The sequence below is a fragment of the Ixodes scapularis genome, unplaced genomic scaffold (genome assembly GCF_016920785.2).
Source record: "Ixodes scapularis isolate PalLabHiFi unplaced genomic scaffold, ASM1692078v2 ptg002900l_1__unscaffolded, whole genome shotgun sequence".
Classification (NCBI taxonomy): domain Eukaryota; kingdom Metazoa; phylum Arthropoda; class Arachnida; order Ixodida; family Ixodidae; genus Ixodes; species Ixodes scapularis.
Genome location: NW_024610277.1, coordinates 179,803 through 251,891, shown reverse-complemented (window position 1 = coordinate 251,891; position 72,089 = coordinate 179,803). Strand labels below are relative to the sequence as shown.

The window sequence follows — 72,089 nt, the reverse complement described above, 5'->3', positions numbered from 1 at the left end:
GAGTCATTTCATACTTCTTTCATTCGGTCTGTCGAAGCTCCTCGGGTTTTGCGCTAGCTGCGTTCGATAGAGCATTAACCGAAGGGCAACTTAGAGCAATCGCTTCGCTTTCCAAGAGCTACTGAGAGAAGCGTCAGATATAAGTTCCGAATGTGTTTTGTTTTCTGGGGGAGAACGTTTTCGGTGCACATTATAAAATCAAATAACCAACTGTAGTTTTTTTTTAATTTTTCCGAAATCTATTTTCGTGATGCCGTAATACCACTTCCTAAAGTCACGTGCCGGCCTATAGGGGGTATTCACTGGCTTCCATATTTGAGGTCTCTGTTTAGAGCGCATGCTCAGAACGAGCTCACATCAATAGGCTGCCAAAAAGACCGGCAATCTTGATGGTGCGGGGTGCACGTTGCAAAATAACTGTGGAAGCTCGCCATCAGCACGTGCTCAGCATTAGCGGACACAGATATGGCCGCCAGTGAACACACCCTATAGAAAATGTGGCGCATGGAGTCAAAAAGGGACGTTGCTGAAGGTCCAAGGAGCGCGAGCGGGTGGTCCAGCTACACGGGGGCTCGTGCAGCGGAGGCGAACACAAGGAGCTCGCGCTTGGGTGCGCCATTGTGCGGGTGTTCCTCGGCTTCCGAGGGAAGTTTTAAAGGGATCGCAAAATGTGTTTCAAGGCCCCGTAAGAAAGTGGGATGGAGCGCCACGGAAACCGTTACGCAATCTGCAACACGCACTTCACAAGACGATATGTAGAACAGATTGGCAAAATGAGAAAGCAAAAAGACATTCGGTGTTCCATAACGCGTTCGGCAAGTGCAGTTGCAACGAAGGCAGCTTTCGGTCTCCCCACTGGTCTTTCCAAATCGGCGTTCTGACGTCTCCGTGCACTCTCTTTTTCCCCTCTCTCTCAGCTTCTCAGCAGGCAAGTCTTACGCCGTGCATCGAACATAAGACGCATATGGAATTCAAATTCAAAGCTTTAGTTTTCCGGACGTACACTGGAGGGGTCTCCCCGATAAAAAGCTGCTAAAAGCAGATCGACGGAGTCCGGGAGCCCCGTTACACGGGCCTCAACTAAAGACAAATACAAAGTCATATATTGTTCGCCCACAATGAGCGAAGAAACGAAAGCGATAACTGTTGCACGGTCGCGCAGTGCGGGTGGAATGGTGCCGTAACGTACCTGAGGACGGAGGTGAGACGTGGCCGGGGCTCTTCCCTCTCGGTGCTGCGCGGTCGACGGGAAAACCTCACTTCCTTGGCCTCGCGCACATGTTCCGTCAATGTCGATGGGCAGGTGATGGCAGCAATCTGGTGGCAAAGGCCGTTCAGTCACAGGCTGCTCGGGGAAAAAAAGAGAAAAGGTAGTGGTGCGCGGGTGCGTGGGCGAGAGGCTTGCAAGTAGTGACCGGTGCGCTGGGGTATGCGTGCAGGAGGTACAATGTAGGGTGCATGGGTGGCGAACAAAGAATGATAAAACTTTTCAAATAAACAGACAGTGTTTACGCGGCGACGACAATAAAGATTAGTTAGATTTGATTCAACTTTCACTAATGAAATGCTAACATCGTACGAAGAAAAAAGAAATAGAGCGATTTAATCTAGTGGCGCGATCTTGAACTGCTCCGAGGGCGTTAATAATATAAACTTGATGCGGACTCCAGATGGCGGAGGCATATTCTAACTTTGATCTAATGAGTGATTTGTAGGCTAGCAATTTGACATGTTGATGACGTGACGTGCAGGTGACGCGTCATGAGTCCTAGGGTTATGTTTGCAAATACGATAATGTTAGTGATACGCGAACGCCATGATAGATCGTTGCAGAGGGTGACACCGAAGAATTTATGTGAGTCCACTAATTCAACGGGAATTCGAGCAATAACATACTGGAATTGACATGGCGATTTCGTGGGCGGCGAAAAAACACGAGTTTACATTTATCAGGATTAAATGTAATTATCCAACGGTTGTACCGTGGCCGAAAGTAGTTAATATCGTTCTGAAGGGCAGTTTGGTCAGCAGCGTCAGAGACTAAGAGATAAATAACACGATCATCGGCGAGCATACGAATATGAGAAGACATGTGCTGCGTGCGGTAAATCCTTACTATACATCATGAACAGAAGCGGACTAAGAACAGATCCTTGCGTTACACCTGCTGTTACTAGGAGAGAATTTGAGATATGATTGTTAATAAGAACATATTGAAGAGCGGTTGTTAAATAATTCTTTAATGCAACCAATCATCTGCTCCTCGACTGCTGCTACCGCCGCCTGCGAGAACCACGTTGCCTACGTTCGCGTTGAGTCCCTGTCTAGGGCAGACGACAATATTTGCAGCGCCCTGTCTTGCGCTGCGTTGCCCACATGATGATCATCATCATCGTCGTCGTCATCGTCATCATCATCATCATCATTTATTTTCCTTGAGGGCCCGTGGTATGGTGCCTGGAGCGCGTCTTCGACTGGTGTGTTTAGCGTCCTTTCCCGCCCATACATCAAAAGTGGTCCCGATGTGGCAACAAATGACGCGAGTGTCATGCTGTTGCCTGTCGCGATCCTGGCGGTTGGCCGTAGAAATGCTGGCAAAAAGCACGAGCGAACGCGAGTGTCGCTGTCGTCACGGCGTCCCGTTAGGCGTCCCAACTTCCGGCTGCACTAGCTTCCGTGAACTGTCACCGTGGAAAGCGACCAGCAGCAGAACAGGCATCTGCTACATACACCATAACTGTTGCGACGCCACCAGGGTCGCGATCGGCGACAGCATGACACTTCTATGACGTCATCAGGCGGAAATCGAGGGACCACTTTTTTGGCCGCGGTAAACACACCAGTCAAAGACGCGATCCAGGCACCATACCCGTGGTGCATCATACAAGAATTGCACCAAAATGTTTGTACCAAAGTTTTTAATGTTTGTAATGTTTGTAAAATGTTTGGTACAGTGTAATGCTTGTAAAATGTTTGGTACAAACATTAAAATGTTTTTATCAAGCATGTTTATGTTCCCTCCTTACTTTATTATATTACCGCACTTGACATCGTTTCTTTTACTACCTCTTCACTAAAACCTTAGTTGTGAGTCAGCGCTCTTTCCTTCCTGTTGTCTCTTCTTTCCCTACCTTAATTGCGCTGCTTGAGCCAACATTTATTTATATATTTATTTCAAATACCCTCGGGGTCCGAGGGCATCACAGAGGGGAGTGGGCTGCAAGGAGACATCAAAAGCAAACAAACAACAATCCTAAGAATGAAAAAAAAATACAAAATAATGAAATGCTAAAAGTTAACCCTGTTAAGGCATTGTTTAAAAGCGATTGAATCGGATATGGATGCCACAGACACTGGAAGGTGGTTCCATAAGACCGTGGTCTCAGGTATAAATGAATTATAAAAAAGTTGTAGTGTTACTTTGGCGAATGCCCATCTTCTGTGGATGATCGAGACGTGATGATATGTAAAAGGGGGGTGTTAGTAACTTGTCATGTAGCAGAGGATTATGGTAATACATTTTGTGGAACAGACACAAACTGTTAAGATTTCGACGTAATGCAAGGTTAGGTAGGTTCAAACTTAGTTTCATTTATGTTACACTTTCAGTGCGGTGATAATTAGTAAGGATGAAACGAACAGATCTCTTCTGAATTGCTTCAAGAGCCGATATCAATACGTCAGTACCAGGGTTCCAAACTGAAGAGAATTCTTTCTGCAAGAATTGATGGCAATAAAACAAAAGAGTAGGACAGTAAGCTCAAATATAACACAGTAAACTAGTTAGCTAAGTTAAGTATAAAGAAGGTAATGGATTCACCAAATGTGGTAGTATCATTTATAGAAACGATGTTGTGAGGTAGTGAGTTTCAATCCTAGATAGCCAATGCTAGTGTGGAGGTCTGCTGAGAAACACTTGATGATAGAACCGGACATAGCTTACATGGGTGATCTAAACGAGGGAAAAGACGGTGGGGAGGTGATAGCAGTGATTCTCTGAGGTGGTTATTGTGATAATTCGATGAAGGAGAAAGAGGCGTGATACTCGGCGGCGAAGGAAATACGAATGAAGGTGAGCTGATTGGCGTAATCCTGATATGCTTCTATTGGTTGAGTAGTTGTTATAAATAAAACGAAGGACTCTGTTTTTAATGGATTCTTGATGATTTGTGAGGTAGGACTGCCATGGAGACCATGTAGATGAGGCATATTCTAACTTGGAGCTTATCAGAAGTAGTATACGCTAATCGTTTTACGGAGTGGGTAGCAAGTTTGAGGTTACGGCGCAAATATCCGAGAGTAGGGTTAGTGTCAGCAATAACAGAGGTTATGCGAGACACAACTGTTTTCAATTCAGGCCAAGGCGATCCGATTCATTTCCACTAGATATGATCGACGCTTTTTACCTTCATCCGCTATGCCAACATTAGGGCTATAGAGTCTCTGTGTTTTAGACGAACTGTCGAGAGGTTGAAAATGCTACATAGAAGTGTTAATGAAGATAGTGGCATTGAGTGCATGAAACACATTTCTTCTTCAGACACCACGCGCACTACGCGATCCCATCCTTTAAACACTGTATGCTTTCAGTCTCATATTAATTGTTTTAAAAATTCATTCTTTCCGCGCACGGTTGAGCTGTAAAACGGTACGAATGGTTCTACGCGTATGCATCATTACGACGACTTCGTTTAAAAAATTGACACTGGTGAATCTTTAGTTTGTATCTGTCCTTCTTTATTGTTAGCACTACTCATCTGTTTTTCACCTGTGTATTCCACTACTGCAATGACATCTATCGAGGTCGCAGCATGTTCAAATAAATAAATAAATAAATAATACATTTTTCATTTGAGGTTGAGGTAGTTGGCATGAGTCGGGAGCGTTTAATAAGTCTTCGTTAGTAATGATTGATGCGAAAAAATTGCTAAGATAAAGAGCGCTATCTTCATCTGAAAGTGGAACGGCCTCGTCATTTATAAACTGCCAAGAAAGTGACCAGAGTCTGGGTTGACCAATTCCCACAACTTTTTTGGGTTTGTCTGGTGCAATGCTGCAGGGTCATAGGTATAAAAATTGGTTTGAGCATCAGCAATTATGGTTTTACAGCGAAGCTGTATATGGCTAGGGCTCCACTGCATTTTTGGTGTCCGTGTGCAAAAACAAGTAAGAAATTGCATGTAAAAGCGCTCCATTGTATTTAAATGCATATGCGCCTCCTCGCCTCGATAGGCATTTTGATAAGGAAAGACATCGAGACGTGTGATAATGGAGGTGCATCCGACAACAATGGCCTTCTCCCGCTGGAGTCGGGTGACGTCACTGCTTTGCATAGATAAAAGCAGCAGCTGCCGAGCAGGGCATTCCATGTGTTCTGCTGTTGCTATGGGAAGGCCACGTACAGTTAGGACTCCCGTAGAGCAACCTGCCTGTGACGAGCGCCATCGGTCATGTGCAGACTTAACTTTAGCAAAGAATATCACCAAAGTTGTAATGGAACCCCTTAGTTTATATCATAGTGATCACAAAGCAGTCATCACTACCGTTTCAAAAGGATTTATGTATGCTCTAAACGAACATTAGGTGAAGTGATTTTGTGTGTCTCTTGGCGAATCGTTTGTGGTGGTGCTCTACAGCTTCGCTGACCAACCAACCTCCACAGAGTGCAATGGCTTTAAATTCTGTATGTCCTGGCACACACATGATATGCATCACAAGAGACTGAATGAACCTTTTCCACATACCGACTGCACCAGACGGCGGCTGCATCTACTAAAAACCGAAGAAGTGACCTGCCTGCGCTACCAATTGATAATAGGAGTTACGCTACCAGTTTCTTCGCTATCTGAGCTGCGGCGCGTGCCCAACGCGACTTTAAAGAGGGACATCCGTGGCGTCCACCCAAACGTCGTGCTTTTTTTTTCGTCCATTTTATTTTTTTGTGTAACACAACTATATATATATATATGCTGCAATTACGTGTTCTACTCGCTCATCCACAGCCTCCTTCCGAATTTCCTCGATTTCTCGTGCCGACTTCCGCCACTTGGCATTGGCCGCTCGCGGACGCTTAATACCAAGCTTCTCGGAAAAGGTCCATTGTTGACTGGCTTCGCTCTTTTATAAAGCCGTTCTTTCCTGTTAGCACGACGATGGTCTGTTTTATTATACCATGGGTGACAGTTATCAGATATGATGCGGGTCAGTGGAATTAAACGCTCAACTAAGTGGGTTAGCTTATTTTTATAGGGCGTCCAATTTCCATAGAATGTTCTTTCCTCGAAATTAACAGAGAATGATTGGCAAAAGTCTTCGAGGCATGAGTTGATAGACACGTAGTCAGCTCTAGCGTAATTGAGAATTTATTTGCGATAGTGTGATTTCCGAGGAAACGAGAAGGATAGTTTTATTTCGATGACAAGATGGTCGTTAATTCCTGGTAAATAGGTGTCGCTGCTGAACAGTGAATGCTCCCGGCATAAGCACAAGTCGAGTATATTTCAGCTGCAGTCGGTAATTCTCGCAGGCTGGGTGTTAATATTTTTAGGTTATAATCTAAGCAAAAATTTATAAAGTCTTGATAGGAAGAGCAAGTGGACGAGAAGGTAGACCAATTAATATTCGGATAATTATAATTACCAAGAGGTAGAACAGGCGCACTGTGATATTGAATAGCAAATTTAGAAAGACGCTTGTGCAGCTTAATGGTGAAGTCCTTATGGCTATCTGGTGCCCTATAACGAACGCTCAGGGCAACAGAGGGTGCCGTAGGGAGCTCAACCCACACGACTTCTAGCCCGGTAGAAAGAGGGAAGAGCGTAGACGTGATTTGATTATTAATAGCCAAAAGTACGCTTCCTCCCTTTCTAGCGATTCTGAGAAGCCTGTACACAGAAACGTTTGAATAAGAAGAGCTCAATTGAGTATCCGACTTGTCGGGATTCAGCCACGTTTCAGTAAGGCAAAATCGGCGTTTCATGTTTCAATCAAGGAATCCAGATCATCTCTTTTTGGTATTGCAAGGGTTCTGAAGATGTTTGACCCCAGTCTTCCCATAATCGTATCCACCGATGCGTCTGGATACGGGCTCGGTGCCGTGCTCCAGCAGCGCAATGGAAATGAAGTTCAGACCATCGCTTTCGCCTCTCGCACACTAACAGCAGCGGAGAGAAAGTATTCGGTGGGTGAAAGAGAAGCATTAGCATGTCTGTGGGCATGTGAGCGGTGGCACAACTACCTGTGGGGCCGCCGTTCACATGCCCACAGACATGCTAATGCTTCTCTTTCACCCACCGAATACTTTCTCGTTTCTGACCTTTGACTAAACTTCCCTGTTGGTACCGGGTTTCTGAGGTCCAAACCAGAGGAAGCCGGTCCTGGAACTGCCGCTAGCTTAGAGGCATTCCATATTCTGCCATCTTCCAGCCGAAATGTCCAGCGGCCCACACGCTCGACAATCCGGGAGGGACTGCTAAAGGCAGAGGATCCTTTCGGAACAGATCCGGGCTTCTTCACTCGAACCAGCTGTCCGACCTTGAACTTCGGTGTTCTAGCTCCTCGCCTTCTGTCGGTGTAGGCTTTGGTTTTCTCTTGTTGTTGTCGAACACGTCGACGAAGTCGCTGCACTTCCTCGAAAGGGTTACGAAGAAACTCTGACGATGAGAGTCCTAGAATGTTCAGTCGCGTTCGGGGTTTGCGACCATGAAGTAGCAGAGCAGGAGATAGCCCTGTTGTCGTATGAGGTGTGCATCTGTATATGCCCAGGTAATCAACTACAGCAGATTTTATCTGCCGTTTCTCCCTCGATGCACACTGGATGAAACCCTTGAGTGTTCTATTAAAACGCTCAACTTGCCCGTTGGCTTGCGGGTAGTAGACCGAAATCAGATGATGTTTGACTCCACGAGAACCTAAGAAGTCTTTGAATTGTTGAGAAATGAATTGGGGACCGTTGTCGGACACTAGGCTCTCTGGTAAACCTTCTCTGGAGAATACCAGATGCAAAAATTCTGTTACCCTTGAGGTGGTGACATCTGCACAAAACTGTACTTCTGGCCACTTCGAAAAATAATCAACCAGGGTTATGGCGTAGCGGCATGATGGTTCGGCACGCTCAAAAGGGCCCACGATGTCAATTCCTACCTTCGACCACGGTCGCTCAGGGAAAGGTACTGGTTGAAGCGGAGTGGAAAAGGTCTTTGCACTTTTGTCGGCCGCTTGGCAGATGTCACAAGCATGAATGACGTTCTCCACTTGAGCGTTCATTTTCGGCCACCAGTAGAGCTCTCGGAGCCTCGTACGGGTTTTGACGATCCCGGTGTGCCCCTCGTGCGCCTTGGCGATGAGAATGCCCTGCAGCTCTTGAGGGATCACGAACCGCTCATCCCTTAAAAGAATGCCATCATCCACGGCGAGGTCATCTTTAAGGTCATAGAAAGGGATGAGTTCGGAAGACAAGTTCCGTCTTGAAGGCCACGCAGATGTGACGTATGTCATGGCAGCAGACAAGACCGAGTCATTGGCCGTAGCTTCTTGTAGTTGCAGCTTGGTGATGCATTCGTTCTGCAATGCAATGAAGGAAATGATTTCCTCGTCAAATTCGGTACCGCCTTCATCCTCAGGCTGAGGGAGGCGAGAAAGCGCGTCGGCGACCTGATTTTCCGCTCCGCGTTGAAACTCGACTTGAAAGTTGTAGCAGAGGAGACGGGTCGACCATCTCGTAATTCGGAGGGGTCGATGGCCTGTACCCCGTGTTGCTAGCAGCGTCATTAAGGCTTGATGGTCCGTCCGAAGGGTGAAACGGCGGCCCCACAGGTAGTTGTGCCACCGCTCACATGCCCACAGACATGCTAATGCTTCTCTTTAACCCACCGAATACTTTCTCTCCGCTGCTGTTAGTGTGCGAGAGGCGAAAGCGATGGTCTGAACTTCATTTCCATTGCGCTGCTGGAGCACGGCACCGAGCCCGTATCCAGACGCATCGGTGGATACGATTATGGGAAGACTGGGGTCAAACATCTTCAGAACCCTTGCCGAAGATAGCATTGTTTTGATTTTCTTGAAGCTGGTGTCAGCTTCGGTATCCCAAATGAATGGAATGTCTTTTCTCAAGAACTTGCGCAGGGGCTCTACTTCTGCGGCTAGACGAGGAACAAAACGGCTGTAGTATTCTACCATCCCAAGGAATGATCGAAGTTGCGAAATGTCTGTTGGGATGGGAGCTGCGTTGATGACGTCTACCTTTTGTTTAAGTGGAGCGATTCCTTCGCCGCTGACATGATGGCCTAAAAATGAAAGTTCGGCAACGTCAAAAACGCACTTGTTGTTAAGTTTGAGTCCACTATCAGCGATTCGCTGGAGGACATGGCGCAATCGCTCCAGGTGTTCTTCTCCAGTCCTACCAAAGACTATGACGTCGTCCAGGTAAAACAAGACCCCTTCGCATCCTTCTAGAATCGTTGCCATCATCTGCTGGAAGGTAGCTGGAGCAGAAGCGAGACCAAAACAAACTCTCTTGAAACGGAATAAGCCTTCGTGCGTTATAAACGCGGTTAAGTCTCGGCTGTCAGGGTGTAGTGTGACTTGATGGTAAGCTGACGCCAAGTCCAATTTAGAGAAACGTCTCGCGCCGTGCAGCGCATTAAGAAGCTCCTCAACATGAGGAAGAGGGTAACTGTCAATAACGACAGCCTTATTAGCTTCACGAAGGTCCACACACATCCGAATTGATCCATCTTTCTTCTGGACCACAACAATGGGTGACACCCATTCTGAGGCACTTATGCGCTCAATAACTCCCGCTGCCTCAAGGCGTTTGATTTCTTCAGTCACAGGCTTCCGCGCCATCAATGGAATGCGACGCATTTTCTGCTGCACGGGCTGCACTGATTTTCGGATCTTCACCTTGTGAGTGTAGTCCTTCACGTGACCCAGCTCGGGAGAGAAGAGGTGGCTGTATTCCTTCAAGGACGTTGGGAGGCCCGGTAATGCTAGTGGGAGTCTCGCCATGTTCTCACGACCTGGAGGATCAACTTGCGTCAGAAGTCCATGGGACGTAGCTGCAGATTCCTGGGGTTGAAGACAGGACATCCACGCAGCTTTGATGGAGTCCGACGACACATCTCGCTCTGAGGCCCGTGAAGGTACAGTTGTAGGCAGTGTCGTCCGCTCGTTTTGATGTTCAGGAGCTCCTGTCGAGCTGTGACCCGAAGATGATGGGTCAAAAGGCACGGCACTCTCAGAGCTCTGTTCGGAGGCTTCTGTTGAGTCTTCAGTTTCCGTGTAGAGACAGCTCATTGTTGATCCTTGAATCTGAAGATTCAGGGCTTTTACGGCATCCATTCCCAACAACGACGTGCCAGTATTCGCTATATAAAACATAATCCTGGCTGAACGCTCCTTGAACGTGACTGTTGCGTTGAACGCTCCCAGGACTTCAATACGTTGCCGGGAGTAGTTGAGGAGAGTTACCGGCGGTGGAATAATCTTTGCGTCATTTCTGAAATACTTTTGAAAGACTTCCTTTTCGACGATGGACACTGACGAGCCGGTATCCAAGAGGAACGTAAGGGGTTTACCGTAGACACTTACGTTAATGTAAATTCCCATCCGGGAAGTCGTAGCTACATGGCAAACCTGTGTCTCGTCATCCTCTTCGTCGGAAAAGATTTCGTGGATTCGCACGTGACTTTGACGGTGGACAGGTCGGTGCCTGCTGCGGCACACGCGCTGGAAGTGTCCGATACGGCCGCAACCGTTGCAAGTCTTTTCTCGTGCTGGACACGTGTCGTAGCTCTGACAGCGGTCCACCCCGAACCCACAATTTGCACATGATCGACCGTCGCGATAGGTTTCGCGCCGCTTAGGTGTTTGGGCTTGAAATGCTCGCCGCGGCTGTCCGAACGCAGTGGATCGAGTCGATTGTTGGTCGTTGTACCTTGTAGCGCGATAGCCAGGTCTATTTTTGGCAAAAGGGACGCACTCACGTGACTCTCGCTGAAATTGCGAGCTGTACCGGTCGCCGTGACGCGGTGGAAGGTTCTGCCCCACTAATTGACGGGAGGACGAAGCTCCACGTGAAGGTCGGTAGTCGACGGTCTCGGCGGCGTGCGTGACGTTGCATGCGAGTTGCTTTTCTGTAGTCACGGTTATCTCTTTGGCTTCGGCCTTGACTCTTTCGATGTTCAGGACGATTTTCACCACTTGCTCGAAGGGAAGGGTGCTATCCAGGAGCAGCCGTTCTCGAATTGTAGTCGACAGCACTCCAGCCGTGAACTGTTCCCGAATGTTTTCGTCCTGTTCAGACCCGAAGTTGGCCGGAACTGCCATGTCTCGAAGCGCGGTCAGGTAATCAGACAAGGACTCTCCAGGCTGTTGATGGCGCCGACGGAAGCGGTGACGCTCCAGGCTGACGTCGCACGACCTCTTGAAGTGCGCGCTGAGGGCGTCGACAGCTTCTTGGTAGACATTCGTTGTCAGCGGTTCAGAAGTGGCAGCCGCTGACGTCGTTGCAGAAATGGCTGCCGCTGACGTCGTTGCTGGCGACGGCACAGCGACAGCGCGGGAAGAAGGCAGGTTGTCAAAGACCCGCTGACCCTCTATTCCCAGACAGTGGCGGAGCATGTATCGGCGGCGTTCCACGGGCAGTGCATGGGCACCAGATGCACCCATGTAACATTCAAACAGCGAAAGCCATCGCTCCCAGGGAATTTCCGGAGTCCCTGGTTTCTCCAAGAAGTCTGGAGGTGGCTTGAGTCCGAATCCCTCCATCCTCGACGCCAGAAAGGATGTGGTGTCTGGAGACCCGGAATGGAACGACCACACTTGAGCGCAGCTGCCACGAGACTCTATGTTTAATCTTTTTGGTAAAGAAGAGGAAGTAGAAAGGAAAAGGACAGAAGAAGACGAAGTGACCGGAAAGTAATTAGCTAGAAGATACAACAGGTATGAGGCTTCTAATGTTAGTAAACGGAACAAAATGAACAGAAGATATTAACAAGATGGGGTTTAGCGGACTGAACATGAGAAGGCAAACGGTGGCGTTGCTACGTGCATCTTTCAGCAACCGATCCGAGAGTGTCATCGAACACAAAACGCTTGCCATCTCAGGCAGTTTATCGTGACGCAGCCGGAGAGGCGTTCCTTTTGGTTTAATCAAGTCAAGAAAATGACAGCGTGCAAGCCTGACAAAAAGGGGGAAATCTCCGCTGATTGCAATGTGTGTTGATTGCAATGTGCGCTGAACCAATAATGCCCTCTTTTTGTTTGAACGATGAAAACTTTACAATGATAGGACGTCATTTCTGCAGTCTGAATGCTTTTAAACGGCGAGTTTTTTCAATTTCGGTAGATGCAACTTTGATAACGAGTTTCTTGGAACGCATGCAGGAAACACCCAATCACATTTCCGTTGGACGTATTCTCGTACCGGGAAGTGCTTTTTATCCCGAACAGTGCAGGGCGAGGCGTATGGTGAGCACAGGTTACCATAAGTCTCGCCCCGTCAAAATAGGTACCCCAGTCACCGGAGGACTGAGCTTGCTATACTCGTAACGTTGGTCAAAAGAACAAAGGAAATAGAAATGATAAGGCGAGTTCTTCCCTACTCTGTATTTTTTTTCTACTTTGGCTTTCTTCGAGTTCTTCTCTACTTGTTTTTTTTGTTTGTAGCAAAAAAAAAGAAAAAAAATGTGCCGGCACGTGCGGGTGGAGTTCAACTTTGGTTTACGCGAAAGGAAAACAAAGGAAATACTGTGATATCTTGCGCTGTACACATGAGGGCGCCACCGCGGTGGTAAAGGAACAGACGACGAAGACGGTGCCTGACTGGGCCAGTCAGTGCGGTCTACGTCCTCGATTTGGAATGTTGTCCCTGACCTTGACTCGGGCAACGTGCCTGACGTGGATTATCACAAATACATATGAGATGAGGATTGGTGAGACAATTAAATTGTCACTATGTCTTCTCTGTACTCATCCTTTCTGTCTTTCCTTTCTTTGTGGTCCTTTCAAAAGCGAAGCTGGTGATGTAGAAGGTGTCAATCACATGATCACCTTCAGTCATTCCTTGACATCGAAGTCAAATTGGCCACCCCTCTTCTTGGAGCTTCTTAAAGGACAGTAGACGAAGCAACTCAAGGACCTCCCAAGGGGTTTCTTGGACGACCACATAAAAAGACGCAAGGACAGCCGCGGCGCCTCGAAACATACCATGGAAGGTTACCGTATGTTCAAGAGTGACAAAGTGCATGGTGTCCTAGTATGTGCAGTCGATGGTTCCTTTTGGTTCAAGGAAACAGTGGAGGCGTCATTTTCTAAACTCGTCAAACACGAATATTCTTCGTGTTATGACGTTGTGGGGGGAGGAGCCCAAAGATTGCCGCCAAATGTTCTCTTCTGACAAACCCGCAGATCGGTTTATCGTCGTGACGGTTTTCATTAAATGGGCGAAATATCCCTACCATTCCCGAGGCGCCGAACAAGAACCGCATGACAGAGCGCGCGGAGACGGCGGTGGTTCATACGTGTGACCTAGGCTGCCTTCATGTGCGCTTTGCTCAGGGTAGAGACATCTCGCCATTTTGTCCCACACTTTCATTTTTATTTTTTCTTCAGAAGCGCGTGAAAGAGCGTGTCCCTGCACGCGTTTGTGGCGCTGACTCTGCTATGGCGACATTTTGTTTTCGTCGTTTTTTTTTTTTTTTTTGTATTTCACTCGTGAGCGCGTGCTGTCGGCATCGCGTACTACAAAGGGTGGCATCACCCTAAACAGAAGGGCATGACAAAGATTGTCAGTTCCGACCCACATGTTTGATGGTCTCTAAAAAGCACGATGGAGGCTTGGGTAATTGCATTCTAAAATCAACACCGTCGAAGTTGACAGTCTGATATCGTTCTTATTTCCGCCGATAAAGCACTGAAAATTGCTTCCCTGTTGTTCCTTTCATATCTTTTGGAAATGATCAAAGTGTAGCTCAACGTGGCTTGGGCAGGACCAGCCGAGAAGCGTTCTCCGCTTTTAGGCGGATTTTGGCTCCGGGCAGTCATCCCTCCATCGGCAAAATAAAATCAGGTTAATTTTTTTTAAAAGTAGTGACTATAAGGCCACGTAGGCTACACAAAGCGATGGTGTGGTTGGCTTTTCAAGATTAGCTGAACTGGCATTAATTATGCTTTTTTTTTATCGGAAATAAGAGTACTGTCGGGTTGCCGATATTGATCGTAGTGTTTTAAGAACACGATGACTCCAAGCTTCTATCGTACACAATCAAACTTGTCACTGTCGATTCGAACACGCACCATCGAATTGGTCGTTTACAACTGATAATCCTCACCCTGGCGTCAAGGCTAGGAAGTAAAAAAGGACGTCGCTGAACGCGCCTGCATACAACGAGCCCTAGCGTGAGCTTTTCTTTTGAAAGTCTGTCATGGCCACCCTTGAGCTCATGGAACGCGAGTCGTTTTAATTCAAGAACCATTATTTCCAAAATTGCAGCCTGTGCTGTTCCTGGTTGTCGCTCAGTATGAACTCCTCTAAGCAGGGGCGTCGAAACAGGAGGACGGTGTATACAGGGGTAATGGGAGGGGGAGGCGATCGCCCCCGGCCCCAGAGCATTGCCTCATATATACTGCCCAGACATTTCAGAAAGGTAAAAAAAAAAAAAACAATTTCACTAACCATTTAAAAAAAAAACAACTTCTTCACTATTATCAGCCCCCCCCCCCCCCCCCCCCCCCCCCCCCACACACCTCCCGTCTCTCCCGAAAATTTTCTACGGCACTTTCTGACCCCCATTTTGTGTGTATGTTGGTCGTACCCCTTTTTATTTCCCTTCGCGGTTTGTTCTCGGAAACTCCCGTCGTCTCCTGATCTCTCACACACTACTGACGTACCTGCATAAACCGTCTCTGGGTGACCCCGATACCGTTGTTGACAGCGGCGGAAGATGAGCTCTAAAACCGCGTACACCGCCGCACCGGCTCCGCCATATCACAAAGTTCAATCTTTGCGTCGATTCCGAAGCGCAGATTTTGGCTTGTGTCACTCCTGCGTGGTGCACGTTAAAGACCCCGGGCTAGCGGTTGTACCGCAGTGGCTAAATTTTCCACCTACAGCTGAGACACAAGTCGCTCCTTGAGGCGGACGAAGTTCTAGGCTGTATAAACATACTCACAAACCCAATTTCTTTTAAAAAGTATATACAACAACAAAGTACACAAAATACAACAAAAGCATCCAAAAATCAAAATCTAGATAAAACATAAACTTAAGCTAGCTTTAGAAATCAGAAATATATATCTCTATCTCATTAAACTACCATATTTTTACGGAATAAACCGACGGGACGATGAATAAGGAACTGAAAAGGAAGACAGGCAGGTTTGGTTTCTTTACAAACACGAAGAGGTCAACCTGCATTTATATCTGATTTTCTGCTTCGCGAAGAAAAGAATGAAAGGCGTAGGGTTACTGACTATATAAAACAAAAGGGAGAGAGTGAAAAGAAAGCAGATAATATAAAACAAAACAAAAGCAAAATAAACACTGTTTACACGAAAGTTTAAAGTATTTTAAATGAACGAGTATAAGGGAGAAATATATTTTGTGGGCCCTGAACTATATATATATATATATATATATATATATATATATATATATATATAAAACTGAGAAGAAAAAAAACCCTTAGTGAAAACAGCAACAACGGACGATTTAATCTTCGACGTTTCGGCCGGAGTCCGGCCGAAACGTCGAAGATTAAATCGTCCGTTGTTGCTGTTTTCACTAAGGGTTTTTTTCTTCTCAGTTTTATACCCACGCCTTCGGCCTCCCGCCACTATGCCCGTTATATATATATATATATATATATATATATATATATACAGGGTGCGGCCGTAAAAACTTTCACATTTGGCACGACTAGCAAAAAACGAATTTCAAACGTACATACCTCAAATTAGGCACTCGAACGTCGTTTATTCCAAAGTTTTTTGCCTATTTTCTTTAAACGTCAACTCTAGTGTAGTGAATTATTAGAAAAATAACAAAAATGGCAGACGTGCATTTCCTATGGCCAATACCCGGCCGTTCGCCGCCTGCTATCTAATTCGCGACGCCGCTCCCAGATGGCGCACTGAACGAAAAAGGGCGGGAAACGCCGCACGAAAGGCAGGTGTCGGTCGCGATAAAAAGTGATTTTACCGAAATATGTGAACGATTATGCTCTTTTACTTGAAATTTAGAAACTGGCGGAAGCCCTCGTTTAATAAAAATATGTTCTAAAGCAGACGAACGTGTGTCCTCCTTTGTCGTCTGCTTATCTGTTGACGGGTCCGTTCCCGGTTGCACTATCTTCTGCAGTTATTATCAAATATTTCGATAATAACTGCAGCAATGCCGCAATACTTGGCAAGTGAGTGTGCCCGGGCAGTCAAGTGGTACGTGGAGCGGAACTCGGTGGCCACAGTACCACGAAAACTTCGCACTGCATTTCATAAACGCCCGCCTTCACGCCCGACTGTTTTGAGTTGGGCGGATCGTTTTGTGAGTGGAGAAGACTTTAAAAAGAAGAATCCAGTCAGTGAACGTGAGAGCCTGCTGAAAAATGAGGAGCTCATTTAAGCGGTGCTTGCTGTCTTCGAGAGCGACCCGCAACTGTCAACACGACGAGCAGCTGTAAATTAAATTATCTCGTCGCATTATGGTGTCTTCTTGCTTGCATGACGATCTGTCAGAACTTTACTTGAAACAGGCAATTTCAACAATCGTTCATATATTTCGTTCAAATCACTTTTTATCGCGATTATCTCGCCCGACACCAGCCTTTCGTGCGGAGTTTCCCGCGTTTTTGCGTTCAGTGCGCCACCTGTTAGCGGCGTCGCGAACCAGAATGGAGACGGCGAACGGGCGGGTATAGGCCATAGGAAATGCACGTCTGCCATTCTTGTTATCTTTCTTATAATTCGCTACTCCAGAGTTTACGTCTGAAAAAAATAGGCAAAAAACTTTGGAATAAATGACGTTCGTGTGCCCAATTCCAAGTATGTATGTTTGAAATTCGATTTTTGCTAGGCGTGCCAAATGTGAAAGTTTTTACGGCCGCACCCTGTATATATATATATGTATATATATATGTAGCGGCTCCCAGCGAAGCGCGAAAGAAGAGAAAGAAGTGCCCGCGCGATTACGGCCTCTCTCGGCGCTCGAGGCAGCACAGACATCGAGGAACAACGGCACCCGCAAGATCGGCTCGTCACGTCTCAGATTTAACCTAATGTAAATAGTGTAAATAAATTAGTTGAAGCTCAGTACGCTTCAAATTGGTGACCCGAAACCTCAGCAACAGCGACCTCAGCCCTGACCCGGTCCTCAGCAAGAACGGTAATGTCTCCGCCAGCTACCGAATCCACATCCACCGGCGACCAGATTTCCCCTCCAAGCATTGCCACGGTCAAGCTACCTGAGTTTTGGACCACGGACTCGGAACTCTGGTTCATCATTATCAAGTCCATCTTCCGAAAAAACCGTATCACAACGCAACTGTCAAAATACGACTACGTTGTTGCTGCCCTCCCGCAGTCCATCGCTAGCATCGTCCGGGACGTACTCCGAGCGCCTCCAGCAGACAATCCATACGAAAAATTGAAAATGGAGTTAACTCGGAGGACTACGGAATCTGAGCAACGCCGCATCCAGCAGCTCCTCACCACAGAAAAGCTAGGCGACAGGAAACCTTCCGATCTCCTCCGCAGAATGCATCAACTTCTGGGAGACCGCGCCGAATCACTCGACGCATCCATCTTCAAGGAACTATTCCTTCAGCGACTTCCTCAACAAGTTCGCATGATCCTGTCCACATTATCGGAGCCCTTGGAAACACTCGCCCAGATGGCAGATAAAATCATGGATGTTTCCGCTCTCGGGATCTCCGCAGTTAGCCAAAAACCACCAGCAGCTGGCCAGTCATCAGGAGCTCACTCCTTGGAGAAGTTTTCTCAACTCCTCCAGTCAAACAAGAGACTCTCAGAGCAAGTTGACCAGCTAGCGAAGAATTTGCGAGACCTACGTGCCCGTCCTTCACGACCATCCTCTCCACACACATCTCGGGGACATCGACCCAGCGCAACCCGCGATGATACCAACAGGTGGTGCTGGTACCACCGATTATTTGGAGACGACGCCCGAAAATGCACCCAACCATGCGCATTTCCGGAAAACACCTCGCCCACTCACTGAAGACGGCCAGTGCAGCGGGAAGCACAATCAGCCGTTTGTTCCACGTGACTGATCGCCAGACAAAGATCCAATACCTGGTGGACACCGGCGCTGAAGTCGGTATCATTCCTCCTACGCAGGAGGATCGTCGGCACCGACAACAAACCCAACCACTCCAGGCGGTAAGTGGATAGGCGATAAAAACATATGGACAGAGATCCCTAACCCTCGATCTGGGACTCCGGCGCGTGTTCCGCTGGATATTTCTGGTGGCAGACGTGCGTTTCGCAATCATTGGGGCAGACTTCCTCCGAAATTTTGCCCTCATCGTGGATGTCAAGCGCCGTCTTCTCCTTGACTCTACAACACACCTCAGTATCCGAGGCGTACTATCAAAGGCACTATCGTTAAATTCTACTTTACAACCCCTCAAAATGGCTGCTCCATGGAAAAACCTTTTAGAGGAATTCCCAACGCTAACGCAGCCATGCAACACTGAGGCATCAGTCAAACACAACATCACACATTGCATCGACACCAAAGGCTCTCCAGTCTTCGCCAAGCCACGCCGCCTCGCCCCGGACCGCCTAAAAATCGCTAAAAATGAATTCGAACACATGCTGGAACTCGGATTCATTCGTCCATCGTCCAGCGTGTGGTCTAGCGCCCTGCACATGGCACCCAAAAAATCTGGTGACTGGCGACCATGCGGGGATTATAGAGCCCTCAACAAAATAACGGTGCCGGATCGATACCCAATTCCCCACATCCAAGATTTTGCTGGGGCACTACACGGATCGACTATCTTCACAAAAATAGACCTTGTAAAGGCATATCATCAAATACCGGTCGAACCATCTGACATCCACAAAACAGCAATCACGACACCATTTGGCATGTTTGAGTACATTCGGATGCCATTTGGTCTCAGGAATGCAGCACAAACCTTCCAACGGTTCATGGATCAAGTTCTTCGTGGATTAAACTTCTGTTTCGCCTACATCGATGACGTCCTCGTCTTCAGCAAAACACGTGAAGAACATGAGGACCACCTCCGACAGCTCTTCTCTCGCCTCCACAACTACGGTGTCGTCCTCAATGCGGCCAAATGCAACTTTGGCGTCGCCGAATTGGATTTCTTGGGACATCATGTGGACAAGCACGGCATCCGTCCCCTGCTGGAGAAGGTGAACATCATTCAACAGTTTCCCCAACCACAAACAACAAAGAAACTACGTGAGTTTTTAGGGCTCATACACTTTTATCGACGATTCCTTCCAAACTGCTTTAGAACTCTCCAGCCACTCAACCGTTTTCTCACTGGAGATCCCAAGCAATCCATCCCACTCGAGTGGAACGAACCTGCACTCAACGCCTTCGAGACAATCAAGAAACAACTTGCCGAAGTCACAACATTGGCCCATCAGAAACCTAACGCACCACTCTCCCTTGTGACCGACGCCTCCGATGGAGCAGTTGGTGCCGTACTCCAACAGTTTACCGACTCCGGGTGGCAACCACTTTCCTTTTTCTCAAAGCAAATGACACCCACCGAAACCCGGTACAATACATTCGGGCGTGAACTTCTAGCAATCTACCTGGGCGTTAAACACTTCCGCCATTTTCTGGAAGGACGTCAATTTGTTATCCTGACAGATCACAAACCCCTAACATATGCCCTAACATAAAACAGCTCCTCTTACACAGCAAGGGAAGTCCGACAGATGGCTTACATCTCGGAATACACTAGCGACATCCGTTTCATCCACGGCAAAGAAAACACCGTCGCAGACGCGCTATCCCGGATCGGTGTCAACACCCTTACAACTGAACAGACAGCTATCAATTTCCAGGAATTGGCCGCCGCGCAACAGCTCGACGAAGAACTTCAGCACCTTCGCTCTTCGTCAACAGCGCTGGTCCTCGAAGACATTGCAATTCCTGAATGCAACAAAACACTTCTCTGCGACACTTCTACTGGCCATCCTCGACCTTACGTGCCGACACCGTTTCGACGAGTCGTCTTTGACACCCTTCACTCACTCTCCCACCCAGGGATACGGGCGTCACAAAGCCTCATTTCAGCTCGATTCGTTTGGCCAAGGATGAAGTCAGACATTAGAAACTTCGCACGGGCATGCCAACAGTGCCAGCGAGCCAAAATCCATCGCCACACAGTGACACCGGTAGGCACATTCCAACTTCCCGGTGCCCGATTCAACAACGCACACCTAGATATCGTGGGACCGCTGCCACCGTCTCGCGACTATCGTTACCTGTTGACGTGCGTAAACAGGTTCACTCGCTGGCCAGAGGCAATGCCTATGAAAGACATGACCGCGGAGACTGTCGCCCACACATTTATTACTATGTGGACCAGCCGTTTTGATGTGCCGGCGACAATAACAACCGATAGAGGCAGACAGTTCGAAAGTCTTCTCTTCCATAAACTGTCAACTCTTCTCGGTGCACACCACATCCGAACAACAGCATGCCATCCCTCCTCCAACGGGCTCGTGGAAAGGTTTCACCGACAGATGAAAGCGGCACTCAGAGCGCACATGTCAATAAACCCATGGACCGAAGTCCTACCAATGGTGCTGCTGGGCATCCGCACTGCCGTGTGAGACGAACTTAAGTGCTCCTCCGCCGAAATGGTCTACGGCACTACCCTCCGACTACCCGGTGAATTTTTTTCAGACAACTGAAAAGAGCAGTGACATTGACTGCGAGAACTACGCCAGCCGATTACGCTCGGTTCTCCAAAACATCCAACCAATCCAAACCAGGACTCAGTCACGCAAGGTCTTCATAAGTCCCGACCTTCACCACTGCAGTCACGTGTTCGTGCGAAACGACACGGTGCGACGTCCCCTACAGTGTCCCTATGACGGACCCTATGCAGTGCTGCAACGAACTGACAAAACATTCACGCTTTCAGTCAACGGCCGAGCAGAAGTAATTTCAATTGACCGCATTAAGCCTGCACATCTCACAAACAATGAGCTACAAGAAATTGATGCAACTTCGTTCACAAGCACATCGCACACATCGCTCGCATTACACACAACCTCGCTAGGGGGGGAACCATGTAGCGGCTCCCAGCGAAGCGCGAAAGAAGAGAAAGAAGTGCCCGCGCGATTACGGCCTCTCTCGGCGCTCGAGGCAGCACAGACATCGAGGAACAACGGCACCCGCAAGATCGGCTCGTCACGTCTCAGATTTAACCTAATGTAAATAGTGTAAATAAATTAGTTGAAGCTCAGTACGCTTCATACATATATATATATATATATATATATATATATATATATATATATATATATATATATATATTGCCGCGTACGTGGCCGAGTACGTTGTGCTCGCACCAATTTATTTCGTTCTGTGCGAAGTGGAGGACTAGGATTGCCTCATGTGTATATAAGACTAAGTTTGTCTAGGTTTACGTTTCTTTGTGATCAAAATGACTCATTTTTTTCGTACTGTAATTCAAGTTCGCCTGCAAAGTTATTCTGCCTGAATTTGTCGTGTGATTGGGCGTTGGAATGAGCGCGAGTATTCGTGGTTATATGAGAGAAGTTTTTTATCGTTTCGTGCGCTGTAGGTTAGATTTTCTTCATAATATTTGTTCTGCGGTCTCACGGAAAAAATTGTATAAAACTTTGGTCGCTGTTTTGTTGCCTATAGACGCTTTAGACACGCGCCAGAATACAGCCGCATTGCTGACCTTCTCTTGTTTTACCGAGATACCGAGTCACTGAAATTGGTGTGGACGAGCTTCCACAAAAGCCAATGCTGTGGAGAAACAGGATAAAATCTAAGATGGCAATAACCTGGCCTTCTATGGTAATAATGAAGTGAAGTAAACGTAATAAGGGGAAACAAAAACTGAAGGTCAGTTATGGCGGTGCCCATGCACAGCTGCTGCAAAGCGTCTATACCGCTGTATCGGCCGTTATACGGTGAAGGTAGTGAGTGGGCTGTACGTGCTCGAGTAAGCTAAACAAATGCCAGTAAAGCCGCGTGTTCAAACTTTATTCTTTCAATTTCACTGCGGAGCCCTTCCAGTGAAAACCTGGCTGGAAGTCAACGGTTTATTCGTTCTCTGGTCCACAAACTGTTTATTATTTGAAAGAGCGGAAACAGTAGAGCGTGTGTTTATTGGATGTTGGCACTCAGTGCTCCATTCGGAGATATTCCAGCGCACCCTAAAATAGATTTTCTTCTCAACCCTTGCGGAATTCTGTATCTGCATGCAGAAAATGAAAATCAAGTGCCTTCAGACATGATTACGCTTTAAGCCTTCACAGTTTGTTGAAGACAAAAATGAGTATACGGCACGCGGATGTGAACGTTCGCACAGTGCATGAAAAGGTCGCGTATCACTACTGCGTGGGGCACGTTAAAGACCCCAGGCTAGCGGTTGTACTGCACTGCCTAAATTGCTCATCTACAGCGAGTGACTCGTCGCAACTTTGAAATGGCTGACCAACTAGACACTGTAAAAATATCCACACAACCCCAATTATTTTGGTAGTGTTTCTGGGCTGCCGGCAAAACATAGATCCCATGTTCAAAAAGAAATAAGTGCAACACGCGCCAGGGTGATACCGTGAATGCGGGGCACGCGCTTAAAAAGCATGCTTCAAAGGTTCTGCAGAGTGCGGTACGCGGAACACGGCAACGGTTTGCTCAAAGTTCAGCTCGGAGCACGTGGAGCGAAAGCTCGCGCTGCAGAACTCCGGGATCCTGGGTTCGAGCCCCACCCCTGCCCGTTTCGATCTGGATGAGCATCGTACCGGCGTGCGGTCGTGTATCACTACTGCGTGGTGCACGTTAAAGACCCCAGGCTAGCGGTTGTACTGCACTGGCTAAATTGCTCATCTACAGCGTGTGACTCGTCGCCCCTGTGAGGCAGACCAAGTTCTAGGCTGTATAAACACACACACAATCTAATTTTTTTGTTGAAAATATTGCCCGGCCTGTGGCGTTCAAAGGCGCGCGCGTGCCAATGATCCCGACAAAGAAGAAAGCGCCAAGATTCGACTTGCAGTGCTCAGCGAAGTCCCGACGCTCCTCGAAATGGATGAGGTAGTGGAAGCCGGAAAACCGGGTACGTACTTCGGAATGTATTATCAAAATCGGCCTATAAAGCGTGGCTTCCCTGTGAAGGCCATGAGGCGTCTCGTAAGCCTCCATGGGAACCTCGCCAGTGCACCGGAGGTGTTCGGGGGGCACGATGCTTCTTCGAAGCGGTATGCACTGCTTAATGCAGCAGACCTTAAATCCCTGCTTTGGAGTCTGCACGCCTTCCACAACACTGCACTGTTGAGCGTGACCGGAGACGCCTGCGTACTTTCGAGAAATACCGCTTACAATTCATCCCTGACGTTCATCACCAATGAAACGCGCGTTAGGTTTCCTCTCCGAGCAATGGCCTTGGCAGAAAAAGGAAGAAAATCGATTTAGACCCCTCAGCTCGCCAACGACTCCAATCCACTATAGGTGGCGCCACTCGTTTTCCAAAATGGCGGTTATAGTGAGGCTCTGAGGTGCGTGCCTGTATAGACGCTTTCAGGCAGCTGTGCCTGGGCGCCGCCATAACACACCTTCAGTTTTTGTTCCCTCTTATTCCGTTCGCTCCACTTCATCTTTGCCACGCCAGGACAGATTATTGCCGTTTTAGATTCTTCTGCGTCCTTCTCCCCAGCATAGGGGAGACTCGTCAACCCCGCTTCAGCGGCTCGGCATCTCGGTAAGACAAGAGAAGGGCGGCTATGGCGGCTCAATCTGGGGCACGCTCAAAACGTCTATACCAGTTTCTTAGCCTGTCTACTGTGCTAGCTTCACTGAGCAACACAAATTATTCCCCCTTATACGAGGAATCTAGGGTGTTATGAACGCACGTTACTCCCTTATTCTCAAAACAAAGACGGTGTTTAGCGAAATATTTACGCCAGGAGGCTCGTTTTAATTTTTAACGAAACCTATACTAACCTTATTATGAAAAAACCAGCTGAACTAAGGAAAAGGTAGAGATAGAAAGAAAGACACCCGATCGCTGGACTACCAACTGTTTTTATATATAAACCTCCTCTTCATCCTCTTCCTCTCCTTCTGCATAATTCACTTCGTTCCCCCCTTTTCCCCTTTGTTTTACGTTTTATTTTACAAGATGTTGACCCCCTCGGAGAAATAGTTTTTCGGTGCGCAACAAGGTGATTGAAGGTGCACTAACACACCCATCTCCTTTTTCTTCTATGGCAGCAGCTTCTAACATCTCCCGCGCGAGCTGGCTTTTGTGGCGTGCTACGATGTTAACTTGCGCGAGCTTCGCCGTGCACTTGCATGCTCGGCAATGCGCAGATAGGTGCCCCGGCGCTGTCAGGTTCTTTAGGTTGGCTGCGTGCTCACGTGTACGCTCGTTGATGCAGCGTCCCGTTTGCCCAATGTAGCAGCGCCCACATGTCAGTGGTATGCTGTAAACAACCTCTTTTTCGCACGAGGCGAATTGTGTCTTGTGTCTGGTGTTACATTGACTGATCTGGTTGGTCGATGACTGGTTGATCTTCCGGCACATTGAATACGCTTTGTTGGGTGCCGAGCACACAACTTGCACGTCTTGTCGCCTGGCGATCTTTTTTAACTTGTGGGTAACCCCATGTATATATGGGACCACCACAAAAGGTTTCCGTGCATGTTTCTTTTTTGCTGTGGGGTCGTCTTTCTTCTTGATGGTGCGAATGATTTTTTCGCAAATGGAAGCCAATAAAGACTCTGGGTAACCGGCGTCCTGAAGTCTTGAAACTTGTGTATTGAAGCTTTGTTGTATTTGGTGGGGGCAAGTCTTTTTGAGGCTGGCCAGAAGGGCCGTGGCGACTATTCCTTGTTTGACGATTTTGGAATGCTGGGACTCGAAGGGAAGAAACCCTTTATTCGAGCGCGCCTGGTACCTCCAACAAACATGATCTTTTTGAAACTCCAACGCCAGGTCAAGGAACCTAATAGTTTTTTTGATGGGAAGCTCATGGGTGAAAGTGAGGCCCATGCAGCTGTTTTGGAAGCATGTCATTATGGAGTCGAGGCATCCATTTTCTTCTTCAATTGCAGTGGAGCATAAAATAAGAAAGTCATCCACATAGCGAAAAATGACTGATATTCGTGGATCATTTATGACTTTTTGGATAGTTGTTCCACAGGCAGCGAGAAAAATTTCGCATAAAAACGGAGCCACTTGGGATCCGATGCATACCCCACTCTTCTGCACATAGTGATGTTCTTGGTGGGCCACCACCGTTGCGGACAAGTAGAAGCCTAAAAGTTCCAAGAAGGTGCCCAGGCTCATCCCTGCTGCATTTTGAAACGTGGTAAGCCCTTGTTCCTCAATGGTGGTTTGAAGAACACGTAAAAGGTTATCGTGCGGAATTGAGTAGTACATATCCTGTACGTCAATCGAGAACCCAGAAACAATTAGGTTTCCTTGTTCATGAAGAAATGCGATCACGTGCTCTGAGTTAGGTATCCTGAAGGGGTCTTCTACTGGTATTTTGGAGAGTTGCTGGGCAAGAAACCTCGATACGCATGCTTGCCAAGTGTTTCTTTCGGATACAATAGCCCGAAATGGAACACCTTCTTTGTGAGTCTTGGCTGAGAAGAAGACAGAAAGTTGGTCATTTTTTGCCCCTTTGATCCTGGTGCTGAGACTAGCTTGTTGGTGTTCGTCTAGCAACTTGAGAATGGCCTTCTTTGCTACTTTTGTCCTTTTCTCTGCTACTGGCATAAAATTCTTGATCATGGCCTGATGGGCTTTTTCTCCATATCTGTCGGACTCAAGAACGACAAATCCTCCCTCCTTATCGGAAATGCATAGCTTTAAATCCCGGCTTCTTAATTCTTGAATTGTAGACCCAAAGCTCACCTTTGGCTTAGCTTGGTGCTGAAGGCTGGAAAATACTTGGATTCCTTCATCAATAATTTGAGAGCTTCTTTCCTGTGGAGCTTTTGCGGCAATTTGCCGTATTATGGCTACCTTGTCTACAGCTTCAAGCTTGGGAGCTATGGCAAACTTTGGTCCTTGTTCCAGCACCTTCCGAGCTTGTTCTGAAATGTGCACATTCCCTATAAGCTGGAGCGGTGTCTTTTGCAGAACCGTCTTGCGTTGCCGGTGTAGTTCCAGATGATGAATTTCAATATCAATTTCAACCTCCTTGGCCCACCAGGCTTGAGGCTCATGATTGCAACGTCCATCTGCCAAGCAAGGCTGCTCACTCGCAGCATACAAAAGAAGATCATCCTGGAAGAGGTAAAGTGTTTTTTCGGGGCTCTACAACCATCACACGCGCACGCACAACGGGTGTCCAAGATTCTTCGGTCTGAAAAATGGCGCCAAGTGCGACTACTCACCGACTTTCTGCGAGTCAAGTCTCCGACCCGCAACGAATTTTCCAATCATGTCATCATGACGCAAAACACAACGGAGATCCTCTGGAAGAAGAACTTTCTCCCCATTTGGCGTCATCATCTGGAACTACACCGGCAACGCAAGACGGTTCTGCAAAAGACACCGCTCCAGCTTATAGGGAATGTGCACATTTCAGAACAAGCTCGGAAGGTGCTGGAACAAGGACCAAAGTTTGCCATAGCTCCCAAGCTTGAAGCTGTAGACAAGGTAGCCATAATACGGCAAATTGCCGCAAAAGCTCCACAGGAAAGAAGCTCTCAAATTATTGATGAAGGAATCCAAGTATTTTCCAGCCTTCAGCACCAAGCTAAGCCAAAGGTGAGCTTTGGGTCTACAATTCAAGAATTAAGAAGCCGGGATTTAAAGCTATGCATTTCCGATAAGGAGGGAGGATTTGTCGTTCTGGAGTCCGACAGATATGGAGAAAAAGCCCATCAGGCCATGATCAAGAATTTTATGCCAGTAGCAGAGAAAAGGACAAAAGTAGCAAAGAAGGCCATTCTCAAGTTGCTAGACGAACACCAACAAGCTAGTCTCAGCACCAGGATCAAAGGGGCAAAAAATGACCAACTTTCTGTCTTCTTCTCAGCCAAGACTCACAAAGAAGGTGTTCCATTTCGGGCTATTGTATCCGAAAGAAACACTTGGCAAGAATGCGTATCGAGGTTTCTTGCCCAGCAACTCTCCAAAATACCAGTAGAAGACCCCTTCAGGATACCTAACTCAGAGCACGTGATCGCATTTCTTCATGAACAAGGAAACCTAATTGTTTCTAGGTTCTCGATTGACGTACAGGATATGTACTACTCAATTCCGCACGATAACCTTTTACGTGTTCTTCAAACCAGCATTGAGGAACAAGGGCTTACCACGTTTCAAAATGCAGCAGGGATGAGCCTGGGCACCTTCTTGGAACTTTTAGGCTTCTACTTGTCCGCAACGGTGGTGGCCCACCAAGAACATCACTATGTGCAGAAGAGTGGGGTATGCATCGGATCCCAAGTGGCTCCGTTTTTATGCGAAATTTTGCTCGCTGCCTGTGGAACAACTATCCAAAAAGTCATAAATGATCCACGAATATCAGTCATTTTTCGCTATGTGGATGACTTTCTTATTTTATGCTCCACTGCAATTGAAGAAGAAAATGGATGCCTCGACTCCATAATGACATACTTCCAAAACAGCTGCATGGGCCTCACTTTCACCCATGAGCTTCCCATCAAAAAAACTATTAGGTTCCTTGACCTGGTGTTGGAGTTTCAAAAAGATCATGTTTGTTGGAGGTACCAGGCGCGCTCGAATAAAGGGTTTCTTCCCTTCGAGTCCCAGCATTCCAAAATCGTCAAACAAGGAATAGTCGCCACGGCCCTTCTGGCCAGCCTCAAAAAGACTTGCCCCCACCAAATACAACAAAGCTTCAATACACAAGTTTCAAGACTTCAGGACGCCGGTTACCCAGAGTCTTTATTGGCCTCCATTTGCGAAAAAATCATTCGCACCATCAAGAAGAAAGACGACCCCACAGCAAAAAAGAAACATGCACGGAAACCTTTTGTGGTGGTCCCATATATACATGGGGTTACCCACAAGTTAAAAAAGATCGCCAGGCGACAAGACGTGCAAGTTGTGTGCTCGGCACCCAACAAAGCGTATTCAATGTGCCGGAAGATCAACCAGTCATCGACCAACCAGATCAGTCAATGTAACACCAGGCACAAGACACAATTCGCCTCGTGCGAAAAAGAGGTTGTTTACAGCATACGACTGACATGTGGGCGCTGCTACATTGGGCAAACGGGACGCTACATCAACGAGCGTACACGTGAGCACGCAGCCAACCTAAAGAACCTGACAGCGCCGGGGCACCTATCTGCGCATTGCCGAGCATGCAAGTGCACGGCGAAGCTCGCGCAAGTTAACATCGTAGCACGCCACAAAAGCCAGCTCGCGCGGGAGATGTTAGAAGCTGCTGCCATAGAAGAAAAAGGAGATGGGTGTGTTAGTGCACCTTCAATCACCTTGTTGCGCACCGAAAAACTATTTCTCCGAGGGGGTCAACATCTTGTAAAATAAAACGTAAAACAAAGGGGAAAAGGGGGGAACGAAGTGAATTATGCAGAAGGAGAGGAAGAGGATGAAGAGGAGGTTTATATATAAAAACAGTTGGTAGTCCAGCGATTGGGTGTCTTTCTTTCTATCTCTACCTTTTCCTTAGTTCAGCTGGTTTTTTCATAATGAGTAACCAACTAGTTCAGATTACACCAATCTATACTAACCTCTCTTCTGAATTGAATTTCTCGGTATAAGAGTTAATTTCGAATTATTGCATATTTCAATATGTGTCTCGCAGCGCAATTATTGAGCTAAAGAAGTTGTGCGCGGAAACTATATGCCACAGTACTTTAGGGTCCGGGCCCTCATGTCCCTCTATATGCCACAGTAATTTAGGGTCCGACAAGGTGTCCCAGGTATCGCTGTGACTTACTGTGGCCAATTTTTTCCCAGCAGCCTCGTCAAAATTTTACCTTTTGTGCCAACGTAAAAAATATGTAAGAATACGCGGAGACAGAATTTTGGTATTTTCGAGTAAGAAATAGAAACGGTGTTTGAGGTAGCTCTGTTTCTCTCCATCTTTCTCGCTCCGAGCAGAGAACGAGCAGCCAGATGAGGCTAAGCCACCGACGACGACGCGTCGGAACGTTTCTTTTGCTGGCGGCCGCAAGTCCTGGGACTCTGTCACCAGCGTCAGACGTGAGTGCACCGGCCATTGAATTTAACGAGGATGAGCGAACAGCATTTTTCGTATCGCGAAGGTGCTGGTACAAACCTGTTCATTAATATCCAGACCTCTGATCCTATAGCTGTCTCGTCGAACTAGGGGAGACGGAGAGTGTTTCTATGCCAGCAGATCACGGATTGGCGAAAAGTCGAAATCTTTCTGAACACTTAGCGTTGAAAGGGCTGATAACAAGCCTTGGCCTCGAAACTTGTGTTGTCCGGATGATCTCGTCCTGGCCGCCACCGGGCTACTAAAGTAAACGCCTTGGATAGAGCCAGTGTTCGTGACAATCCGACGTGAATCCAGAAGCAGGCGACGTGCACTTGCTGCCGGAAAGCTCGCTTATTTGTACGAAAAGGAATGCGTTCCGGCTGTCTTCTGCTGCACTTAAACAGCCTGCATTGGGGAGAGTGGAGAAGTGCTCGAACAGGGGCAGGCGGTTTGTGGGCCGCGTTTGCAATGCGAGCTGCCACGAGGTCCCGAAAGCGTCTATCGTCTGCAACCGTCTCCGCCTTCCCGCCTGCTTTCCTCCTCTTCACGCGAAGGCGCGTTGCAAGCGCACTTGTGACCAATTTCCGCAGGAGGCGCCCCGCCCTCCATTAAATTGCAAATGCACCCGATGGTCTGAGATTGCCCCTCTCTTCAGCACAGGCTCTCTAGCTGCACTCATTGACGGTGGCGCCATCTGAGATTTACTCCGGAATCCAGACGTACGCTTGTTTCAGCTAGGGCACCTCGATGCGTACATGTATCTAGTCCTATGACGACGCCGTACAGTATACGTTTTTGTCAAGTTGTTCTTGTAAGCCATAAAACGATTTTAATAAAATTTGTATGTCCGTTCGTTCATTTCCCCACTAAATTTGGAAAGTGAAATTGGTTTAACCGATTCGGGTTGCGTCAAAAGTGACAGTTCTCGAGGGGAAGCGTTGTTCCGGTAAATTTAGAAGGAAAATTGAACATACACCAAGTGACGGCACGTGACGTTATGTCTCGAGTTACGTGCGGTATCGAGTGATAACACAACTTGATATCATGATGTCGCATCATATGACAACGTCGCTTGACATCGGGTCATTGACGTCAATATGTCCACTCTTTACACGGCTGTTTAAAATCTTCTAAATAAATTTAAACGATCGCTCGTGAAATACTGCCCTTCAAGTAATATAGGACTTTAGAGAAAAAGGTCACTGGAAATTATTTTTGACTCCATCTTTTGAATGCGTAACTTAAGCTTTAAGATTTTAAAAGGTTATCCCACCCAACCGCTACCGCTACATATTAGTGGAGTCTGCGCTTTCGGCAATTCGTGTATTCACACGTTTTTTAAAAGTTTTTCTTTTTTTTTTGTGTGTGTGTGTGGGGGGGGGGGGGGGGAGGGGTGTGCGAAACCATGACTTGATACCCTGTATGGAAGACAGGATCCTGACATTGTCGCTGTGCCTAAAGAAAAAAAAAAGAAACTAACTCCCCGTAAGACACGGCATTTCCCGCGACTGTCTACGAACGACGTCTCTTTTGTGGCCCCTTCCAGGCCACTCCGGGGAAGCGAAGAAGCCCGAAGTGATGGACGAGTACTTCGAGTTCGAAGGCGCCCGCAAGTCCGTGGACGGGCCGCCGGACACGGACATCAGGTCGTCGCAGATCCTGGAGCACCTGCGGCGCAAGCACGAGCAGGCCCTCCGCGGAAAGGCGTCGTCGCTGACCACGGCCCTGATCATCGCGGGCATCTCGAGCGTGGCCCTGGCCCTGATCAAAATCACCATCAAGCGGCACGACACGATCAGCAGCACCGAGTGCGTGTTCTTCGTGGCTCTGGGCATCCTGATCGGCGTGATCCCGGCCACGACGGAGGACAGGTGCCCCTTCGGCCCGGCGTCGGCGCAGAGGCGGCTGGCCGTGTCGGCCGTCCTCACCACGCTCGCCTACATCCTGGGCTACAGGGCGGTCCAGTTCATGTCCGTGCTTGAGGCGACCATCGTGGCCGGCATCACGCCCCTGACCACCTGGTGGACGTCGGTGGCCATAGGCAGGCGCGCCTTCCACTGGGTCATGGTGCCCACGCTGGTCTCCAGCTGCCTGGCCCTCGTGTTCATCGTCAAGCCGCCCTTTCTGGGCTTCAAGGTATCAATCGCTGCACTGCACCGGAGGTTCCTTTGTGAAACTACCGCCATAGTTCCAATTGCAGCGAACGCGAGGCTGCCCGTCGGCGCCACTGGCGAGCAAAAAGGGCGGTCCTGCCTGCTCGCCCTGCCTCCGGACAGCCGAGCTCCAGATCGCGGCCTTTGCGTGATATACTGTCCCAACGCTCCTGTACTCCGCTTTCCCAAAAATCCGAGCGCAGCCGACGAAATGAGAGGGCAAAGTGAAACGTCAAGGTGTTCGTCATCTTTTTAGCCATCACTGGCTAATAAACCCCGATGAATAAGCCGGGAACTACTTCCATTCCAGTCCAGTTGAAGCCATCTCAGCTGAAGGGGCCCCGATAATTTCAACGCGATAGCGTTGAGGAGCTCGTGTAGCAGAAAAGCCGATATCGGTAGCGTGCACTAAAACCTAGGATTGGTCGATAGAGTCATGACGTCGCAGCCACGCGACCTCGGTGATATCAACACCGCCCAACGCGTGGTATAAAAGTGATTAGAAAACATGGACCCAAATTGCGAATGCCTCGAATGATTTTACTTTATCAAGTAATTCATTTTCCTTAAGGAAAACCTTTCAAGAATTTTAGGCGGGATTCGAACCCACGACCCTTTGGTTGAGAGCCGGAGACGCCACTGACGAGGCCACGCAAGGCAACAAGCGGGGGTGTATATGTTTTGGTATCGCGTTTCACTCTTCAAGGCGAAGTTTAGGCGTCCTCCAAGCTTTGGGGCTCCTTTGGAATTAGCGCTGAAACGGAGCTCATCGAACGCAGGAGCACGAATGGAAAGCTGTTTCCTGGAAATGCGATTTATATTGGGACCTTATAAGTAAATTACGACTACAAAAACACGCCAAGTGTTTTAGCGCCGCCGTGACGTATTAAGGATAATTGATTGATTAGAGGGTTGGAGCGAAGCGGCTGTCTCGCCGCTTCACTCCAGGACGGACCTGAATCTAGGACGGATACGCATCGTCCTAGATTCAGGATCCGGCGCTATGGCGCCGACGTGGAGGCCGCGGCCCGCTGGCCCCCCCGCACTAAAAAGAGCCCAAGGAGCCCATGAGCGCGCTCTGCCCCACATTGGGGTGTTTTAGTAGACCGTGTTTTCCCCTCCGCTAACCCCCCGCTACTAAGAAACCGCCACTGCGCCTGCGCGCCGATGGCCTTGGCTGTAGAGTTCCGGGTAGCGGAGGGGCTTAGCGGAGGGAGAAACACGGTCTACTAAAACTCGCTATTGTTTCCGTTACCGCTGGTCGGTACCAATGCGATCAGTGGAATCGAAGCAGCGATAGCTGCACCGGGAGAGGTTCAAATATTTCCCGCCCAGAATATGCGAAGACACGAAAGCGATAGCTGCAGCTGGTCGCGCAATGCGGCTGGAATGATGCCGTCACGTACCTGAGGACGGAGGTGCGATAAGCTGAATTCCCATAGCAGCCGTGGTTGACGTCATGGATGCCACTGACGACTGTCACCAGTGATCCCTGATATCAGTCACTGGGTAAGCGCGGTGGAAGTTTCTGAAACCATCAAACTTTATGCGTAGCAACTGGATACTGCCAAAGAGGGATTTCGCATAACGCGAGTGATGGGAGCCGCAAACTTATGCGATGTAAATGCTCCGTATAAAGCTTGCCAAAATGCAAAAAGGCAGTTGTTTAGAGTGAGTTATCCACTCCATTCCGCTGTAAGCGCTAGCGGTGTACTAGCGATCCCGACTTCGCATGCACGGACGCCCATGTCGTGGAAGAAGCGTCGTACAGAACGGCCAGCTCCTGCTTGGAGCATCGGCGTCGCTCCTATACTTACGGCTGCGTGCGAAGGTGCGGAGTACGCTCACTGGTCAAGTGGGGCGTACGTGCTCGCGTATAGCATGCTTTGTTTCGCACAAAGTTCATAAGCTTGCAACGCTCTCGCGCCTGCGGACGCGAGCATGTGGGTGTATCTATACCCCGATTTAACGTAAGAGCGAGCGAAGCCTCTGCGACAAGCACTAGTATGCTTTCTATCCACGCGTTAAAAATGAACAGTGAATCATCTGAAATCGTTGAGAATATAATTGCGATTCGGCGGGTTAATATGATGAATAAAAACGATTTGGGATTCCTGTGAAGTTGAAGGGGCGGACAGGTACCCACGAGACACTGACCGATAATAGAGAGTATTAGCTTACCGCCTACCGGGCGACCGGGGGGTTACCGCGACCGTCACTGCAGAACTGCGCATGCGCCAATTATGCCACGCTACTCGGTTTACCGCGTTTACCGTGAATGGCGACTGCCGGGCATCGGCTCCGACGGCCGGCGTAGACTAATCACTTACTGTTTTGGAATGGCGGGGGAGGCGTCTAGAAACAATCGTCGCACCACATAACATGGGAAAGGGCAAGTGAAGCGGCTCTGGTTGGCCTATAAAGGCTTTCGCCTACCCGAGGTCCATAGCAAAAATCCGGGCTTCCATGGCCGCCGGACAGGCCGGTTGAATAGATGGATGGTAACTGCTATGCCCCTTGTTTCGGGCGGCAACCTGAGCCACCTAGCCGACATTAGAGACTGGTGCTGATGGCAATGGAGCTGCGAATGCAAACAAGCAGCGTACAGGATTATGCTGTTTGCTTGCATTCGTGGGAGAACGGTGGCCGAGTGGGCTAACGCACCACAGCTCGGAGCACGTGTAGCGAAAGCTCGCGCTGCAGAACTCAGAGCCCTCGACGGATGCGTTTGGCTTGAGGCGCGACCAGTATCCAACAGCTTAGCTGACAAATTAAGTTAATTGGTCGTATACCAAGGAAGTACCACTATAACTACTCGTAATGAGGAAAATATTTTTTAAAAGTGGCTTTTTATGCGGCATTTGTCCAAATAAATGTACCGCTTTAAAAACGAACCACGCCGGTATTCACTATCATCATCATGACTTTTTCCAGCCGTTGGAGAAAGAAGAAACTTCCATAGGCGCGGTCAGGCGCGGTTACGGTATGCTAAAACGTTCTTTACCCGCTACGCTCTCGGTCCGGTACCGGCTCGATGGTCGCGGTCGCGGTAACCCCGGCGGTCGCCCGGTACGCGGTAAGCTAAAACTCTCTAATACAACTCGGTAGGGGCGATTGGGACAATTATTCAACGCACTTTTAGGATCCAGGGTTGGACGAACAGATCTAGAGTGGCTTCAGGGCGGTCGGATACGAACACGACCGGCATCGTGTCTCTCCAGCTGACCGAGACGTCGATACCGTCGAGACGCTTGGGAACATCCAGAGGACGCCTCCGTCGCAAACCGGAAGTTAAAAATGGGCAAGGAAATTTTTTTTTTTTTTTTGAAAAGGAGGGCAGAGAATGCGCCATGTTTACCAGTCTCCAGATAGAGGGGCTTTAGTGGCGCCAACACTGACCACCAGCGAGAGGCTGCCCGTGCCGCACGGCGACGTGGGGATCCCGAGGCGCGGCGAACGTGCTCAACCTATCGCTTTTATTTCGCACATTGTAGACGAAAAAGCACCCTTTTTTTGGCGTTCGGTGTTTTTCGGCATTACTTTATGATTTAGGAAGAAAAATGGGGGTTTATTGGGCTTTTGGAGTAGACGAAAGGGCACGGAAATCAAATTGCCCAACGCCCAGGTAACGTACCCGTGCCCCGAATAATTGGACACGTCCCGCGGTAATAGAAGGAAACGAGAGGAGTCTTCAAAAAAAGAAGCAGCCTCGAAGACAGTTCACTGAGGACTGTAAACGGGATAAAATAAAAAAAAAGCTTTCTTTCAAAAAAGCTCGTTTTTTTTTTTTTTTTTTTTCACGTAACACGTTTTTGATTTCGGTAAGTAGGGGTCGCTTGCTACAACCGGAGGAAACGAAAACATCTCCCACTAGTATCGCTTATATCTTTGCAACTATACTACCCGCGCGCCTTCCTTGCGTATCGTTGTGTAGTGGAAACAAGATACCACTCGATCATACATATTTCGCTTGTGCAGAGGGCGCCGTTGTCGCTTCACGCATGGCGCAACCAGAGCTAAATTAAGCCTCGCGCGCGGCCTTCACAAAGGCCTAGCTCGGCAGTACCTTTGTTGATCCGAGCAGGAGTGGTGACGTTTGAGAAAGCTCACTCCGCTATTATAGGTATAATTAATCGAATTCGAACCGGTGTTCATCAGGAGCTATAAGGCTCACGAGTGTGTAATTTGTAGCAGAAATTTAATTTTTGTTAGGCTATGGCGCCCCCGCGTTCGACACGTGGTACAGATATGGAGCGAAGATACTCTGGCGGCGAGAAAGAGGAATGCCAATCTTCGCCCCCCCCCCCCCCCCCCCCCCCCCCGTTTGACCACGTCGGCAGGCGCAGTAGCGAGCACGACTGCACGATTAGACCGTAAGGCCCCCACCATATTGCCGCCTGCATTACCGAGAAGGAAGGCTTCTCCATAATTCTAGAAGATTCGAGCTTACTCTTAGCCCGAGTGTAAAAGATAAGGAGGTCAGAGTGACCTTGCCTATAGTCGGTTACAGGTTAAGAAGGTAGCGGCAAACGCCCCTCAAAGGGAATCATATATCCCTCTGCCACCTCCGCATCCAATAGCGTCCCATCGTTTCGTGACGTCGCGGCCAACGCGCGAGGAGGTCTTGCCTTTCTGTACATATTGGCTTTATCTTTCGACTTTGACTTAGCATTGTGGAAGCCACGAGAGGGAGATTAAAGTTTTTCCCCGTCCGATGAAAACAAATACGACTTTCGGGGATTAGTTTCCCCCTCCGATGAATACAAAGGGTACTTTAGGGGCTCGGTTCCCCCTCCGATGAATACAAAGGTCGCTTTCTTAAAAAGTGGAATCGGAGACAAATTGGAATCCGTAGAAGCGGAACAAGGAGAGTTTCCAGTGAACTTTTCTTTCGACCGCGGAGAGATTTGAAACGGGCGCATCACGCTTGTAGGAGGAGCTTCTCCTACCTTCTTGACTTGTAACCGACTATACACGTTTGCAAGTCCGGCTTCAGGGCGCTGCCATCTTGCCTGTCTGGGGTGCGCTTGGACCAGTCATAATCCGATTGCGAAGCCTTGCTAAGGCGTCGTAATCGGATTATGGCCGCTCCCGAGAGCGCACCCCACTGAGGAAGATGGCGGCGCCCTGAGACCGGACTTGCAAACGTGTATAGTCAATCTCGCACTACCTCGCTCGCGAACTTTCTAGGTCGAATATTCGGAAGACCGAGCGCAGTTGATAAGAAGCCGAACGCGCTGTTGCCCAGGATGGGTGTCATGACGTCATGAGGCTAGCCTCCGCAAGGCAACCTTCTTTGTCGTGCTCACCTCTCCACCAAACTTCTCTCCCAACGCTATGATTCTGGGGACTTCTCGGAGCAACCACAAGACCGACATGTGACTGCTACGAGCCATCGGAGCCAATCTAAGGCCCTGAGAGCGTCACGTGACCTTAGAGACGGGGCATAGCGACGCGCGAAAAGCGTATCACGGGCTCCGCCCAAAGACCTGGATGGGCTAGGAATAGCTCGTAGCGTCCTCTGCGTCCGGACGTAAGATGAAACGGAGTATAGCAGCGAGGCATTTCTGCTGGTTTCTACGTTCAAATTAATCAGATCAGAGCCAAGGAGGCGGAAAAGAGCTGGGCGGCTTGTGGGGGCTTGTGGCGGTTTGTGGCCTTTGTCGTCCCGCATTTGTCGACCAGTGCAAGTGGAACTGGCAAACTCGAGCTTCGGAAATAAAGTGCACTTTTCATGTAACCATGCCCTCGTGGTAAGTGACCTCGGAACTCCGCAATGTAAGTGCACCAAGCAGGCGTACGTTTCGGCTGTAATGTCTGTACACACCGGCTATTTTCTGCTGTTCATGTTGTTTTCGGAGTGGGGGAATATGTAGTTTAAAGCCCACAAGAGCCGCGCACGTTATGATTGAAACGTTCATGTCGGTAAGGAACGAAGTAGCGGATTGCGTCCTTAAAGGGAAGGAGGGGCGGTTCTGGATTTGAGAAAAAAGACTTGAATTTTGCTCACTTGGGCGTTAGAATAACAAATATCACAATTATGTTTCGATGCGAGCCATTAGAGCACTTTCAAAATAGGGCTGAAGCCCCGCCTCCCTAGCCTTGGGCAGCCAAAAGATTCGTCGATGACGTCACGTACAGCGAGTGTCTTTCTCGTTTTCTCGCGTTTAACGATACTTGTGCAGCAAATGGTCTGGGTATTTGGGTTCACGGAGCAAAACACACTAGAATTCACTTCTAACTAATTTTTCTTTCGAGAAGCTCCGTAGGTTCCCTTTAAGATGCGCGTACCTCGAGCATCGTGACGATCGATCTCGATTGTAGCGTTCGGTCTGAGTAAGCTAATTCGTGCAAGTACGATTACATCCCAAAAAACATGTGTTTCGATTTGTTTTGCTTTCTAAATACGGTAAACCAACAGCCCTCGTTAGTTATTTTAGGTTTTAGAATCCCTGCGCTAATCCGGGTCCATTATATGGCTTTCAAGCGCTATAATATAGCTGTTTTATTTACTGTAAATATTATGATACAGAAAACATTTTTGGCACATGCGAGATAGCTGTTGAAATAATTAGCGTTGACTACAGCATTGGGCGGCAATCTGTTCATATATCAACAACATGTACATGTACAAAGGAAATTGTCTTATATTGACTAGACCCTGCAAAATAATTTTATAAAATATGTACTACATTCATAGCATATATGAACTAGCACTGGCAGGTTCTGTTCTAAATATTTGTAATTTTAGCTAAGACCCAGTCCTCTATGCCTATCAGTCTCGCGTCGATTTCGTTTCGCGCGGCGCGCAAGATGTTTGTTTGTTTATTTATTTCTCAGGAGGAAGGCACTCACCGATGAATCGAAATGGCAAGCACTCAAAGATGATTCGAAACACAAGCGGGTGCTCGTAGTAATCATCGTCACATCAAAGCCCTAATCCCCCGCGTGTCTATCAGACGATCGAGCAGAAGTGTGCACAGTGAACAGACACTTGGACGAACGCTCTTCAATTTGTCCCAACTTTGTCTTCGGTGTCGTATGATGCCTTAGCTCTTGTTCAATACTTCGAACGGTGTACTTCGTTGTCCGCGCTTCGCTGGTTCGGTTGGCTCCCCGTCTTTCAACGTCGCCGATGTCGCTCCTTTGAGCTCGTAAAACCTACCGGCTGCAGTGAGAACTTTAAACTCTACCATTCACCCGGCCGTTTCCAGCGGACTTCCTATCCGACCTTTTTATGACCAGGCATCAGCCCCATGACGTCATGCCACTCCCCTGGTATTGCCGGTTCATTTTCCCTCTCGCGCAAGCCAGCTGTCACGCCGACGCACCGTCGCTCGCTGCTGCCACCGTCTCCGCTTTCTCGACGTTTCTTTTGTTTCTGGTACAAGTTCGCCGATTAAACCTTTTTTTCATTTCATTGTCTATTCGCCTTCATCCATGACAATATAAGTTAAGCATGTAAGCATTGCAATCCGTGGATAAATTTAAGATGTGTATTTGGTTACGTCCTTTTTGTATCCTAGTGCCCATACACACTCTGCGGCACGCACAAGACGTTTCACACATACCAACTCCCCAATACAGCTTCCAGATTTTTTTACTATTGGGGAGAGCTGGAGTTCAGCGATTTTTGGGTTTTTTCGGTTTTGATAAAACCGGCTCGGGAGTTAATTTTCGTTGTTTATCGGTATTTACCGAAAACACGGAGCCCTATAGTTATGTTTTCACCAACTCATTTGTTCCCTGACTTTCTGTGTACAGCCTATTCGCTTGCGAGGGGAGGTGTGGGAAGTTGCCCCGAGGGCGACGTCATTGAGGTGTCTTGCAGAGCATGGTGCACCGGGACATGGGCATCGGCGCAGCCTGCGGCCTGTCCTCGACGCTGCTGGTGGGCGTCGAGAACGCCTTCAAGACGAACCTGCCCGGAGTGACGCGTCGCGCCGTGCTCTTCCACCTGTCGGTGGTCATGATGATGGGCTCGTTCGCCACCGGAGCTGCGGCCAGCAGTTTCCAGCTCATCCGCCAAGGCCCCGAGATCTCGGCCATGATGTTCGTCACCTACCTGTCCTTCGTCTCGCACGTGTCCCTCGCCAAGCAGGTGCGCCTCTTCTCCCCAGTGCACTTGGGGTGATGCTGACGAGGCGGCGCTGCGACTAGGGCTAACGTTTGCGGGGAGAGGTGGCTCGAACCGGGTGGCTTTGACGCAGGTGAAGCCCGAGCACGCCTGGATCGTGCTGCTGGTGCGCATCGTGGCCAACATCGTGTGCGCCGTCGGGCTGGAGCTGGCGTTCATCAACCCGACGCTGCTCGACTCGTTCCACGTGATGGCCTCGGCCCTGGTCGTGTTCGCGGGCTCCCTGCTCACTCTGCACATGCTCGTCTCCAACAGGCCCCAGTCAGGCCTCGTGCGCAGGCACCGCCTCCTACAGCTCTTCGCCTGACCCCCTCGAGATCCAGAGAGGATTTTACGCGCGCCATAGTTCAATACATCCGATTCGTTTATTTATCGATGGGACTGATAGTGTGCTTCGCTTCCCTTCCATCCGAGTGTTTGCATCGAGATCAGGTCGACGCATCGATAACTGGTTTGACCGCATGCGGTCGAGCCAATGAGGGCTGCCATATTGTGCTCGCTTGGCCGTACGGTCTCAGTAGCGGAAAAAGGGGCGGCGGACGGCGTTTTGCCTCTGAGTGCTTCACTATTCGGAATTAAAGCCGCTCGTCCTGGGAGTTTGCTATAATGGTTAAAGAGAAGCGAAGATTCGATGTTTCGAGTGTATTGCGGGGAAGTGTGCGCACAAGAGCTTTAGTGAGTGAAGCAGTAGCTATGCGAGTTTAAGCGTTTGTTGAATACCTCGAATCACCCTTGAACCGAAGAAGCGCAACGCCAGGCGAAACCAGGAACAAATAAAATAGTAACGGGGAAAACAAGTGGATATACGAGAGATTCAATTATGCGACCAACCGCACGAATGAAGCAATAAACGAGGACATTTTCAAAAATAAGCGAGTTCTGTTTGCGTCCAAATGGTCTTTCTTGATCGACCCGAAAGTGCGGACCGGAGCCCAAAAGCCCTGGTCGTGCCGAAAGACTACAGCTCCCACGATGCATGTCGGCAGCGGTGGCGCACTCAAACTAGTTGGTGAGATCGGTCTATTACACCACGCAGATATGCTTTGCGGATGTTTTCGTTTTGATTTAAACTCTTTGTGGCTAGTATCTGAATGCTCACATTCAATAAAACGTGCGGGTATATCCGTGGAAGAACATAAATACGCTCGTTCTAAACATTCCGCCCGTTTAATTCGTAGGAACAAAGGGGTAGGGAAATAGTTTCGTTTGTGTCTTCATACGCCTCAATTGCCCCTCGCATACCAAGGTACGGTGCATAAGAGAAACCTATCTTGTTGGATAATTGCTTTCTGGTTATGCTGAGGCCAAACCTGCTCCACTCGTAGTACCCTTCCAGGGCCCGTTTTCTCGAACGCGTACCGTGGTTTAAAGTTAACAATTGTCCCTAGAAGGGGGAATTCTAGGTCACGTGACTGGGGGGAGAGCAGGGGCGCCGAGGGAGGAGCAGTACCTACAAGCAAAATGGCCGCGACGTCGCTTAAGGAGGGCTAATAGTTCTGCTTGGTTCTGCTGAACATTTATTTCGATCCGGCTGTTATATTAATGACGCACCATCAACATATTAGCACGTCAAGCAAAGCGGTAGTTCAGAGGGACTACTAAACTAACCGACGGCAGCATTCCGCGAACGCATCACTCTTCAGCAGTCCGGGATCCAAGACATATGACGGTACATAAGCCTTGCAAGTGTTCTTATGGTGAGTAGAAAAATGCTTTGCGAACGAGTGTTGGTATATATTTATACTAACACGTTTAATTTGTTACACTGTGCACGCCAACTCGTGAGCAGCGATTACTTGGCGGAAAAAGGGGGGTTATCCTCGATAAAGTCTTCGTTCCGGGTGAACAGCTGGGACATTGTACTGTTTTTTTTTGTTGTTTTTTTTAGTTCGCAGGGCGCCGACAGTATGCCGACAGCATCGAGGTTTCTACATATCCCCGGTGGCCAGCAATTCAACGGTGACGAGAAGCTTAGCTTCTCGTCACCGATGGATCGGTTGGGCAAACGGAAGAGAGGGAAAACAGTTGAGATCAGCGGGAATGGCAGAAACTTGCGTCGCAAGGAACAAAAACGAGATGTTGCGCTTTTTGCACTCCCAGGAGACTTGGAAGAAGGAAGTGACGTCAACGACTAGAGCAAACGCCGATTGGATGTTGACAGAAGAAAACAAAATCAACATCCAATCTGCATTTGCTGCGTTTTAATGTTAACGTCACTTCCTACTCCCTAGTCTCCTGGTAGTGCAAAAAGCGCTACATAGCCCCCCTGCATCGGCGTTGCCAGACTGGAAGGCACACGGGAAAGTTATGCGTTGTTTATGGCGAAACATATTGAAGGAAATGTTTCTTACATTTTCGAATATTCGTCGACAAACTCTAGCATAGTAGCTAAAATTTCTTCGTACCATCTGAAGCAAATAAATCGGTCAAGTACAACATTACTATATTTTGACTTAAAATACCATACTATAGATCGATAACACCCAGCGGAAAAAGAGGATAAACAAAATGACTGGCTTGTTTCACCGACAGATGGCGCAATAATTATTTTTGAATGGAAATAATTTTTAACAACAATAATTATTTTTGAATGGGCAGTAACATGCCCATTCAAAAATAATTATTGTTGTTTTATATCCAGCCGTTTATTACAGTACCCAGGTACTTTTTCCTTCCTAGGCACCGTGGTTTACCAAAATGGGTTTACCATCGCTTCGAGAAAACCGGCCCAGGGGAGTTCTTTAGCCACACTGGATCCAGGTTGCCAAATTTAGTTTGAGCAAAGCTCAGTTTTGGGAGGGTCAAAGGAAACCCACTTATTAAAGTTTCCCGTCACATGGTTCGGGAATCTCTTTATCAACATCGTAAAATATTTCTTGTTCCAAACCAGTATGTCCTACGCAATAAAACATTATGTAAGTTTAGTGTTAGATATTTCTTTCCCTCCTACTAAAATCAAAGTGACCAAAATACAGCCAACATGATTGCTATGTTTTAGGGGGGTACATACGCCGATCCCCTTGGTCCGGACATAGCGCCGCCTGTCTCCTACGCGACCGACGCTCTACGCTGTGCCGTGCTGAGCTACGTGTCAAGGACGAGGGTGGCCGGCAAGGGCGCAACTCACCGAGTTGCCCAACGGGGTTCCATGATGTGAGCCGGGCCGGTGGTTACGACTTTGGTACTTGGTCGGGTCAGGGACACATGTAGTCGAGGTAACGTTCAGGCAAATTATCGGAGCAAGCTCCTTTGAGCCGCCCCATTTATTCACGCACTCAACAATGTTCCTCAAGGCACACCCAATCACAACTCTTATCTTGACTGTCACGATTCCGATAGGCGGTGAAATCTGCGCGCGCTAAGGAGAAATCCCTCGTGCCTAGAGCTCCTCGGTATGCTCCCCCGAAGGGGGAGCAGAGTTGCGCATTTCTTTTCCCCGTGCCGCTACGCCGCTATCGGGGTATCCACACGGAGGAGAAATCCGCCACTTTCCTCCGCGGAGCGTGCATCACGTGAGGCATACGTCATTCCTTTTTGACGCCTCGCGGCGCCGTTCTCCTCCGTGGCGGAGGCGCGGAGGCTTCGTACTGTTAGCACGAAAGCTCCGCAGGCGGGCGGCGGAGCCGAGGACGGAGTTTCCCGGGTTGTTGACGTCATGACATCCGTCCGCGGAGTTCCCCTTCGTGTGGATACCCCTTATGGAGGGCATTCACTGGGCGCCATATAAGGGGTATCCACACGAAGGAGAACTCCGCGGACGGATGTCGTGACGTCAACAACCCGGGAAACTCCGTCCCCGGCTCCGCCCCGTGCACCTGCGGAGTTTTCTTGCTTACAGCACGAAGCCTCCGCGCCTCCGCCACGGAGGAGAACGGGAGAACGGCGCCGCGAGGCGTCAAAAAGGGATGACGTATGTCTCACGTGATGCGCGCTCCGCGGAGGAAAGGAGCGGATTTCTCCTTGGTGTGGATTCCCCATTATGAGGGCGATGTTTAGAGCGCGTGCTCATAATGAGCTCACATTACTAGGCTGCTAAGGCCGGTTATCTTGATGGTGTGGAATGCACGTGACAAAAGAACTGTGGATACTCGCCGTCAGCACGCGGTCAGCAGTCGCGCACACAGCTATGGCCGCAAGTGAATACGGCCTAATTGCGGAGATCCATCACGTGAGGAGCAAAGCATCCGGCGCCGTGCAAGAAAGCCACCTTCATGGTCGCTCCGCCGGCGTTGTTCGCGCCCCGGCGTATGTTCACCCTGCTTTCGCCTCGTTCTCCTCTTCTTCTGGTTTCCATGCGGGGCCCCGCTATTAGCCAAATTTAGTCACGTGACGACCAAAGCATCTAGGGCGTGCAGGAAAGCCGGCGCTACGGCCACCCGCTGAGGCTGAATGTGCAACTCTGCTACCGTAGGTCGCTATATACAGGAACTCTACTCGTGCCGAGAGCGCAGCGCCATCTAGTGCTGCGTTGAAGTAAAAGGCAACGCCTACCCTTAACTCCCGTAGATGGCGCTAGCTTGCAACACTGCATTTCTTCTCTCCCTAAAATGACAGACGAAAACATCCTACCTCTCGTGAAGCCAACTGAAACGCTGTTCATGGAAGATACGTTGACACTACATTTCTCCTTTCCATGAATTAAAAATGTAAGGAGAACAATGCTTAGTTAGAAAGCTGAACTTTTCACTTCCTAATTTTTTTTCTACTCTCCTTCAAAAAATTCTTAACGTAGTCAATCTTAAGTTATGCTCAGAACAATGGTTAGTTGTAAGTTACGCTAGTTTGCCCAGAACATGGCGTAGACACTCTTTGCTTAACTGATTGGACAGTATTCTGGAGGAACATTAGGCTATACACTGCAACACTAACAGTGACGTAACATTTCGAAAAACTACGAGAACTCTTCGCAACACATGTCCGTTTTACACTGCATGTCCGTTAGAAAATTCTTTTTTAACAAAATACTTATTTGCGGTATGACACTGAGAATCAGATTCTGAAAACGCCTGTAACGGCACGTTATGCTCTTTCCAGATTACAATCTTTGACTTGCGTTATACACTTCCAAAGGACAAAACAGTCCTCTACAGTTTCTGAAAACGCTCAGACACTTGCGTTAGGCACTCTTATCTAATTATGCTTAGAAGTCTTAGTTAAACATCAAAAATCTCGCTAGACGTACTATGTGACGTATCATGAACAAAAGAAAGTACATAGTCTTTAAGTTTCTCGGGCAAGCGTCTTTGCCTTGTGGAACGTCTTGTTGTGGAGCTTGTTACTTGATTGTCCGTTTGTGATCGGTCATCAGGTACATAAGTCTCTTGTTCCGTAACCGATAGAGAAGGCAATGTGGTAACTACAGGGAACTCTATGATCACGACGGGATCTGTCACTACTGAGAGATCTACAAACACCACTAATTCACTCACTTCGCCGTCAGATGGCTCTAGAAGAGAAATCGATTCTGGCGTCGCTGGACGCGATGCAACCGGCGGGCTTGCATCCGGTGGCTGAAAGCACTGGGCTGATGAAGTCACGACGGGCTCCGGCTGGGCAGCGGGAGGAACCGCTGACTCCTTTGTAGTCGTAGTGGCTGATGCGCTCTGATAAGAAACCGAAATCTGGAAACGGGTCCTAATGGAGAGTTCTTACAGAACGCCGTAAAATGCTGCTCCGGTGTTATATCCTTCCAAAAATAGTTGATTTAGTGGTTTTCGATGATGCTCTACAAGTTTCTAATTGAAACCATATGTCTATTTTCAGTAATTAAAAAGTTAATTAACGAATTTTAATTAATTAGCTCACTTATCTAAAGATTAGCCACCCACATTACATCCGCCTGGCCGTATTACCCACCTGCAAAAACCGCAGTAGTGTAGGTTTCACGTTTTTTTTAAACATATGTTTAAGAATAAAAAAAAATATTCTCTCTCTCTCTCTCTCTCTATATATATATATATATAACTGAGAAGAAAAAACCCTTGGTGAAAACAGCAACAACGGACGATTTATTCTTCGACGTTTCGGCCGGAGTCCGGCCTTCGTCATATATATATATATATATATATATATACAGGTTTCTTCATTCTTACACACTTGTTTAAAAAAAACCGTAAAAGCTACACTAATGCGGTTTATGAAGCTGGGTTATACAGCCAGGCGGACATTATGTGGGTGGCTAATCTTTACGATAAGTCGGCTAATTAAATAAAATTCGTTGATTAACTTTTTAATTAGTGGAAATAGACATGGTTTCAATTAGAAACTTGTAGAGCTTCATCGAAAACCACTAAATCAACTATTTTTGGAAGGATATAACGCCGGTGAAGCATTTTACAGCGTTCTGTAAAAACACTCCATTTGGACGCGTTTCTAGATTTCGGTTTCTTATCGGAGCGCGCCACCGCGCCCGCGGTCCTGCTCCCCAGTGGCTGAGACGCGCAACACACGTGCGCCGTACTTCCCTCCATTCTACGAGGGAGGCGAGGAGGTGGCTTCGCGCCGCGACCACCGGGGAGCAGGACAGGCGGGCGCAAAGATGCGCTCCGATAAGAAACTGAAATCTAGAAACGCGTCCAAATGAAGCGTTTTTACAGAACGCCGTAAAATGCTGCCCCGGCGTTATATCCTGCTAAAAATAGTTGATTTAGGGGTTTTCAATGATGCTCAACAAGTTTCCAATTGAAACCATGTTTATTTTCAGTAATTAAAAAGTTCATTAACGAATTTTAATTAATTAGCCGATTTATCGCAAAGATTATCCACCCACATAATGTCCGCCTGGCCGTATAACCGACCTGCACAAACCGAATCAGTAGCTTTCACGGTTTTTTTTAAGCAAATGTGTAAAAATAAAAAAAACACTATATATATATATATATATATATATATATATATATATATATATATATATATATATATATATATATATATATATATATACATATATATATATATATATATACAGGGTGTTTCAGAGAACGCAGGCCGAATCGCTCCTGCGAAAACTACTCATCGCAACGAAAAAAGGCTTGTGGCGTTTGGGTCCTGGGGCAGGGGCCCATTTAGGAAAATCATTGAAGTCCGGGATAATTAAGTTGTTAATCATTTTTGCGTAATTAACTTCCCGTGGAGAGATAGTGCAACCAGCCTCTGCTGCGTCGCGCGATGACAGCGCAGCAGTGGTTAGTTGCACCATCTCTCCACGGGGCGCGGTGCCGCCGGGTCCGAGATGCGCTCCGATAGGAAACCGAAACTTAAAAACCCGTCGCCTTTGTGCGATTTTCCAAAAAGCCGTAAAATGCTTCGCGTGCCGTTTATCGTTCTGCAATTTGTTGATTTAGTGTTTTTCGATGATGCCGAGCAATTTTCTAATTTAAACCATGCCCTTAAACATAATATTAAAAAAAAACGTTAATTACACGAATATAATTAACAGCTTAATAATGCTGGACTTTAATCATTTTCCTAAATGGGCCCCTGGCCCAGGACCAAAAGGCCACAAGCCTTATTTCGTTGCGGTGAATAGTTTTAGCAGGAGCGATTTGGCCTGCGTTCTCTGAAACACCGTATATATATATATACACGGTGTATATACATATATATATATATATATATATATATATATAGAGAGAGAGAGAGAGAGAGTAATGAAGTCGCACTTCGAAACGTTGTTGGAGTTTTAAAGCATTTAGTGAGTCGACGTTTCGGCCTGGCCTTCTTCAAGACTGGTTGCCAGAATCGGCTACAGAGTTGTTTTCGGTTTCCACACCCGGGTCGGCGTCACCTGTCAGATCACGTGTAAAAATGTCCAAGTAAAAAACGCAGCTGTACTCCCTCCCACTCCACGCCCGGCCGCAGCAGACGACGCCAGCCATCGGAGCCAACCAAAGGCCGCATCAGATTTCGTGACCCCAGGAACGTCACGTACGGAAGGCGCAGTCACGTACACAGAGTTGAATCAGCCCAGATGGCCAGCAACGCACGCCGAGGAAGGAAGCAAAGCCAAACAAAGCACAGTAAAAAAAAAAGGAATGAAATAAGCGCACACATTAAATCAAAGCCAAAACGCATAGACAAACCCCCTGCGTAGAGAAAAAACAAAAGTGAAATAAGGGCACACAGTAAATCAACGCCAAGGCGCATAGACAGATCCCCTGCATTAAAAAAAAATGACTGAAGAAAGCGCACACAGTAAATCAAGCAAACACTCGGCCAAAGCAAACGCTCGGCCAAATACTCTGCAACAAGAAGAAAAAAAAAAATCGTAAATATAACACTGTTAACCACAGTCCAAGAATATTCAACAATGAGCAACAGGTGGAAGATGCCTGTTGAAGGTCATGACCCGTTAACTCATCAACAGGTAGTACAGAAAGGTACACGGAAAAAATTCAAGGGTCGAACTAACGGGATTGAATTAGCTACAGTCACTCCACTACAGGGCGATCAAGGTAGATTGCATGCATAGATAACATTATACCTGGATCTTCATTATTACCGGCCCGGATAGAATTAAATTTGTAAATAAGATACGATTCTCTGCTCGCGATCACAGTTGCTTTTGAAATTGGATTGTAAAAATGTAACGTCCAGTTTGTCAAACGTGTGTTTGGGTAAAGCCATATGTTTTGAAAGGGGGAGTTTTTGAAATGAATTTACATGGCGCCCTGTGATTGTTAAACCTTAATCGGAAAGGTTTTCTGGTTTGGACCACGTACTGCTTACCGCAGGTGCAACATGTCAGGAGGTATATCACATTACTTGTGCCGCAGTTTAAGTTTCCGTGGATTATGTAGGTGAAATTCGAATTCGTACTTTCTATGGCTTTAGGTGTCCCGTGTTGACACACCTCGCAATTTGTTCTTCCACAAGGGCGGCTGCCAGTGCTTTCAGTGTAAGTTGTCTTATACCTAACTATGGCGTTCCTAAGATTGCGTGAGCGTCTGTAGACTACTCGGGGAACGGAAGGGATAATTCTTGCGAGGCGTTCCCTTTGCTGTATAATGTTAAAATGTTTTCTTAATGTGAGCGCGACATTCGGAGACTTATTGTTGAAAGTTAGTACGAGGTTCGCCCGACGCTCCTCTGTCTGAGGGCTCCGCTCACTCAACAAGAGGCCACGATCAAGGACCTGCGCCTTATTGATCGCATCGTCCATGAACTTTTCCGGGTACTTCTGTTCTTTCAGGATTTGCCGTAATTGATCGGTGTTTGTTTTAAAATCGTCGTTGTTTGAACATATACGTTTAAACCTATGAGCCTGGCTATAAGGTATGCTAGTTTTGCAGTGCCGTGGGTGGCAGCTGTCGTAGTGCAAGTATTTCTCACGGTCCGTTGGTTTTCGGTGCTGTTGAGTTGCCAATTGAGAGTCATTAATTAGCACTCTAGTGTCTAGAAAGGTAATTTCAGATTTTGAGTAACTATGTGTAAAATAAATGGAGGGGTGCGTAAAATTAAAAGCTCTAATGAACTCGAGAAGCTCTTCTTCCGAATGCGACCAGATAAGAAATACATCGTCAATGTACCTTTTATAGAAAAGTGGTTTGAGTGAACGCGATGCCAAAAAGTTGGATTCTAAATTTACCATAAATATATTAGCGTAGTTAGGTGCCATCTTCGTTCCCATTGCAGTGCCGCTGGTTTGAAGGAAGAAACTTCCATTGAATTCAAAGCTACTTAACTCAAGCACCAGACGCGAGAAAGTAGCCACGGCATGCTTGTCTGGTAAATCGTCCCTCCTGTGAGTGTCATACGCATTCACAAGGGCCTCTATGCCAGCATTGTGGGGGATGTTTGTATATAAAAACGACATGTCCATCGTAACAAGAAAAGCATCTCTAGGGATATTAATTTTAGAAATTTCTCTAAGGTAGTGGTTCGTGTCCTAAATGTACGATGGAAAGCTGGGTGGGATGTTCCTAATCAAGTTATCAATATAGCTAGATATTGGTTCGGTGAGGGTTCCTGATCTAGATATAATGGGACAGCCTGGGTTTCCTTCTTTATGAATTTTTAGTAGCATGTAAAATCTATCTGGCACGGCGTTTTTAGCACTTAATGCCTCTACCGTATTTTCAGTAATTTCCCCCTGTTCTACTAGCTGGCCCAGCTGCCCCCGTATGGTGTCGGCGTGTTGCCTGGTCGGATCGTTTTTGAGATGATAATAGAATTTTGTATCGTTAAGTTGTCTATTGCCTTCCTGTAAGTAATTGCTGGTGTTAAGAATGACTATGGCGCCCCCCTTGTCGGCAGGTTTTATCACGACGTCGTCTCTCTCGCTAAGGGACCTGAGTGCCCTCCGCTCTGGAGAGGAAAGTTCGTAGTCATTGGGCTGCTGTTTTCTAAATGCCGCTACGATGTCTTTCTGAACAGCATTAATGAAAATGTCTAAATGCTGGTCTCTGCCAGTTTTGGGAGTCCAACCAGTCGATGTGGATGGAAGAGCAGACGCGCCTTCGCGGGGCCTGTCGAAAAAAAACTCCTGAAGTCCAAGGTTGCGGGCAAAAGTATCTAGGTCTTGAAGCAAAGCAAATTCATCATATCGGCCTGTTGTGGGGCAGAAGTTGATTCCCCGCGAGAGGAGCGACGACTCGTGGGTGGACAGTTCTATGTTTGATAAGTTAACTATGTTAGTGGATTCGGGAATACAATTCTGCGTTTCTCGTTCGCACACTCTCCTCGGTGGATCCCGAGTGGGTAGTTCTACGTCTGATGAGCTAACTGCGTTATGGGATTCGGCCCTGCAACTCCGCACGTTGCCTTCAAACACACCTGCTGGAGGAGGTCCAACATTGTCCCTAGTCAACTTGTTTTCCTTTACCTCCCTGAGCATCCCCCGTTTTCTCTCTTCAAACACTTTTAAAGCCACGGTTTCATGCTGTGCTAAATCACGATCGCGGAGTAAATTACGTTCGGCTTGTTTAACCACGGTTGAAGCTGTTTCGCAATGTTCAATAGTTATCCTCACCAACTCGAGAGACGCGTTAGTGAGAACCGTATTCCATCTCTCCAGTTCACTCTGAGACAGCGCTGTCATGCTAGGCTTCAACGTAATTTGTAAGTCCTTAGAAGCGATGCGCGGGTCAAGGTAATATTTAAGGTATGCGGCATGCAAATCGTGGCGTACTCTCTATCTATCTATCTATCTATCTATCTATCTATCTATCTATCTATCTATCTATCTATCTATCTATCTATCTATCTATCTATCTATCTATCTATCTATCTATCTATCTATCTATCTATCTATCTATCTATCTATCTATCTATCTATCTATCTATCTATCTATCTATCTATCTATCTATCTATCTATCTATCTATCTATCTATCTATCTATCTATCTATCTATCTATCTATCTATCTATCTATCTATCTATCTATCTATCTATCTATCTATCTATCTATCTATCTATCTCCCTATATATATATATATATATATATATATATATATATATAAATTTATAAAGGTTTCTACTTCCAATTTTTTGTTCAAGCCAGCGCTTTTTCAAGTCGTGCCCTGAACGGGGTTTAGAGGGGTGGGGCGCCATAAAAGTGCAAAAAAGTGTACAGAATTGGTGGTGCACCGCCCATCACCAAGCCTAACAAGGGGTTAGGAAACGCACCATTTCAAAAAGGGCTTTGCTGGTGACGTTACACTAACAGTGCGGCTGGGAAACTATACCCAATTGTGGGCCCAGACAGAGGTTGCTCACCACCCAAGGCTAGTTCTTGCCGCCAAAGAAGGTGAAAGTGGATAGGCGAGAAAAGACAAAGAGAGTAGAGGTGAAGAAAGCCGACTGACTGGAAGATCCTGGCCGGGCCTTGCCAGGATCTTCCAGAAGCGAGGGCCGAAGCGGTGCATTGTCCCACCTGGGGGGCCCCGAAGGGTCCAAACCTACCCCAGGCTCAGCTCAATCACCAGGATTCCCTTTTCGCTAGAGCCACTCTATATGGCAGCGTAGCTGCCAGAGTAGCGACACGACGCAAAATTATCTAGATACGCGACGTCAGAAGCGCCTATAGTGATCTCCATTTTGGGCCTGGGAGGTTTCTATGGCAACCGCACTGCTAGCGACGCCGGGCGGGAACCTTTATCTAGCTGATATCTCCATTCGTTAATTGAAAAGTGGTAAAAGACATAAAAGACGCTTTGCATGGCGGTGCGGCACGGGCCTCTGGAGGAGCGGTGCCTGTTTCTTTTGTGAAATGAGACGATTCGCAGCGTGCACGGACAAGGCGAGTGGTTTTCTGCGCCGCCGGGATGGCGGCAGCTTCGTGGGACGGACGTACCGTCCTTCCACTTTCGGACTTCGTCCCTATGGAAAAAAAATCCGATTACGCCGCTTACGACAGGATGATCGCCTTGGGACATGACTGCTGCTCGACTGCCCCATAGTAAGAGAATGTATGCTTAGCACCATACTTCTTCAAGACCCAATCATTCATTCAAGATGAGATTATCTCACCGACTGGCGGGGACCGACGTCGACGACGGTATCACCCTCGTTTCGGGGCGATGAACAGTCGACGGGGTTAAACCAAGAAGGACAGCACGGTGGTCTACGGAGGATTGTTAACGCCATCAAAAGAGACGGACGACGGATATGAGGTGTTCGTGCCGACAGGCCAAGTGGTCGTGCGGAAGTTTACCGGCATGCAAAATGTTAATATTTTTATCTGGTGTAGCACGTATACCCGTGTTAAAGGGGCCATGAAATGGTTCTTTAACTTCTTCTTCCTTAGCTTTAATCCTGAACTCAAAAGAGAACAGTGGAATCACGCGGTCGTGACATGCTAGGGCACCGGTAGGATGACCCCAAGCTTCCACCGTGCTTTTTAAGCACACCATAGAACTTGTCATTCGCAAGTGCACTCATGTGCACTCATTGGCCACGAACGCGAATTCAAATATTCATCAACGAATTGATTGTTGACGAGCGCATACGTCCGAGTGACGCAGTTTTCGTGTCAGATCCGTGAGCTGCGGTAGGCTGGCGTCATCATGGCTTTTGTAGGTATTGCAAAGAGGATATTTAGAACCATACACACATGATGATAGCATCATGGCACACGGACATTAATGAGTACAAAACGGGCCCAGCTACAGAGAATAAATATTACACTCGTGAAAAATAATTGTCTGTAACTTGTTAATTACAAAGGCGAACACACCTCTGAGCATATAAAATCAATAGTGTGTGTTGATGCATTCTCATAGAGCAGGTAATTTCATATACGTCATTTGAGCAAACGCCTGCTGCTCACTTGAAAAAAAAGCAAAAAACACTGTGATCAAATGCAAGCTTTTGCAACGAAAGGACGTTTATCAAAGTCTTCAGAACCGTCAATTCGTAAAATCGTCGATTAGTACAAAAGGTAAAAGGTCGCAGGCGCTTCCTCGCTTAAAGTTGCTGTGATTATTCGGTGACCCAGGGCTGAAACAACTTTTCCTAGGCCCTACACACGACATATACCTTTCGTTTCAATTCTCAGAAATTCCAACATTCAAAGGAAGCTAGAAAATGCGAAAATGATATCCTAAAAGCTATATCGTAAGATCGTTGATTAGTACAAGACGTAAAGATCGCAGGAGGTTCCTCGCTAAAAGTTTGTGATTACGCGGTTACTTGGGGCTGAAACAGCTTCCCCAAGGTCCAACATGCGACGCATACAATTCGCATTGATTCTCAGACACTCCAACGTTCAAACAATGCTAGGAGTATGCGAAAATTGCATGCAAAATGTCTTATCGATTTTCGAACACATCCAGGAATACGAGCACCGCTACGGCGATATGACTGATGCTGTCGCACAGGTGCTAATATCCACAGCGATCTTGCACAGAAAAGGTATAAAGTCACATTCTTTCAGATCTTCACGTTATACCTGCTTCAGAGAGCATGAAGAAGTCCGAAATCATCGGCAAGCAGCGGCACATCACGACTACCGCGCACCGAACAAACTCGTATCCACCAGCTCTGGGCGCTGCCATCTTACCGGTGACATCACGGCTCTTGCGAGGTCACGTGACGAGTAGTCACTCGGTTGCTAAGGAAACCGAGCCAGCTCAGCTCGTTGCTATGGTACCGCGTGTGACCAATCACGGTGAGAGGCGGCACAGGGAAAAGCGGCTACGCTGCCATATCGAGTGGCTCTACTTTTCGCCGGACACGGAAAAGCCACGCGCAGCCACGGGTGGACGCGCGAACCCGCATGGTTCGGGGTACGTGGTGACGCCACTCACCAAACACCTACTCACGCAGGTACCCCCTGCGGGGAGGCCATGGTTGTATTATCTGGCGGTCATAGCTGTGTGCGCAACTGCTGAGCGCGTGCTGACGGCGAGCCTCCCCAGCTCTTTTGCAACGTGCATTCCGCACCATCAAGGTTGCCGGTCTTAGCAGCCTAATAATGCGAGCTCGTTCTGGGCATGCGCTTCAAACATCACCCTCCAGTGAATTCGCGACTCCAGCGACCTATAGGGGACGCCACTATCGGGCAAATATGGCGGTCGAATCCAGGTCGTGCCGTGCCATGTGCCAGCTCCAAGCACAATGCTGAGGCATCGGCAAGTAATCATCGGACTCAAAATTTGTTCCCCCGCGTTTTATCTTCCACGTTTCGAACCTGCGGCGAAGTGTTGGGGTAAGCGAACTTCCAGAGGCTTGACTTTCGTCGAGAAAACGAGGAAAGGACTGCCCACTGTCCTTCCACGGGGCTGATGAACGTTGACAAACGCAGAATGTCTGGCTCACGCGGTTACATAGGTCGCGTGCAGAGCAACCTGGGTCACAAGGCGATACTACGGTTACGACACAGTCCCCGGTAGAATTGTTCTGTCGCGCAAACCACCGACAACATGTAAACACGGAAGCCAGAAGAGACGAGCAGGTATCGCGAAAGGACCTGTTCTGACGAGTTCAGTGTGTTCCCGCCAGGTGCCGTTCGTTTTGCTAGAGTCGTGAATACCCAGCGAGAAACCGCTGCTTGCGTCCCAAGCGACTTCCGGTCGCTCCGTCTTTGCAAGTCAGTCGAGGTTGCTTATGTCACCAGAGCCGGGAAACAGAAATTAGAGATTTAGCGAGGGTCTTCGTCTGTACGATTTAAAGGGGTCATGAAACGATATCGGGCTGGAATGTTTATGAATTTGCAGAGGCGTATTGGTTCTAGTCTGGCCCAAACGCCATTGATTCCGAAGGTTCCTTGTCTCGGTCAAATTGCGAGGATAAAAGGGGACGATTTCGTTCAGTCTTGCCTTCGCAAAACTTGATTACGTAATGGTCGGATCGAAAGCACCCGCCTGACGACAGTCGAGCGCGGCTCATGGATTGGACGTGAGAACTGCGTGAGCACTCGACTTCGGCTCGTAACAATTAATGCCTCGTTTACACTCGGGTGGTGGCTCGTGTCCAACTCCTGCGGTGATGAGAATTACCGAACTCTAACGCGGGTTTCACATGCAGCGATTCCGCGGTCGAAATCGCTGCCGCTAGCTGCCGCTAGCGGTGTGGCGGCACAGATCGCGAGGTTTCCTTTCACATGAGCGTTTTCTGCCGTTGCGATGGCCAGTGTTGCTTGCAGAAAGCAGATGCGTACAGTCTGTTACAGCCATAGAGTTATTATAATGTACGCTAGAGGTTCAACTGGCGCTAGTGTCTATGCGACTTCCGGGAGGCAAATTGAAGCAGACAGCAACCAGTCTACTTTTGCGGTGCTCCTGTGCATTCCTATGGGAAAACGCGCGTGTATTTTGTCACTTCGCCGGAAAATAACATGAATAACTTTTATTATTTCGCTTGTACCGGATAGTATGTACGTTTATTAATATTGTAAAAGTGTAATTGCTTTAATTACAGCATTTTTCATTACCACTGAACGATGTTAAGCTTGGCTATATTTCAGGCCCAAACCTAGGTTCCATGGCAGGTATGTAAAAACAAGCGACGATTCTAAGCAAACTAACGATCGAAAAGAATGTAGAGTGTGTTCAAGGTTCGCTAGCATTGCGGTGGCGCTTATATATTGCTAATATGCCCGTCCGGTCACTGTATGAAAATGACTCCGTCGTGCATCTTTACGACAGTTAAAAAACATTCGAATGTAAGAAATAAAGTACGTGGACCGCGAAAGGTGTGCCTTTTTATTATCTCCTATGCCGAGCAGTTTTTATCGGGCACCTGTTTTTCGACTTTTCCCTATTTGCAAATATTTAGAGCGTGCGGTTGATGATTTGAACCCAAAACATGCATCTTTGCACATATTCGTGAGCAGAAAGAATAAAGCAGTACTTATTTATTGCAAATCGGACTATATTACGTTGCTTTCAATTTATTTTGATCGCCTGCATGCACAACGAGTTACTTATTCAGTGTTACTGCGTAGTTCTTGCCGTCTCTCTTAGTTTTCCACATGTCCTTCGTTCGTTTGACACGTATATCCCCCATGGTGGAAAGCGCCGATGTTGTGTTCGCGCTAACAGTGTCCGACAGTGCACATAAATACATGTACGAAGCGGTTTTAGCACCGTTTTTCATGCCATGAATTTCAAATAAAAACGCCGTAACTGACCAATTATTTCGTCTGCGTGGCTGAGAAATGTTCCAATGTGCCAGTACGTACAAAATATTCGTGATATTTGCTCTTATAATCGAGCACAGCGAGAAAATGCACTCGCTTTTTCCCATAGAAATGCATTACCGGAAGTCAATTTCAGACTGGTTGCTGTCTGCTTCAATTTGCAGCAGCACACTAGCGCCACTTGAACCTCTAGCGTACATTATAATAACTCTATGGTTACAGCGGCTTCTAACAACAATTTTAATGCCTTAGTTTTCAGTTTTCCCTCTAATTTCACCTTAATAAAACAATACAAAAGCGTTTAAAATACTAAATACACCTCAATCTTATTATTTTTTTAAACTTGGTTTTTGCGTAGGATGAAACCACTGATCATCTTCGGCAGCGTCACGGGCAGCGCCATCCTCGGATGTAAAGGTCGTGGAAGGGTGTACTAGAAGGAACGAGCGGGACGAGCTACAGGCTCCGCTTATGCTCTCGGTTGTACTTCAATATATGGAAAGCGATCAGGTGGAACCAAGCCACTTCGATCGCAGTGAAGGTGGCGCTGCGATCGAGCAACGACTAGAGTGCCTTCATGCACGCGCGCCTTTGCTTGAGTGGTGACATCTCAGCCATTTTTCCGCTCAAATGTTTTTCATGCCTTTTGAAGTGCGCGCAATCCGGTGTCACTCAGCTCGAGCGCGTAGCTTTGGCTAATGCATAGACGCCATTTTACCGCCCAAGTCATGCACCGAGTGCGCGAGAGCGTCACGCGATGGCACATTCAGTGCAACAATGGATATCTTCACCCTGAGACAGACAGACATGCAGGCACCCTAGCAACGACACAGGTCAAGATCATATGGGCAATATATACTTCGTCTTACCTTAGCATGGACAATTGTTAGCCGCGCATGCTAGGAGCGCGGGCTAGTTGCTTTGGATAGTTGCTTTGGATGAAGCCTCGGCGGTTGCACGGGCTCTCGCGCAGCGAGTGCTCCAGTCAAGGCAGTCGAGGCTAGCCGCTCGCGCTTGCACAGCCTTCGCCGTTAGTCCATGCTAAGGTGAGACGAAGTATAGCCTTTTAGGGGCTATATTGTGCTTTTTTAGGATTTTTACGTTAGAAGCACCGTGGCTAGAAATAACGACAAAACACCACGACACGACGACGTCATCGCCGACGACGTTACGCGACTCCAAGATGGTGTCGTAAGGCCGTCGTGACATCGCCTCGCGTCGAGGACGACGCCGTTTGGCGACATCAAGTCGCCGTTGTAATGCGGTGGTGACGTCGCGTTGAGGACGACGCCGTTACGCGTCATCAAGTCGCCATTGTAACATGGGCATGAAGTCGCGCGCCACATCGAAAACCATGTGGACGTGGTCGTCGGTGCCGACGTCGACGCCCCACGCAACGTCAAACATCGCTATGACGTCACGTAAACGTCGTCCTGACGTCACCGTGAGCGTCGTCACGACGAAGCCTTGACGGCGTGTAACGTCATCGCCTTCGCCAGCATCAGCGTCGACGCACAGTCACGACGAAGTCTTGACGTCGTTTAACGTCGTCGACGATGACGTTGAGTCGTAAAGCTGTCGGGGCGTCTTCTTGACGTCGACGGCGTCATGTCGACAACAACGTCCACGAACTGGCACCAAGCGTCCTTGTGACGTTGGATTGACAAGGACGCCGTCATCTTGACGTCCCGTGGCGTCGTCGTCGTCGTCGTCGTCAACGTTGACATCGTCGTCGTTGTCAACGGAATATGACGTCAGAGCGCAGTCTTGATGTCGGGTAACGTACGTTGTCAACGTCGATGACGACGTTGACGTCAAGGCGCCGTCCTGATGTCGCATGGCGTTGTGACGACAAGTCATGTCGCGGTGACTTTATGTACGTGACGCCTGACGTCTAGGTTGTATAAAAAGTAAAGTCCGGCGTTCTATCGGTTCTATGGCCTTGACCAGTGTGCTGGTCGAGCTTGGCGTTGGAACGAAACGCGTTTTTCATAAAAAGAGGATAATCCGAACCACTTCGCTCGTAGTGCCCGAGAGGGCGCTACGGGCGAAGTGGCTTGAATTATCCGTTTTTTTCCACATGCGGAGATACCAAAAAAAGCACTCCGGTGGCCCCACTCGTTCTTTCTAGTAAACTCTAGCACTGAGTTAGATTTCAGGCGCTATGTTCTTCCCAGAAGTGGCGCGCAGCACGTGTCTCGAGCATTTCCACAACAATGAATGACGCTACTTTTCCCACGATAGAGGTATGAGGTGCCTTCATGTGCGCTTTGCTTAGGGTGGTGGCATCTCGCCATTTTGTCCCACACGTTTATTTGTATTTTTTGTTGAGAAGCGCGTGAAAGAGCGTGCCCCTGCATGCGTTTGTGGCGCTGACTGTGCTATGGCGACATTTTGTTTTCGTCGATTTCTTTTTATTTTCCCCGTGAGCGCGTGCTGTCGGCATCGGGTACTACAAAGGGTGGCACTAAAGCCCCTTGATAAAGCCGTTTTTTACAAGTACCGCCAACCATTGTTGTGGAAACGCGCGAGACACGTGCCATGAGTGGGTGCTCCGCCGCCATTCGCTTCCAAGGGCCGCTCATTCCAGTGCTGCGCCGCCATTTGCTTCCAAGGGCCGCTCGAGACACGGGCCAGGTGATCTCGCGCGTTCGACGCTACTTGCAAGACAAACGGAAACATATCGAGGGGCTTTAGGTGGCACCACCCTTAACAGAAGCACATTGAGGCACCCTATAGAGGTACAGTGAACCTGCAGGTGAGGCGGTTCGCGTAGAACCTACCAGGTAGCGCTGGTGTTCGATTTCGGAACACTCCTGCCGGCGAAGTTCGCGCCAAGTGTAGCTGTTTTTGATCTTAGCGGTTCATTAGTGTGGCCTATGTATGTTTTATGGGTGTTTCAACGTCTATGAATTAATGTTTAGAGCTTACTTAGGCAATGCAGTGAAAACCGGGGTAAGCAGTGTTGCATGCTGGCGCGTAGCGGTGCACATCGGTCTTCTTTCTCTTCGTTTTCATTGCTCAGCGACAAGACTCGGACCTACGTAATCACAATGGCAAGCACTTGAAATTCACGAAAACAAATTGCGAAAACGACCATAGACACCACAGAAGCCATCTGAAAACGCACGCGACGCCATATCACATGTTACAGATAGCCATGTCCTCCGGATTTCGACAACAGCGACATTCGCGGCAGTCTACTCCTGGCCAACGTTGCTTCTGGCTTCACACGGCCGAAGGGGCGCTGCCGACGCTTTTTCCGCTGCCCCTATACACCTTTGCAAGTGGGATTCCGGCTTAACCTCGAACCGCGCGCCAAGGTGAGGCGGACCTACTCTCCAGCCAGGACGTTCGCTGGTTGTCGTACAATGTTGCCAAGCGTCTCTCGCCGAAGCGTACACCACTGAGCGCAGAAATAAATTTACAAAATAATTATAAAGCGTGCACGTGTCGTCTTCGACCGCGAAGGAGCACGGACAATTAAATAGAATGCCTAAACCGGTAACAAATCGAAAAATTTCAAAAATATCTATAGTCTCAAGGCGCTCTTCAGAATGCGCCACAAGTCGCATGGCCTTTGCATCAACGATGGCTGCCCTCGCGGCAGCTCCATGTCTTCATGGAGAATAGAAGGGTAGGAGAGGGCATGACGTCGGCCGCGTAGCCTCCACAAGCCATGCTCCCTTGACGCCTCGCCTCTTTCTCATTTTTCTCCTTACTCTCCTCACTCACCATGCCAACGTGACCACATCACGTGACCGTAGCTAGCCTTCGTCTTACTATAGGCTACTAGAATACACCATAGTCTAGCCTTCTATCTGATAAAACCTACCGGACGGAGCGCGCGCAAGCCTGCAAGGAGTCCTTCTACAATCAATCATCCATCTCGCACGTGACATGTCACGCGCACCAATCGCCAGAGAGATCTGCGGTCACGCTGGGCACAGAATCGTTTAAACTTTTTGTGACTAGGCTTCACCAATATTGCAACGTGCCCCCTCCTAGTACTTCTAACCTCCTTGCATGGCTTCCACAACATGCAGGAACAGAGGCTGCGATCGTTATAAAGTCAACTCCAACCCTTAAAGATGCCCCGTCCTACAATATGTGACGCTACGATTCTGTGTGGATACCTCCTCCTGCGTTCCGAGACAGTAAGTGTGCCGCTAACGTTAGCCATCGGCGATGCAGCAAACGGCACCATCTTGTCATCGCGCACCCCAATGACGTGCCCCTGGCGCACCCCAGCATGGCGGAAACGGTACGGGGCGCCAGCATCGCTCAAAATGGCAGCGCACAGGAGCCTTTCTTGCAAACGTGTATAGACGCTTTACACACGCGCCAAATTACAGCCGCCATTGCTGACCTTCTCTTGTCTCATCGAGATGCCGAGCAACTGAAACGGTAGTTGACGATCCTCTACAAAGGCCGATGCTTTAGAAAGGGACACAGTTGAATCTAATATGGCAATAACGTGGCCTGCTATGGTAATGATGAAGTGAAATAAACGGAATAAGAGGAAACAAAAACTGAAGGTCAGTTATGGCAGCGTCCATGCACGGCTGCTGAAAAGCGTCTATATTCTAGTTCACTGTAACAGTGAACTAGAATAACAGTGAACTAGAACAGTGAACTAGGGTTTACTCCACACCTCCTGGGAGCGGGTTTTCAAACAAGTATTCAGACGAAGAGCGGGCAGATATAGGACATAGGAAGAGCAAAACTGCCGCTTTATTTATATATATATTTTTTTAAATATTTCTAGCTTTAAATTTAGTTCTAAAATATATATATATATATTTTTTTTTTTCTCGCAAGACAACGTTTGCGTGCTAAACTTGGTAGTCCAAAATGCCGCAACGCCGCACCCTCTGCTTTCGATAACTTCGAACGTGATTGGAACTTCGAATCTATTCGGAAATCAGAGCTTGTTCAACGTTATGTAAGCCACAATAATCTGCGTATGTACTGACTCGTATCTCGCGCCGCCCCTTGGCCGCTTCCTGCAGCGGCGGACGCAGAGCGAAGATCTAGCTCGAGGTGGGCGGCGAACAGCCCGAGGCCCGAGCCCACCTCGAGAGCCCGACCTGCATGCGCAGCTGCAAGCATGCAACCCGTTTGTTCCGGAAAAATTCTGCGCCATCTATGAGGAAAAGGGTACAAATAAATAGCGGTTGAATCCCCTTAAAAAGGACCTTCCTTTAACTCCGCGTGGCATTCGGTTCCTTCCCGTCAAAAGGGATAATAATATCCCAACTGACCTTGTTATGCTCCTGGGCCTGCATGCAATATGGCGAAGCAGAAGTGTTGTAAGTTGGGCGAGTTGGTATGATGACATGATGAACAAAACAGCGCAAACAAAGACAAGGACAGAGAAAAGGAACATGCACGACACACAATCGCTGACTCGTAACTGAATTTATACACAAAAGGAAGAAGAAGAGGGCGTTCTGAAGGACACGCAGGGCACGCAGTCCGTGTCACACGCGACACAACACCATTTAACTACAATGTCTTTGCCCCATAGTCCGATCTAAAAGCAAGGTTTCGGTTTGTAGCAGTGTCACTGATGGGTGGCTGACGCAGCAGTCCCCCAGGCTGTTGATGCAATGTGCTTCCAAGATTTCGCGAGTCGTCTTGTCTCGATAGTGTCCAATTATTGTTGTGACTTTAAGAATTGGAGCACACGAGCAGGAATTGCAATGAACGGGAAGGTGACCGGCCACCATAGGTTTCAGTGAACGATCATGCTCGAGAAGGCGATCGTTTAGGCACCGTCCAGTTTGGCCCACATAGCTTCTACCACACGCATACAAGGTCAATGAAGATGTTTAACTGCGCTGTATTCATGAATGTGTTGACGCTCTTGATGGCACCCATACTCATACCTATGATCCCCGTCCTCTGTTTTCTTTTTTGGCTGACAATCACCTTCGCGTTCTAAAGGCTGATAAGGAAGGATCTTTTGTATTGATGCATGAAGAACACTATAATAAAAAAGCCTGTACCGCCATGAGTAAGAACCGCAAGCGGGTGCAAGTGTCCCCAAAGCAGATTAAGGCGCAGGCATTAAAGCTTAGTGCGGTTGGAGACGCGCGTGGCAATATGATCGTCCACGTGCTGAGTTTGCATAATAATAAATATCTACATGTCGGACGCCGTTGATGCGAAATTTAATTTGCCTTCGTATGTAATTCTACTTCCTGTCGATGCTAACGTGTGATTGATCAGAAATGAGAAAGCACAGAAGTACTGTCCCTTATTTGAAGTTTTAAGCTCTTGTGAGCATCGACAACAACACGAGTTCACAATCTGAATTACTTTTCATGTCACTCTTTCGTTATCGTAATTTAAACACCAACAGGCTCAACCATCCACATCGCAATCTGGTTCCGTCACTTACTTAGAGCGTGCCATCAGACTGCAGATGCCAAGCTTGATATTCGATGATATCTACTAGAAAAATAATTTTAGGCAAAAGCAATTTTTATTTTGGATTACCATCTACTTCTCAAAATGATCCGTGTTCTCATAACTAGTGGTTTTTATATTTTCTTAGTGTAAGCATTTTGTAACGAATATTCAGACATTTACAGTTGCATTTGTTTAAATTATTTAGCGTCGCGGAATCACCAGTACAAAGTACGGAACGTTATCGCTTATTCTATACTTTGTGAAAATGCTAAACTCAAAGTTCGTGGCACAAAGAGGTTTTAATCTGAACGGTATTTGAACAACAGCACCGCGGTCGGGCGCTTTAACAGAGACGCGGCCATGGAGAAGGGGGAGCAGATTTCTCAGCCTAAGCGTCACCGGCGTCACCAGGTACTTGAAAAGCTTGCCTGAGGTCCCGCTGGTGCTCAGCAACGTCGGCCGCAATATCCCGCAGCGGAAGGCCGCATCCATTAATCGCGAAACTGCTTGCAAGCTGTTGTATGGCCAGCGACATTCCAAGGTAGGGCCTCGACCGCGCTCTCGGATCGAGCTGTGTCCACGTCTTCAGCCTGTTGATCAGCCGCACTAGCAGCGCTGTGAGTTTGTCCCAGAAGGATCGGAGTATTGCATCGAAAGCGTCGGTCTCCAAATTCCCTCGGAGCATTGTCAGGCAAGCAGTCACTTGCTTCAGCATGAGTTCCATGCCTTTTTCTTGAGCCACTGTGGACGATGCGTACAAGATGCTTTCCAGTCGCTGTTCGATGTGCGGCAGCACTCCCAGGACGGCTATGTCTTGGACGTGGTTCTTGGACACGTTTACCTGTTGTATCGCTCGTTCAAGTTTCGCGTCGACCTTGTGGAACGCCTCCAACGTCTGCGACGAGGCGGCAAAGGTCTCGACAATGTTGGAGCGAACCCCATTAATGTACGTCACTGTGGCTGTCAGGTCGTTGATGGCTACGCACAACCTGGCTGGTAGGCTGACCATCCCGTGGACGGGCTCCATTCGAACCTTCTCCTGGATCGTTATCGCATACAGCCAAGTCCATTTGTGGACGCTTTCGACGAAGAAGCTGGCGCATTCCTGCACAGGCCAGTCGAGCTGCAGCCACAGGGAGACGACGTTTTCGTTGATCGCGTCCACGGTTCGAGCAAACGACGAGCTGTACTTGACGTTAACGTTCGTAGGAAGCAGGTCGTCTTCGGCTACGAACCCCAGGACGCTGTGGTTCGCGCGAGAGGCTAGACAGAACCAGCGTTCGACCACTTCCACACCAAACCATTCGCGATACTTATTCATTTCGACATCTTCGTTATTCTTAGCCAGTGGAATGATATGACGAAGGAAGTTGCTTACCACCGTAAAGGTGTCTTTGGAAGTCGCCACTATTTGATCCTCATTTTTGCCGTGAGCGGTTTTGACGTCTGCGACAAGGCGTTCAACACGAGGACGAATGTTCTCGACAAAGAAGTCGTCGAGCTGATTAATTACGATGTTGGTGTATGTCTCGTTCCAAACTCGCAAAAAGATTTCATTTGCTTTCGTTTGGTGGTCTCGGATCTTGTTCAAGGTGGACGCTAGGTTGACGAGGGCCGTGTTTTTGTCCCAGTCTTCGGAGAGGCTCGCGTACCACCTGTCTTCGTTCTTCCGCAGGGCGTCTCGAGCAGAATCGACTGCCCGCACGTGTCCGGTCAGCTGAATCAACCCGCAGATTGAGAGCGCCGCAGACAGGTCCATGACGTGTCGCTCATACTGCAAGTAAAACTGGTCATGCAGGTTCGCAAGCTGGACGTTAATGTGATCCGACAGTCCTCGAAGCAGTAGTTCCAAAGCATCAGCTACGAAGGCGCGTTTTTTCCCGACAAGCTGGAGCTGCAGTTCTTTCAACAGCGGGAGCATCACGGCAAAGCTGATCTGAGTGTTGACCCTGATCCGGTGCTCCGTCAAGGCGAGCAGGTGACAGTAGTTGGCCTCCGTGTCTTCGATGTTGTTCTGCGTGGCATGGTGACGAAGGAGGCTGAAGGCTTCCCTGCCCACGCAGTGGAGCCAGCTTGTCCACTCGGAAACGTCGCTCTCGGCCGAGTGTTCGACTCTGTACTCCAGGAAGGCGTAACTGAGTGCGTAGTGATTCCGTATGCTGTGCAGCACGCTGAAATTGGCGGCTACGCCAACCCGGACTTTGACAGAAAGCTGGACTCTGTTCGCGAGGACAGCGCCAACCGAGTCGCGTAGGAGATGCCATTCTTCCGAGCCGGAAAGGGATATATCTTGAAGACGCTTTTCTATTCGACCGAGAAGCTCTTTTCTAGCGGGTTTAAAGTAGCCGATCACGCTGTGTCCCAGTGACAGAACAAAGAGTCCAAAGGATCGATGCAGCGTCTTCGGAGTGTTCCGCACGTCAGCCGGGTCCCCCGCCCACAGCTCGAGAACCAGACTGCTGGAGGACGGATCGTCCAGTTCCACAAGGAACACGATGCTAGAGTTGGCTCTCCATTTCCGAACAACTGGCGGGGCCGCCTTTGAGCCGCCATCTTCGACCCACAGGCGGCAGCAAGCGCTCGCGCCACCCGTCCTTCCGAAAATTCCTTCGCTCCGAAGCAGCTGAACTTGAAGCCGAGACCGAGCCCCACCCCCGGGGTTGGTGTAGCGCTCTGGCTGGCACTCCTCCCAGAGCGGCTCGCCAAATACCTTCCGGCTAAACGAGTTCATCTGACCACGGGAAGCGGTGCACGGCACCGCCGGGGCTCCCACGCACAGGTCGACGGTGCGCATGCACTCCAGGCAAAGCAGACGCCTGCTCATCTTTCCATGAACTTCGCGGAAGGGGCTGCGTTGCTGCATGGCGCTTCCTCTAGTGCGGCAATTCGCTTTCCCAATGGCGTTCACGTCGTGTTTCGTGCTTTTTAGTTCCCGCAATAACATCGTTTTCGTCTTTTTCTGCTCGTTCTTTTTCATTGCGATCACGATGGAAGAAACCTGTTTTAATATTTTTTTTTTTAGTTTTTACGAAAGATATCTGAACTAGGGTGCCTCAATGTCCTTCTGTTAAGGGTGATGCCACCCTTTGTAGTACCCGATGCCGACAGCACGCGCTCACGGGTAAAATACAAAGAAATCGACGAAAACAAAATGTCGCCGTAGCACAGTCAGCGCCACGAGCGCGTGCAAGGACACGTTCCTTCACGCGCTTCTGAACAAAAACTAAAAATAAAAGTGTGAGACAAAATGGCCAGATGTCTCCACCCTAAGCCAAGCGCACGTGAAGGCACCCTAATCTGAACGGAAGATGAAACAAACGTCGATCGGTATAGGCGTTATGAATCACCACGCTGAGCGGAAAGGGATATCAACTGGACGCTATATTTGAGGGCGATGTTTGGAGCGTATGCTCAGAACGAGCTCTTATTACTAGCCTGCTAAGACCGTCAACCTCGATGGTTCGGAATGCACGTTGCTAAAGAACTGCGGAAGCTCGCCATCAGCACGCACTCAGCAGCCGAGCAGACAGATATTGCCCCCCCCTGCATACCACCTACAGACGACTGCAAACGCGGCATCTGATCGCCGCCATGTTCCTTCTAGTGCAAGGAAGAACGTGCGATTTCAAGTTGAAGGAAGCACGTGCAATTTCAATTTCAAGCATGCTGCACGTGCTGGCACCCATCGGCCACCAGTCGGGACGCCGCAACGTTACTGGGGACACCATGCTTGTAAACATGGCGTGCGTGCTGACGGCTAGCTTCCCAAGTTCTTTTGGAACGTGCATTCCGCATCATCAAGAATGCCGGTTTTAACAGCCTATTCATGCAAGCTGATTATGAGCATGCGCTCTAAACATGGCTCTCACAAATGGCGTCGAGGAATTACGTCCTATTATGAAATTTTACCGATGTTCTAAGTTTTACCGCAGCACGCTTATTTCGTGGATAATAGAGCGCTAAATACCCACCTCTATGGCGGCTAATAGCAAAGCGCTTCTGGGCGCGTGTGTAACACTTGCTGATCGGATTCATGCAGCCCCCATGCAGCTGGCTTCGGCGTCCGACAATGTGGATTCACAAGCGTAACGAGCTTTTTTTTTCATAAAGAAGGGTAACGTTTGGCCGGACACATGATGCCCCGTATTGTGTTTGTGTATGTCCAGCGTGAAGAGCGACACTTGAAAGTACGGTGGTCGGGACGCGTCTCCAACTGGTGTGCTTACCACGTTCGAAAAAGTAGTCCCTCGATTTGATGATGTTACAAAAGTATTGTCGCCGACCGCGATCTTGGCGGTGTCACCGCAGGGGTGATAGAAGGGGCAGACGCCTGCTCTGATACAGGGCGCTGTCCGGCTCGCCAATCCACGGAAGCTTCGGCAGTCAGGAGTTGTGACGCCACGACGGCAGCCACACTCCCTCCTGCTTTCTTCCAGAGCTTCTGCGGCCAACCACCAGGATAGCGACGTCCGAGAGCACGCCACTCCAGCTTTTGTGACGTCATTTGTTGCCACTTCGGTACCATCTTCGAGTAGGACGCCAAACTCTTTGCAGGCAACGTACCTGAAAGCAAACGGTGGCAAAGCTCGTGTCTCACGCATTTCCGCAATAGTTATCAGTGCGTGGTCCGTACTCGGAAGAGTGCGAGTCGTAAATTTTATCAAGCAGCTTTAGGGCCTTAACATGGCGCTGCCTATGGCGCTGCCTATGGCGCATCCTGGGCTCGTCCGAACAAAGCGGTGAGCTTGCATCCGACGATCCGTACTTTTAGCGGTTGCAACAGTTGAAATCTACTGACGCCAGGATTTTCAGGTGTTGCGGTCGGGTAGATTTCCTCCGAAACACGAAAGCGAGAAAATCTCGCCTTTCTTTAGTCTGTAAAGCCAGCGCAGGGTGCGTGTGACACCAAGCTTGAAGGCACCGGGAAAATGAAAGCGCAAGCACTTAAAGAGCACTCCTTTCTCTACCAAACAAATACTTCATTATCTAAAAAAAAAAAAAAAAAAAAAAAAAAAATTGAGCAGAGAGAACCGTTATTTTTTACTCCTGTCCTTGCTAACACTCGACAATAGAGACGATCCAAGTTGGGTGCATGATCGTCCCCGAAGCCTCCAGCGCAACCTTTCTACCTCCGGACACTTGTGAATTTTGCGAGCCCGCGCAGCCAAGCACGAAGATGGCAACGAGCTCGTATTAGAAGTGTGGCTCCCCTAGAGATCTTACGCGATTGTTGTTTCGTTACGGCCGCCATATTGAATTTTGAAGTAGCTGTTGTGGCGAAACAACAAATCACTGTATTTGCGAAATCGAAGACGCTAGGATTGAAGGCGTTCGTGCCATTCGCTCTACTTCTATCTTGTCTATGCTTTTTATTGCAGTTACACTTGAACTATTTGCGTTACGTTTAGTCGCCCAACCCAGCTACGTCATATTCAACATGGCGACCTTCACGCGGTCTATATACCTCTGCAAGTCCGGCTTCAGGGCGCTGCCATCTTGCTTGGCTCGGGTGCGCTTGGACGCGCTGCAATCCAATTACGAAGCCTTGCTAAGGCGTCGTAATCGGATTATGGCCGCGCCAAAGAGCGCACCCCACTGAGGAAGATGGCGGCGCTCTGAGACCGGACTTGCAAACGTGTTTTGGTTCTCCGTCACCGGCAGCGGACTGCTTTTTGGAATGTTCTACGATATCGAATAATTGTCCATTTCTTGTGGTGTGCGAGTTGTGCTCTGAGCAGTCGGTTTTCTCCAGTTCCGGTAGCTCTGCCGTGCCGATGGTGGTGGCGCGTCACCCTGGTAGCGTGTTTGGCTGCGGTCCTCGCTCGCGCGATGGCCGAGCGTGGCGAGAAGTGCCGGCTTAACGCCACCTGCGTGCCTTCCAAGTTCGAGCCGTTTCCTCGGGGTGGACAAGAAACGGGCGCTGTCTACCGACGCGGCTTCCTGGGCCGTCTTTCTCAGTGCATCGCGCAAGGGCTTTTTGCACTCACTACCACTTCAAATGGCTTCTTTAAAGGGGCGATGCAACAATTTTTGTGCTTGACGCAAATACCTCTTAAAACGGATCCCTGACGTTAATGACCTATGAAACACGAATTCGTTTTTCACCCCACGCAATAGATGTCATAAAAAAAAAAAATATAAAGAAAAACGAGCAGCGTTCACCACCTCAACTCGCAGCCAGAACAAGCGGCCACGTGATCTGGAGCCGATTATATGCCGCCAATGTTGATCATAGCCACGCGCTGGGGTTGGCAAAGCACAGGACACGCGCTGAGTTCTAGACATTGTTATGGCTCGGCTCACTGTCGTCGTTGCAGCGATTGGACACGGGCCACTACCCGAATGCTTCTCGAGCTAGTAAATATTACGAGCCCAAATCAAGTGCCCACGCAATGCTCGGGTCCAATCTGTGAACCGCATTCAAATATCGTCACTTGGGAATACTTCAATCCCCACGTTACGTCATCAAATTTTGCAAAGGAGAGATTGAATGAAAATGATCGATTTTGTCCTTGAAATTACACCGCAACAAAGGAGTTTCATGGCCAGTGGCGTTGCGTGCGAGTATCCTTGAGTCCCACTAGTGCCAGTAAGCTCGTGTAAAGTGAAAAACATTCCAATTCAATATCGTTGCACCGCTCCTTTAAGTAAGCCTGTTTTGGGTGTGAGGTAAATGACACGAATTGAATTGCGCTTCATTCGTTTTAATGCGAGAGCATTAACTGTTCCGATAGAGCGAACTGACTTCACACAAGCCCCTGAGGATTCACCCGGCTCGTTACTGTGTTTTTGTAAACTTACGTGACAAATAAAAACAATGTTCAAAAACAATGTTCAATCAGCTTTTGAAGCCGCGCCAGACGGTACCTTTCCCTCTCCCAAAGAAGCGAAGCATGTCTTCTGTAGCAGAATTCTGCTGGTTAGGTTCCCATTGGCTGGCGCGTGTCACAGTTTCAAGAAACGAGGCTCCCATTGGGGTAGTTCCAAGGGACGCCACCAGAGAAGCCCTCTCCATGGCGGCGCAGCGCACGCAGCGACCCGGCCGCCGGTTACAGGTGGGGTGGTGCGGGCCTGGCCGCACGGCCCGCTCGGGCAAACTCCGAAGAGGTTGCACGGCCGAGCTGAGCGCGGCGCGGCCACCTCGCGAGAGCGCGGGCTCGCTCGTCTAAAGCCACTATGCCGCAGACGAACTAAGGGAACGGAAAAACGACATTCATGCCTTCGCGTTCACAACTCGCAAGAAGTGCTTAGCTGTCCTCGGACGTTTTGTTTTATTTCTGAAGTTCGTTAGCCGACTTGAATACTTGCCAAATTTTTCCAGTTATCTGTCGCCTTCGCTTGTGTCAGACTAAAAGTGCGTTCTCACATGCAAGTTGCAACTGTAACGCAACAACTCTTGTCGCAAAATAGACAGCCGCAGTGGCAGAAGCTACCGGTTCGGGGCAGTCGCTTCGAGACCAATTTTTGCGACTGCCAGCAATTTTCACCTGCTGGCTGAACCAATCAGCGGCGCCTCGGAAGTGACGTGTGGTACGTGCGCCTCGCGTTACTTTGCATCCGGCACGGCATTTCTGCGAGAAATGCAACCAACATATCCGCCCAAATTTGGTCCAAGGCCTTCACGGTAGCGGCAATGAATACAGAGTCACAAAGATCTCTGTGGTGGCTCGGCTCTGATCAACGCTATTAAAGAGTAACCATTTCTTTAGAGCTGATCTTCCAGTTGCGGCGACGCCAACCATGCACTCCAGGAGGGTGGTGGGGGGTTAGGAAGAAATGAGGTGGTGTAGGCGACCGGGCAATGAAGGAGACGATGTTCTTGATTGGCATAGGGAGCTGGGCAGTTGGGACAGGAAGGGTCTGATCGATAGCGGAAGAGGTAAAGGCGAGCAGATGTGACGAGGGTGTTTGTCTGGATTTTACGGAGAATGTGGGTCTGCGCGACACTAAGCTGTGGATGTGGTCGAGGTAGAAGTTCATGAGATATACGGATCTGTTTGTAATGTAACTTGAGTGTTTTTTTGTACTCTGCTGCCTCGTCATTGGTCGGGGGACTTAGCCCTGGTACTTCAGGCGGAGGATATCTTGGGTACTTAATCTGTGCTCTAATTAAAGTGATTTTCTCTCTCTCTCTCTCTCTTTCTTCAGAGCAAGCAGCGCCCCCTATTTCAATGCGTGTCCGAAAACGAAATCAACCTGGCAGCAAATTCGTGAATTTTGGCTTGACAGGTAGTACGTTCTGTTCCGCGGACGTTCGAGTGAGTGCACGCCAATGTAGCGATTTTGCTTTGATTGCACGGTTGCGAAGGACCCAGGGCAATATCACGAGTCTTTCTTTTATAAGGAAAAGGACAGAATTGTAGCTGTGCGACAACGGAAATCAAAAAGCAGCAAAACGCGAACCCGGGCTGTAGCGGGAAGAACGGAATCGACGGCATAGGGTACATTCGTCACATCGGGATTCGTCGCAGGGCGACTGGTAGCGGACCTGTTCGTCACAGCCGAAAATTACTCATTGGATGATTAATTCCAGGGGTAACCCTTCGCGCAATGGTTCGTCCCCTAGAACATGTTTTGTTCTATAAGGGCCAACCTGGCAAGGTGCCTATAGGCTCTTGTGGTCAAAATCTCTAACGAGACAAAATATCTATCAAGTCAAAATGTCCAACAGGTCACGTGATATTCGTGTCAAAATGTTCAAAGAGGTCAAAACGCCTTCCGAGTCGAAATGTTCAACGCAAGAAAATATCAAAAGGGGTCAAAGTGACCAACGAGACAAAATCTCCAACAATTTATAATGTCAATAGATCATTTGCTAAATCCCCCATGCGCCCCGGCCGCATTCGAGGAATCATTAAAAACGGTGGTCCTTCAGCTCCTTATGATCGGTGATTTCGACCAATTCGATGGTTGCACAGTTTTAAGTGTAATCCGAAGTCACCCTGAACAAGCGTCGTCTTGCTTGTTCAGGTTAACTTAATGCTATAAACAACTCCGCTTACTCCGAGTTAAATCCTGGTTTTGGTTGTTGTGAATTCTAGGCTTTTTAAGTCATTTCTGCTAAAACAACAATCGCGAGAATGAGAATATTGTAAAAAAATTCTGGAACTCAGCCAGGTTGAAAGGTGGATTGCATGAGAGTATAAAAAACGCTGACATTGACGATAAATTTTAAAAGTGATGTGACAGGTCCTTTGACTCTACACGATGCGTGTTCAGGGTGACTGTGGATTACGCTCGAAACTGGGTAACTATCGAATTAGTCGAAATTTCGGGTCTTTATGGAGCTCAAGGACCCATGATTCCTCGAGTGCGGGCGCTTAGGACATTTAGTAGAGAATCTATTCGCGCTTGA

The 72,089-nt window shown here is 48.4% G+C and overlaps 2 protein-coding genes across 2 annotated transcripts; one reads left to right on the top strand and one right to left on the bottom strand.

Annotated features, from left to right (window-relative positions):
- Positions 1-31,026: 31,026 nt before the first annotated feature.
- On the top strand, positions 31,027-40,045 carry LOC121045663. The gene is made up of 2 exons (XM_040498720.1): positions 31,027-31,584; positions 39,812-40,045. Exons 1-2 carry the CDS (start codon positions 31,027-31,029, stop codon positions 40,043-40,045), a joined length of 792 nt encoding a protein of 263 aa, XP_040354654.1.
- A 22,975-nt stretch (positions 40,046-63,020) lies between these two features.
- LOC8053853 lies at positions 63,021-65,711 on the bottom strand. The gene has a single exon (XM_040223143.2). The coding sequence runs from the start codon at positions 65,709-65,711 to the stop codon at positions 63,123-63,125; it is 2,589 nt and encodes an 862-aa protein (XP_040079077.1). The 3' UTR covers positions 63,021-63,122.
- Positions 65,712-72,089: the final 6,378 nt, after the last annotated feature.

What these genes read in the sequence shown, in the direction of transcription:
- LOC121045663 (XM_040498720.1), top strand. Translation starts at nt 31,027, where the DNA reads ATGGACGAGTACTTCGAGTTCGAAGGCGCCCGCAAGTCCGTGGACGGG. An exon ending in CGCCCTTTCTGGGCTTCAAG is followed by an intron (nt 31,585 to 39,811) that starts GTATCAATCGCT and finishes GCTTTGACGCAG; the next exon opens with GTGAAGCCCGAGCACGCCTG.
- LOC8053853 (XM_040223143.2), bottom strand. Translation starts at nt 65,711, where the DNA reads ATGAAAAAGAACGAGCAGAAAAAGACGAAAACGATGTTATTGCGGGAA.